Consider the following 72,089-nt stretch of genomic DNA (forward strand, 5'->3'; position numbering starts at 1 on the left):
TTCTCGAGACAAGAGCTCGGACGCTCTTCGTCAAATCACAGTCGGCGATGTGGCGGTGTTGCCCGACGTGCCTTACCAGCTTACTGTTTGATGCATAAGCCCTGGCATCGTTCGCCCTTCTGGCACGTTGTTATTGGACATCCCAGTGCCCTTCCATTACATGGAATCTTTTTTTCTGGTCCGCAGCTCGTGGTCTAGTGGTTAGCATTGCTGCGTCTGGACCACAGGGTTCCGGGTTGCATTCCCGGCCGGGTTGTGGATTTTCTTCTCCCGGGCACTAGGTGTTTGTCTTGCTCTCATCATTTTATCAGTATGCGGGAAAACTCACGAGACTGGACACCGAAAAGATTGACAATTTGTACAGGCGCTGATAACCACGCAGCTAAGCGCCCGTCAGACCAAACATTATGATCATCGTTGTAGTGGCGTGGCAAGACAGCCAAGCCACTCGGAGGTAGCCGAAAGGCACGCGTTAAGCTCACGCAGATTGGCGTGAGGTCTGGAACAAGGTAAAGTAATTATCCTATAAAGAAAAGAACGTAGTTCTTGGAATACTTAACTTTAATCCACAATTGGAGAACATCGCTCTTGATGGTATATGTTTTATAATTTCAATATTAACTGGTAATGGCGCCTTGCTGGGTCGTAGCAAATGACGTAGCTGAAGGCTATGCTGACTATCGTCTCGGCAAATAGCGTAATTGTCAGTGATCCATCTTTGGCAAACTCTGCTGTACAACTGGGGCGAGTGCCAGGACGTCTCTCTAGACCTGCCGTGTGGTGGCGCTCGGTCTGCTATCACTGACAGTGGCGACACGCGGGTCCGACGTATACTAATGGACCGCGGCCGATTTAAAGGCTACCACCTAGCAAGTGTGGTGTCTGGCGGTGACACCACAATCGTCATTATCATTTTTTTCTGGAACAGAGCTACCTTTCTACCTCTTGGCCACCTGTGCGTTTGCTGCCAAGTAAGGCGGTCTAGACTGAGATGCTGCTGGCCAACGATTCCATTGTGACAGAACAGAAATAGCCGCCCTACTGGTGGCGCAATATAGAGCGGGTGGTGAATGCCCCTTTTCTTGACATTGCTGCACACTCCCCGTGGTATATCACTATCGACGGAAAACATTCAAATCGTTCTCGTCTCTACTAAGTTCACCTCGACGACTTCCCACTTTGCATTACGTGCGGGATGCCGTACACAGACGATCATCGTTTAGCTTGTGGCCCAGCAGTCGACACGTGGCGTTTGGTCCAGTGAATTCTGGCTTTCCTCACACGTGCCGTTCCTGACCCAGTAACAAAGCACATGATGTTCGTGGATGACGTGTACTACCAGCAGATGAAGACCCATTCAGTGAATTGGTTCTGCAGGCTTGCCGTTTGACATTTTTTTGCCACCAGCAAAAATAGTATTTTCGAGTTTCGCACTTATACGAACTACATTGCGCCATTGTCCATAGTCCGAAGTACAGGCAACACTTTCCCAACTCCCTTTGGAGTGCTTCCTACGACCCACTGAATGGGTGGAATGTCCTGTTTGGAATTTCCCCTCAACGAGCAGTTGATCTGATGCACTATTTTTGATACTACGTACCCAGCAGTATTCCCCTTTATTTCGAGAAGACGTGCATTGGTTTCTCCACGGCTATGGACAACTTTCATGGACTTTAGTTTACAGATCCGAACAGAAAAAAGCCCTTCGTCTCTGTTACATACACTGGTAACCTCTCCCTCTTTTCCCTTCCTGTTTTCTTAGTTTAGGTAGAATTGCTGAGATAGGTGTAGTTACGAGCCAACTCCTGCAGTGGAGCACATATTTTTAGGATGAAAGTGGCGGTGGCAAATAGACTCTTTTTTGTAGGTTCTTTAGTAATCAGGTAAATCAGAGAGGAACATAAAAAAGTGCTCATAACGTTAACCAACCACATTGCTCATCTGTGTTCAGTTCTTGGTGGTGGCTATTTCCTCATGAAAAAGGAGGGAACTTAGCGTCTTTGAAACAAAAGTGAGCAACAGACCCGGTTTCAAATCCTAAACTTGGAAAAAAGAGTGGTCATCACGTCTGACTACCATTCAGTAGGTCCAGCTTCGATTTCCGGAAACGTCGGAGATTTTCTCCGCTTGGAGACTGGGTATTGTGTTTTCTCCATCGTCATTTCATCATCATCGACAGGCAATTCACCCAGTGTGGCTTGTAATGAAAAGACTTGCATATCGACAGCTGAATTTCCCAGGTGGGGACTCCAAGTCATCAGTACCACATGATCATTTTTTCCATGAACACTAACTTCGATGCCACCATCGTAAATATTTCTTATTAATAATGAGAGCTTAGGTCTTCTTACAAAAACAACTTTTCTTACTGATTTACGTAAGCTGCTTCTAAACTGTCTTCAAATCTAGTGTTTCAAGATTTTATATAATTTTAGGATGGAAAGCGCGCTTAGTACACGAAATGGAGTGTTCTTCGTAATGCCATGTTGTATGATAAAGTATATTATGAGAATTGCCTCTTGGCAGTTTTCCTTTTCACCGCTAGTGATTTCGAACTTGCCTCTGAGTAACAAATTTCAAGTCTGCACATTTTGCAACGCCTAGGACCCTCAAAAATTACTTCAGGTCTTGTACTGTACACACAGGTGTTGCTCCACTTACTACTAGTGTCAAGCGTGGCCATTATGGTCTAGTGGGAAGAGCACTAGACTCCAGTCATGGAGGTTCTGGGTTCTGTTTGGATGGGGGCCAGGGACTATTTCTCATTCTAGTTCCTCCAACATTGTCACGGGTCCATTCAGTCCGCTGTCAAGTAACTTCCAAGAATATTTCCTGGTGTAAAAGCAGGCCGGGCTATTCACCACAGATTTTAGGTTTTCAATTGTTCCCATTTAATTTTCTCTCAGTAGGCTAACACGTAACAATGAAAACCCCATTAAATGCGCCTGTTTTAAAGAGACTTGCGTTGTCTTGGAGAGAGTGGAGGAACTATTCTTCATCTGGCCATACTGATTTAGGTTATGTGTGGGTGCCTTGAATTACTTCAGGCAAGTGCTAGGATAGTTTTTATAATATGGTCACAGCCAGCTACCTGTCCAATTCTTGTTAACCTTTCAATGCTGGCACGGCTTCATATGGTCATCCCACACTTGAAAACCGCTCGTATCATTAGCTTAAAGTTTCATAGTGGTATAAAACTCCTGTTAATTTCGGTTATCGTTGTTACACACTTCCCACAAAGATGCACCAGGGTATCCAGATCCTGCACCAGTCTTAACGTAACAAAAATGAAAGGAGTACAGAGTGCCAGATTTTCTTAATATTATTGTCATTTCATTATTGTTAAATTTTATTTCAATCAGTTTGCCTTCTGTCACTGCATGGTAACAACTCAGTCTGCAGTACGTGTACGTATGAAGAAAACAAATAGGCGAATACAAATATTACTTGAAGAACTTGAAGCAAAGATTTCGGGACACCACTTGCCAGCCCTAATTAACAGAAATCACAACACACCGATTTCCAGTTTCTTATTTTACAATGCATGTAAGGAGTGTAAACTCGACAAAGAGTTTAATACCTCACTAAAATGATATTGCCATGTATAATTTTTACATCATAACATTTTTTAGGCTTTTAAACCTTAGAGTTTTCCACCACCCCATGCCAGTTCTAACGTGTCAGTCCAAAAGGATAAAGTAGACCAGTAAGTATGTTAATGCCGTATATGAATCACGTGTTTTTTGTTGTTCTTAAATTGTAATACCAAGACGTGTCCAATATCCTTGCTAAAGCGATACAAGGAGGAAAAAAAAAAGAACTACTGGTGATATTACCAAAACACAATGGGAGAAGATAGGGTATGGGCAAGAATAATCACGTCAATCCTCGAATACAAATGGCTCTGAACACTATGGGACTTAACTTCTGAGGTCATCAGTCCCCTAGCACTTAGAACGACTTAAACCTAACTAACCTAAGGACATGACACACATCCATGCCCGAGGCAGGATTCCATCCTGCGACCGTAGCGGTCGCGCGGCTCCAGACTGTAGCGCCTAGAACCGCTCGGCCACCCCGGCCGACCCTCGAATACAACTTAATCACAATATCAGACAACCTCTCTTTTTCGAACCCCGTTCTGCAATCGAACGGAGTCTTACAGGGTGACCCGAAGAGCCCTTTGCTGTGCATTCTTGCCACTGAAGAAGTACTCCGAATTGGAGAAAATGAAGAACATGTACATGTATATGCATACGCTGACGACATAGCCGAAGGTTCAACAGATATACAGAAGCTGCAGAGAATCATTGAGAAAACAGACAAATGGTGCAGTAAACACAAACTACACATAAACATAGCAAAGACAGAAATGGTAATTTTCAGAAAAGGAGGCAAAACACCCAAGAATGCGGAAATCAGCATCAGAGGACAAAAAATAAAAATCCCATCAGACTTTAAATACCTAGGAGTGACATTGCAACCAACAGCCAAACGCTTCACAAAACACACAACAGAACGTGCAGCACAAGCAATAATAGCAATACAGGACATCAAAAACATGCGCCTACTCAGTCTAGAAACAGCCATCAAATTATTCAACACAAATTCTTGCCAGTCCTGGCCTATGGGATGGAAGTTATATGGGACCACCTGACAGAAAAAAATCTAGAAATACTAGAAAAGGTAAAGTCGACTTATCTAAAAAGAGCACTAGGTCTCTGAAAAACCACAAGATCTAGACTAGTGTACCTGCTAGCGAGAGACACATTCCTAATTGAAGACATCAGACTTCGATACATGATGCCACACACCAGGGCTTCTAGAAAGCAACTGAAGATCATGGAGAAGAGACGAGAAAAAATATGGCCGGAGCAGTGACGAAACGCTCATGGACAGCACCAAACTTCGGACAGAGACATGTCGTAACTAGGCTTTCTATTCATGGCTTTCATCATCTAATCTGCAAAAACAAAACTTATCACGACCCAACCACAACATGTGTATGTGAACTGTGTAACGAGGCCTGTAACGATATCACATAGAACTGTGCAGTAGAAGAGTGAAATCGATAAATGACTATGCAAAAATGTAAATGTAAAATGTTAAGGAAAGTAACTGTATATGGCTATTTAGCTGCAATTTTATTAAATGAAATACCAATCCACATTCAACGTCTGCTAGCAATTCCATAAACATCATCGAGACGAGTGACTTTGTCGTCATAGAGGAGGTTGTCGACTAGTAACAATGTTGTGGCGGACTTTCGTGAGGAATGAGCAACAGGTTTCGCCAGCAGACAGGCTGTATTGGCAGCTAAAGTGTGTCTCTCCAGCTCTCTCCCTTTAGCACGCTAAGTTCCTCGAGTTGGTGGAATAAGTGCCTGTGCGTCGTCTCTATAACGGCGCGGCACTAGTCCCAGGGGGGCGCTATCAGCCTGCCACCAGCTGTACAAGAGAGCGGCCCCTCCCCTCGCTTCCCGCTACCCCCACGCCACAGCAGCCGTCTCCGCAGGCTTTCAGTCTCTCAGCCGTGGCGGAAGTCCTCGTAGCAGTAATAAGCGTGTCTGGAAATTATGCAGATGCTGACTCGCAGCGCTCACCCCTCTTACACAAATTTCCTCATCACTGCTGGCGAGCCGTGCTTCCACCGCGCCCTTTCCGTTTGCAGCAGTGCGGGCGATGAGCCTGTTGGCGACTCGGGGTTAAAGACCTTACCGAGAGCAGTGCCGGAGAGCCGGATTTTTGAGATAACATTTACACGGCGGTCGCTGCAGTGCTAGAGTGTTGGGGAGCCGTGGCAGGACAGTCCACGCCGCTACCGATGCGATTTCTGGTTTTTCCTCCGCCGCGCTGGCTGAGCCTGAGCCGGCGGTTTGTGGTGCTCGCCGGAGCGGGGTGACATTTGGGGCGGCCGACGCATGGCTGATGCGGCTGGATGGCCGCCGGGGTCACGGCGACGGCCGACTTTCCCAGCGGGTGAGTAAAACCGGAACTGCTGAGGCTGCGCCAGCCTGTAGCTGTGGGCGGTATCTCGCCCGGGCAGCCGACAGCCGACAGCCGCCGCGCCTGTATAAAGTCGTGCCGACGCCTTTACGGCCTGTTGCCGCTTTACAGCGCCGCTGACGTCATCTGCAGGAGGCTGCGCTGCCGCTGGCTGGCGATCCGGCCGCGTCTGCCGGGCGCCGCCGAGCACCACTTGTCGCTGCGCCTACAGGATTACCCCACGCCACCAAGTCTGAGCGTGTAGAACGTCACAGAGTGCGCTTCTGAATTTTGGTACATAGCTACGATGTTGGAACACGCGAGACAATACTGACCCTACGACTTATCTTAGAAAATAGATTAAGGAAACACAAACCTACGTTTCTAGCATTTGTAGACTTAGAGAAAGCTTTTGACAATGTTGACTGGAATACTCTGTTTCAATTTCTGAAGGTGGCAGGGGTAAAATACAGGGACCGAAAGGCTATTTACAATTTATACAGAAACCAGATGGCAGTTGTAAGAGTCGAGGGGAATGAAAGGAAAGCAGTGGTTCAAAAATGGCTCTGAGTACTATGGGACTTAACTTTGTAAGTAGGCTGTTTAGGTTTCTATGTTGGTAACGCCACGTAGCGCTCTGTATGAAAATCACTAGCTGTGCTGCGTGCAGTCTGTGGCTAGTTGGCACTGTTGGAATATTCGTGATTGTAGTGTTGGACGGTTGGATGTGAACAGCGCATAGCGTTGCACACTTGGGAAGTGAGCCGCCAGCAGTGGTGGATGTGAGGAGAGAGATGGCAGAATTTTGAGAGCGGACGTGTGTCCATCAGAAAGAGTAAATTGTAACACCGGATATCATGATCTGATACATAATGACTTTTGAATATTATTAAGGTAAATACTTTGTTTCTTCTCTATCAAATTCTTTCATTTGTTAACTATGCCTATCAGTAGTTAGTGCCTTCAGTAGTTAGAATCTTTTATTTAGCTGGCAGTATTTGCGCTCGGTGTACTGCAGTAGTTTGAGTAACGAAGCTTTTTGTGAGGTAACTGATTCTTGAAAGGTATAGTTTATTGTTAGTCAGGGCCATTCTTTTGTAGGGATTATCGAAAGTCAGATTGCGTTGCGCTAAAAATATTGTGTGTCAGTACAGTGTTGATCAGAATAAATAAAGAGAGAAATGTCTGAGTACGTTCAGTTCTGCTCAGCTGTTTGAAAATCAAATAACGTAAGAGGTTTATCGGCACAGTAATTCACTAATTTTTCTAAGGGCACGTTTCAACTTCTGAGGCCATCAGTCCCCTTGAACTTAGAACTACTTAAACCTAACTAACCTAAGGACATCACACACATCCATCCCCGAGGCAGGATTCGAGCCTGGGAACGTAGCGGTCGCGCGGCTCCAGACTGTAGCGCCTAGAACCGCTCAGCCACACTGGCCGGCCGGAAGTAGTGGTTGGGAAGGGAGTGAGACAGGGTTGTAGTCTATCCCCGATGCTGTTCAATCTATATATGGAACAGGCAGTAAAGGAAACAAAAGAAAAATTCGGAGTAGGAATTAAAATCCATGGAGAAGAAATTAAAACTTTGAGGTTCGCCGATGACATTGTAATTCTGTCAGAGACAGCAAAGGACCTGGAAGAACAGCTGAACGGAATGGACAGTGCCTTGAAATGTGGATATAAGATAAACATCAACAAAAGCAAAACGAGGATAATGGAATGCAGTCGAATTAAATCGGGTGATGCTGAGGGTATTAGATTAGGAAATGAGGCGCTTAAAGTAGCAAAGGAGTTTTGCTATTTGGGGAGCAAAATAACTGATGATGGTCGAAGAAGAGAGGATATAAAATGTAGACTGGCAATGGGAAGGAAAGCGTTTCTGAAGATGAGAAATTTGTTAACATCGAGTATAGATTTAAGTGTCACGAAGTCTTTTCTGAAAGTATTTGTATGGAGTGTAGCCATGTATGGAAGTGAAACGTAGATGATAAATAGTTTAGAGCAAAGGACAATAGAAGCTTTCGAAATGTGGTGCTACAGAAGAATGGTGAAGATTAGATGGGTAGATCAGATAACTAATTAGGAGGTATTGAATAGAATTGGGGAGAAGAGGAGTTTGTGGCACAACTTGACTAGAAGAAGGGATCGGTTGGTAGGACATATTCTGAGGCATCAAGGGATAACCAGTTTAGTATTGGAGGGTAGCGCGGAGGGTAAAGATCGTAGAGGGAAACCAAAAGATGAATACACTAAACAGATTCAGAAGGATGTAGGTTGCAGTAGGTACTGGGAGATGAAGAAGCTTGCACAGGATTGAGTAGCATGGAGAGCTGCATCAAACCAGTCTCAGGACTGAAGACCACAACAACAACAACAAAGCTACGATGGCTGTTCGGAAAATAAGGAACGACCGGTCACTAAATGGAAATCACAGTAAAAATAAAAACTGTTTTATTTACAAGAGTTAGCTACACCTTCCAGCTACTTCTCCACTGTATGCCCATCCTAGTGATTGGTGGGAAACTCGGCCGCTCATTTATGTAAGGAAATGTATCACCTACAGCAGTCCTTATGATGTCATTTACTGTATGCCTACCAGTTTCGGTGCTTTAGTGACCCTTAATAGTTGGTAGTTGGAGAGACAACATCGCTCTTACGGGCAGTCAGCGAAAACCAGTTACAGATGTTCGCCACTGATTTGTCGTGTACACGGACGGTGTTAGCCCCCTCTGCATCAGCTAAGGCCTGAAGATGGCTCACTGAAGCACCGAAACTGGTGGCCATGCAATAAATGACATCATAAAGACGGCTGTAGGTGTTTCATTTCCTTACACTTCTCTACATAGTCGCCACTCTGACTGAGACATCTGTCGTAGAGTTGTACCGATTTTCCAGTAACCTCGGTATAGAAGGCAGCCTCCTGCGCATTCCCACAATTTTCTATGCTCGACTGCAGCTCACTGTCTGTACGGAAATGTTGTCTTCACAGCCAGAGGTTCATCTCGGCAGAGATGACAGTCAGAGGGAACGAAATCCTGGCAATTTGATGGGTGATCAGACACTTCTCATCGAAAACGCTACAGGAGCGTCCTCATTGTCCCTGTGGCTGCGAAGAAGGAACTACATGAAAGTTACGTTATATGAGGTTGCATGATATCAGGAGAAATCACTCGCCAGGCACCCACATGTGACGGAAGACACTATTTTTTTGGCATATTTAAGCGCTCACTGAGAGCTCACAACTTGCAAGAGAGACGTGACTATCTTACGGCCGTGCGAGAGACAGTTCCCAAAGCTTCATTGGACTATCAGTGTGGTTTCCTTTTCACAACTGATCGTTCCTTACTTTCCGCACTTTAATCACTCAATGTAAAATTCTGTTATTTGCGAGGATCTGGGAGTGATCAGATGTCAGGTCCCTGAAAATAATATTTGAACCAGGAAAGACAATTCATTCATAAAAAATACGGGCATGAGACTAGGACTGGAGCTCTGCTGGTTCCGTACAAACACATATATACATATTTAATAATTTCGTATGGCTCAATGAGCTGCTGCAACTCCTTCTCCTCGGCGCGACTTCGGCGATTTGTGTGTACCTATTCAGCTGTAAGGTGTCAGGCAAATCCAACACCTTCCATGAAACCCTGACATGATAAGCAAATCCAGTAATATATCACATAGCTCCGAATAAATCGTGACATTAAATTAACCAAAGTAATACGACTAACGAGTGAGCAAATGGAATACCACAGACTAACACAAGAATGCCTAAATGCATGTCATACCTTCCCACCGTGAGACAGACGCAGTTCCGAGGGGAGAAACGAGAACAGAAGCCGAGAGCAGAACCGTGTTAAGCTAGAAGGCCCTACGATAAGGGACGGACACCCACGTCACCAGCTAACCGACAGGACCACCCCCAAGCCCATGTTAAAAGATAGAGCCCTCCAGAAGAACAGTATGGATCTTACGATAACACTAAAAGGGCCACACCAGCTGCAAGTTTTAGCGTGAGAATTTTTCGCGTCTTTGTTACGTTGCAAGCTTTATAAACATTGCCCCACCACGAAAAGTATAACGTTTCTCATAGGATAGACAGAATTTTTGTGGGCGGAGCTTAAGGTTAACATTGAGAACCTGATTGGTCAGATGAAAACACAGCCAAATAGTTTTTTTTAAACCAACTTCGGTAAAGTGTAGTAAGGAGAAGTTAGGAGAGAGTTGCTTCCGAGACTGCGAGATGTGAGTACTTGCGCCGCCCTGACGCTGCCTAAACGCCGACAAAGTAATGAACGCACGCGATGCCGCATTTTTGAGCGCATAAGGCTTCACTCAGAACTGCAGAAGTCTCATCTGTTATATCCCCGTTTTGCGTAATACTAGTGTCGATCGTCAATTAAAGCTCATGGTATTCACATTTGCTACGTAAGTTAAAGTCTGAAACGCGATGATTTTTCTGTTATATAATTATTGAGAAGCCACATCAGCCACTGTAATTTACGACAAGTTAGATAAGTAATTAAAGATAATTGAGGGTCACTGTAGACCATTTTGATAGTTTTCTCTTTTGTGAAACTTAATTTAAACCTAGATTATAGATGTGATATGGCATAGCTCATCCTTCGGTCCATTGTAGAACTTGGAAACCCATTCAGGGATTATTCGTTCACATTTTTGTTGAACGCAGTTGGTTTTTATCATCCTGTATTAAAACATTTCCTTTTATCAACAGTACAATTTATAAACAATGTTTTGTGAGTAGAATAAAATTTCAAATGGTAAACTTAACTGCTTTTTCGACGTTATTTTACCATCTAACTAAAAATAGGAAACCTCTGAAACCCTTCCACTAAATTTAGTTAGTATCAAGATTCTTTTACGGGGAGAGCAGTGGAGCTGACGCTGAAATCATTAAGTATTTGGTTATATCATCGCTAGTCTCACTGAACTCTTCTGAACTCTACATGCCATGTGTCGTCTGGCGTCTCCTTACCAGCAACAGGTCCCAGGTTCAAAGGTTCAAACTAGTCAATTCCCTAAAAAACACGCTCAGAGCGTCGTTGCGCGAAAGTGGTAGGGAGAGACGACTTAGAACAGACAGACACCACACAGAATGTTAGAAAATTGCGACCCTGCCAGGATGGTAAAAGACCATGATTGAAGGTCGACCACATGCCTAACTAGGTCAGAAAAATATCCTGTTAAAACATTTTCGTAATAAAATTTTTTTTTGAAAGGCATAAATAGTTGAAAACAGTAGATGCATCGATAGATAGTAATAAAGTATTCAATAGATAGCGAGACATTCTAGCAGAGACAATAGCATAATTAAGTTATGAATTTTAATATTGTTAGAATTAAGTTTTCTCCTCAATGCAAGCGCACGGGTGGCGGATACATCGTTGTCAAGTTGGTTCTGTCCCAACAAGTAAGTGAATGGATTGTCAGTCTTGGGTATAATAAGAGTCAAGTCGTGTGAACAAAAAGTTTATGAAACGCGTGGGATCGTATGAGCGCATGTTGACTCGAAGTAGGGGGCGTGAATTGCTTTTAAAACAGAAAATAAGGGATTCGGAAAGATTAGCAATGGCAGATCGAGACCTTGACCGAATTGAGGTAGAGACCCAACATGAAAATGGACAGAAAATAGAGGACAGTACAACAGACGATGCAGTATCGCGAGAAATAGGACATATAACGCACCATAACGAGGATAATGTACGTCAAGGCATAGAAAACGTAAGTCAGCATACGACAGAGAAGCAGGAAAGTAGAGAGACAGTCGATGAGGATTCTAACTTGCGTCTTGAATACGTAGAACCCATAGAACAAGTAATCAGAGCTCCCTCACCACAGAGTACAAGGAATGCGAGCAGGAACGTGTCACTGCACATTTCAATGCAATCGGTTGCGAACCAACACTTGGGCGAAAACACGGAGCGTAGGTCGTCGGAAGAAAACGCAATAGGATCCACCAATCTGGCAGAATTATTACAACAAATTACGGAAACCATGACAAGGCAAAATAAAGACATTGCGAACCAAATTCAAATTCAGAATGCAGAAACCACGAGACAAATACGTGAGATTAAAGAACAAAACAAAACAAAAATCAGTTACACCTAAGTCATATTGAAGTCGAGGCAAAAGAATCTCGAGAAGTGATAGGAAACTTAGTAACAGGTCACAATCAATTGAGAACAGACATTGACAAGGTATAAGTGGACGAACAAACATTGCGTAATGACATTCAGGACGAAATCAAAACATTACGTAACAACACCCAGGGAGAAGTCAAGAAACTAGAGAAACAGATAAACGAAATTACTAGACAAGCAGCAGGTACAGCGCGTGAAATTGTTGAAAACAGTGTGTTACACAAACGTATCACAAAAGCAGCGCTGAAAAGATATGATAACCGCATAGTCAAAATAGAAGCGCAAACGAGGCGACAATTTCAGAAATTGCGAACAGAGTTGTTGCAAACCATTGAAGGGCGTAGTGAACAGGATCGAACAAGCACAGAGTCTGCAACCACATCCGTATCTGTAACAGCACCGGAAAAACAAGCAATTAACGAAGATATTACGCATTTGCGATTCCAATCACAGGCGGAAAGTAACATACGTGAAATCAGACAGCCTGCACAGCAACAAACACTTTTCGAAATTCTTGATGAACAAACGTCATCACAAACACATGCGGAACCACAAGTGTATGTTTCAAGACAGTTTGGATCGTGCAATGAAGCAGCAAGGTTAGCCAGACAAGATACCGAACCAATACCTGACAATGGAAAGCCAGGTCGCGAAGAGTACAGTGCAATGCATTCAGCTACACGTTCATAGCCGATGGAAGAAAATTATTGCGTACCACTCCAACGATACTACGCAAGGGTAGGCGAAAGTTACAGTGGACAATATCCAATGGATCTACCACAACCGGAAAGAACGACGGGAGAAATGATCAGAAACAAAAGTGGTGAAGAATCGCGAATTTCATATGGAACTACACTCCTGGAAATGGAAAAAAGAACACATTGACACCGGTGTGTCAGACCCACCATACTTGCTCCGGACACTGCGAGAGGGCTGTACAAGCAATGATCACACGCACGGCACAGCGGACACACCAGGAACCGCGGTGTTGGCCGTCGAATGGCGCTAGCTGCGCAGCATTTGTGCACCGCCGCCGTCAGTGTCAGCCAGTTTGCCGTGGCATACGGAGCTCCATCGCAGTCTTTAACACTGGTAGCATGCCGCGACAGCGTGGACGTGAACCGTATGTGCAGTTGACGGACTTTGAGCGAGGGCATATAGTGGGCATGCGGGAGGCCGGGTGGACGTACCGCCGAATGCTCAACACGTGGGGCGTGAGGTCTCCACAGTACATCGATGTTGTCGCCAGTGGTCGGCGGAAGGTGCACGTGCCCGTCGACCTGGGACCGGACCGCAGCGACGCACGGATGCACGCCAAGACCGTAGGATCCTACGCAGTGCCGTAGGGGACCGCACCGCCACTTCCCAGCAAATTAGGGACACTGTTGCTCCTGGGGTATCGGCGAGGACCATTCGCAACCGTCTCCATGAAGCTGGGCTACGGTCCCGCACACCGTTAGGCCGTCTTCCGCTCACGCCCCAACATCGTGCAGCCCGCCTCCAGTGGTGTCGCGACAGGCGTGAATGGAGGGACGAGTGGAGACGTGTCGTCTTCAGCGATGAGAGTCGCTTCTGCCTTGGTGCCAATGATGGTCGTATGCGCGTTTGGCGCCGTGCAGGTGTGCGCCACAATCAGGATTGCATACGACCGAGGCACACAGGGCCAACACCCGGCATCATGGTGTGGGGAGCGATCTCCTACACTGGCCGTACACCACTGGTGATCGTCGAGGGGACACTGAATAGTGCACGGTACATCCAAACCGTCATCGAACCCATCGTTCTACCATTCCTAGACCGGCAAGGGAACTTGCTGTTCCAACAGGACAATGCACGTCCGCATGTATCCCGTGCCACCCAACGTGCTCTAGAAGGTGTAAGTCAACTACCCTGGCCAGCAAGATCTCCGGATCTGTCCCCCATTGAGCATGCTTGGGACTGGATGAAGCGTCGTCTCACGCGGTCTGCACGTCCAGCACGAACGCTGGTCCAACTGAGGCGCCAGGTGGAAACGGTATGGCAAGCCGTTCCACAGGACTACATCCAGCATCTCTACGATCGTCTCCATGGGAGAATAGCAGCCTGCATTGCTGCGAAAGGTGGATATACACTGTACTAGTGCCGACATTGTGCGTGCTCTGTTGCCTGTGTCTATGTGCCTGTGGTTCTGTCAGTGTGATCATGTGATGTATCTGACCCCAGGAATGTGTCAATAAAGTTTACCCTTCCTGGGACAATGAATTCACGGTGTTCTTATTTCAATTTCCAGGAGTGTATGACGAAGTACGGCAACGATCATTTCCTCATAGTCAGAAAATTTCAACACTTTCGAGAAGGAAACTCATTACATCCACGAACTTTTGTTGATCAATTCCGAGTAGAATTACCAGAACACTGGACGCTAGCACACAAATTAGACTTTATATGTGCACACATGTCAGGAACAGTCGCAGAAACCATGCAGAATGTTGCAGCGACATGCCGATCGTACGAAGATTTCAGAGAGAAGTTTCTCTCACGATATTGGTCCAGCGAAGCACAGAACAGAGTGAAGTACGAATTATTACAGAACCCATATTTTGAAAATTCAGGAGAGAAGAGTCCCGTGAAATTTTTCGAATTAATGGCAAAGAAAAATCAATGCTTAGATGTACCATACAGTGAGGGAGAGTTGATTAAATTATGCGCGATGAAGTTACCATTGAAATACCAGCAATCACTAGTCGCTCGCGGAGGCAATGACGTCGAAGCATTTAAAGGTATTCTAAGGGAACTAGAGTTCATATTTTCGGAAGATGACGCAAGAAAAAGACGAAACGCACATGAAACCGAAAGCAAAAAGCAGTGGAATCCACAAGACACAGTACGAAAAACAATAATTACGAACCACGTGATAACTTCGCACCAAGAAACGACAATAGATTTCAACAAAGAACAGGTTATGGATTTAGAAGAGAGTATGGCAGTAACTATAATTCACCCAGAAACGGCATCAACTATTACAGAGGGAATAACGACAACCGGAACGGGTACTGGAGAACCAATAGACCGACAAACTATAAACAAAGAAACTATCAACAAGCTGAACAAGAAAAGAGAATAAAGATAGAAGAGGTGGAGGTAAGACCACCAAACCCCGATAAACGCTCGAATTGACAGCTAAGCGCCCATGCCAAAGAGAATGACGCTCCGACCCAGGACAATTGCAGCACCTTGAACAGAGAAGTAAAAATGTTATCACGAGAAGGGAAGAAGGAAGAAACAAATCCGCAGGGAGCAGATGAAAACGAAGACAGGAAAATAACAATATCGTGTTGGGACGAAATTAATTGGGAGAATGCTGACGAGGAAGATGAATTACCAGAGGTATGCACAACGAATGTAGGAGGAAAGGACGAAGCATTGAGTATTGCAGAGCTATTTGAGATGGAAACCAGGGAAAGCGAATTCATTGAGGATAATGCGCAGTTGACAGAAGTTGAAAATGAGTTACTAGTGGTCACACAACCCAATGTTTACAATGCAGGAAGTTATGAAACAATAATTAGAGCATTTAGATGCGATTATGTGGAAGTAGTGACGAAGAAGGAGAAGATAGACGAGGATGAGGAAAAAGTAGAGGATGTTGAAGAAAGCGTAAATGAAGGAAGAAATAGAGAAGAGGAAATAAAAGAGAGAGAAGTAGCAGTCGAAGCTTATCCTACAGAAAGTTCGAATTCACAAGGGAAATTACTGAAAAGACTCATGTATGTTTCAGTGGAGGATTCGTTGATGCAAGAAGAAGAAGAACAGAACCAACCCTTTCAAATTCAACCAATTGTGAAGGCCATGGTAAAGCATATCCCAGTCAATATTGTAATTGATAGCGGAAGTGAACTGACTGCAATCTCAGAAAATTTATTCATGCAGTGTAATGCCAATGAGGAATTGCCAGTTCTGAAAACACGTAAGATTAAAGTAAGAGGTCCCATTAGAAACAATGCTGTGGAAGTTACGAGACAAACAAGGTTAACTCTTTCGTGTCAAGGTCAAAAGATCGAAGCCAACTTCGTGATTATACCTAAACTAACTGTAGATTTGATTATAGGTGCAGATTCTTTAAATGAGGGACGAGCAATAATAGATATGGGGAAAGGTAGCGTAACATTCGGGAATGTCACACTTCTCTTTGAGCAAAAGTTAAAATTAGAAGAAATACCAGTTATAAACAAACAATTAAGAATGATGTGAGATAAAGAGGATGAAGAATTAGAATGGTACGCACAAAAGGGGGATTCACCTCAACTCATGTTAGAAGTCCATAAAGAAACCGATGAAAAATTGCAAGAAGTTCAAGGTATTTCGGAACACAGTAAAAGAGAATTAGAGGCTATTTTACGAGATAAAGCAGAGGTATTTTTACCCAAGACTGGCAGTATTGAACACTTTCAGTACAAGTTTGAAGATTAATTTTATTACTGGTAAATAATCAGCATAATATTTCAAGATTATGTTGCAGATAAGATCGTCAGGAGAAAGAAGAATGAAGAGAGAGGAAGGTGGGAAAAAGAAAGTAGTTTCAATAAAAACATAAAAACAAAAATAACACCAATAGCACCATAGATTAAGGTGAAGGAATAAAACATAGACAGTCTAACAGCATGAAATACTAAAATGCTATACACCACGACAGTACACAAAAAATAAAAAACGAATTTGAGCATTCTTGTAGAAGTTAGGACTCAAAATATCTTAAAATTGTAACATGGAAAGGGTGCCAAAATTTGTAAGGCTTTTTAAAAAGGTGTAAAACAATGTAGGTACTAGACATATGTTAAATGATTATAAGTAAAACTTTTTGTAAGAACCATTGTAAAAACTCCAGCAAAGACAGATGCAATGACCCACAAGTTGCAACGCGAGAAGTATCATGAAAGAAAAGGACGTAATTAGCAAGACATGATTCCTACAAGGCAGAAGCATCGAGAGAAGGGAAAGGACAGCTAGACGAACAGAGGGCTCTTGTATTGGAAGTGGGCAGTAAATAAATCTGCTGCCATGCGGAACCACACAGTGGCAGAACCCTGCTGGGACAGAACACAGAACCACAGAGTGGTGGAACCCTGCTGGGACAGAATGCCCCAACTCAACGGAGCGAGCAAAAAATGGCTCGAAGAGAAGACCGCTTGGGCAAGCCACCACTGCCAAAAAAATATGTCTAAAAGTCACACTACTGCTATTAAACAGCACGCTGATGCACGAAACTGAAGAAAACTTCCACAAAGTAAAACTGACACACCCAAGCAATTTATCAGACTGTTACTAAGAGGAGAACTTCAAAGCGACTAGTTATCAATAAATATTTCCATATCCTGCCCAGAGAAGAACCAAGAAACAAGTAAGAAGCAGAGAAAAAGCAGGGAGAACAGAAGTTGAAAATTCGCAAGATTGAGACCAAGAAAGAAGATGGATAAAGAATAGATGACATACCTTCCCAAATCCCTATCCTATTGTAAACTAGTCATCTGCAAACTATTACAATGAAAAACGACTGCTTTCAGCGACACATAACGATGACTTTCACGCATACAAAGCCAGTAAACCACGAGATTCTGCACTCACAGCCCCATTCCATTATGGGACCTCTACAACAGTAACACACTGTTACAAAGCCAACAAGGAATGACGAACGAAGCTGTACATCAAATACTTGCCCACATCCATCTTGCTCAATTCCATCACCTTCGTGCAAAAACATTCGCCAACCTCATGCTTAAACATTCATAGGATCGTGTGAATGTGTGAAATCAAATCATGTGATGTAGGAATTGTGCAAAAGAATCGTGTGAAAAACAAAATAAGTTAAGTACACCAGACAGTTAATAAACTACAAAATAACAGTCATCGACTATGGACTTAAGTAAAAAATAGACTGTCGATAAAAATAAGTCATTAGTTCTGAAAAGGACAGTATATAAAGAACAAAAGTAAGGCATAATAAACACTAAAACTATATGCTACTTATTTTCTCCTCATAAAAATAAAAGGATAACAATATTTTACTTATTTTCTCCGAATAAAAACAAAGAATAAAAAATTATCTTGTTGGATGTTTTCCCTTTTTTTTAACATTTGTACCATTTGTTAGGATAATATCTCAATACTTGTGTATGTATATGTCTTTTGCAAAACAATTCTTGGAAGTAATGCTTATTTGTTAGTGTAACAATAGTGAAATGAGTGTCTAGAAACAATAACATTTTACTTGTACATGATATTTAGAAAATGTGTTAGGAATAGACTTTACTTAATTACTACATTTATATAAAAAAAAATTTCTAAGAAAATTGATGTGAAAGACTCCTCACTTTCGATAACAAACTTCTTAAAAAAACAAACTTCACACTTAAATAAAGAAAGAAAATGATTAAAAAATAATAATTATAATAGATTAAAAATATTCTTCTCTTGTCAATATAAACATATTTTTGAGAATAATGTGGAAGAATATAAAAATATAAATTAGTAATACAAACTAGCATAGAACCAGAATAACGTGACTGAACAGTAGGCAACAAAATTTAGATAAAGGAATAATTTTTGACTGACTTAGGCAACGATTCAATCATTGCCTAAATTCAGTGCAAAAATTAACTTCGAGGGGTTGTGATGTGTAAGGTGTCAGGTAAATCCAACACCTTCCATGAAAACCCTGACGTGATAAGCAAATCCATTAGTATGTCACAAAGCTCCGAATAAATCGTGACATTATATTAACCAAAGTAAAACGAGTAACGAGTGAGCAAATGGAATACCACAGACTAACACAAGAATGCCTAAATGCATGTCATGCCTTCCCACCATGAGACACACACAGTTCCGATGGGAGAAACGAGAACAGAAGCCGAGAGCAAAACCGTGTTAAGCTAGAAGGCCCTACGATAAGGGACGGACACCCACGTCACCAGCTAACCGACAGGACCACCCCCCAGCCCATGTTAAAAGATAGAGTCCTCTAGAAGAACAGTATAGATCTTACGATAACACTAAAAGGGCCACACCAGCCGTAAGTTTTAGGGTGAGACTTTTTCGCGTCTTTGTTACGTTGGAAACGTTAAAAACATTGCCCCACCACGAAAAGTAACCGACAGGACCACCCTCCAGCCCACGTTAAGAGGTGGAGCCCTCCAGTAGAACAGTATAGATCTTACGATAACACTAAAAGGGCCACACCAGCTGCAAGTTTTTGCGTGAGACTTTTTCGTGTCTTTGTTACGTTGCAAACTTTAAAAACATTGCCCCACCACGAAAAGTATAACGTTTCTCATTGGATGGACAGAATTCTTGTAGGCAGAGCTTAAGGTTAACATTGAGATCCTGATTGGTCAGATGAAAAGACAGCCAGATAGTTTTTTTTAAACAAACTTCGGTAAACTGTAGTAAGGAGAAGTTAGGAGAGAGTTGCTTACGAGACGGCGCGATGTGAGTACTTGCGCCGCCCTGACGCTGCCTAAACACCGACAAGGTAATGAACGCACGCGATGCTGCATTTTTGAGCGCATAAGGCTTCACTCAGAACTGCAGAAGTCCCATCTGTTACGTCCCAGTTTTGCGTAATACTAGTGTCGATCGTCAATTAAAGCTCATGGTATTCACATTTGCTACGTAAGTTAAAGTCTGAAACGCGATGATTTTTCTGTTATATAATTATTGAGAAGCCACATCATCTACTGTAATTTACAACAAGTTAGATAAGTAATTAAAGATAATTGAGGGTCACAGTAGACCATTTTGATAGTTTTCTCTTTTGCGAAACTTAATTTAAACCTAGATTATAGATGTGATGTGGCATAGGTCATCCTTCGATCCATTGTGGAACTTGGTAACCCATTCAGGGAATATTCGTTCACATTTTTGTTGAACATAGTTGGTTTTTATCATCCTGTATTAAAGCATTTCCTTTTATCAATAGTATAATTTATAAACAATGTTTTGTGAGTAGAATAAAATTTCCAATGGTAAACTTAACTGCTTTTTCGACGTTATTTTACGAGCTAACTAAAAATAGGAAACCCTTGAACCCCTTCCACTAAATTTAGTTAGTATTAACATTCTTTTACAGGGAGAGCAGTGGAGCTGACGCTGAAATCATTAAGTATTTGGTTATATCATCGCTAGTCTCACGGAACTCTTCTGATCTCTACATCTCATGTGTCATCTGGCGTCTCCTTACCAGCAACAGGTTCCAGGTTCAAACTAATCAATTCCCTAAAAAACACGCTCAGAGCGTCGTTGCGCGAAAGTGGTAGGGAGAGACGACTTAGAACAGAGAGACACCAAACAGAATGTTAGACAGCTTACAGCTTAATGTGGAATCCGGACCACGTGTTGTTTCTGGATGCTCCTTTTATGGTTGAGAGGTGAAGACTAGGTTAAAACGAAGGCTGAAAGGAGTCTTTTGTCGGACGGAAATTCGTTATCAGAACCTCTCAATTTCCAGGAAGGCAATGAACACTTATTTTTCTATTTCGATCGTTATTATTCTCGGCATTTCGTCTGGGCGGACGTGACGTGTGTTCAAGGTGATGGTTGATTACTTCGCTTACGTTGTGTATTACACAGGGCAACCAGCCCTCTGACCAAATAACTTTGAGCTATCGTCCCGATGTCCGCTTCACTAATAGGCCCAGTCTCTCGTCTTATATGTTTTGGTGAGTGTGTTTGCGAACTTCAAAATATGTGAGACATATATAGACATATCTCCTGATGGCGTTCACTTAAAAACATAATTTCGTATTACACCGCCAGGAAACCACGGACCCCAGTATTTGACATAAGTGTAAACTTCATAACTGTACTCGTTCCTGAGAAGAAGGTCTCCATAACAGACAGACAGATGCACAACGAAGTCATCCTGTAAGGATTACATTTTGCCGATCGAGGTATCGAATCCTGAAAATTGTAAGCCAAATACTAACGTATTTCTTTAGCACATCGTTAATAAGTTTGCGAAACTTTCACAGATGCAAGCAAACGGACAAGTCAAATTTAGAAATACAAACAGAGCTGTATATCTTGGGATAGCCAAATGCTGGGTTTAATCTTTTCAACAGTTCTTTTCCAACACAGATTAAACAGTCACAAGTGAACTAAAATAGACAGAAAACAGTTACATTAGCAAATATTACTGCTACTAAGACTAATGTGAATGGACATCTATTTACCAACTCAGAACAGAAAATGAGTCACTGTTAACGGAGACTATAAAACAAATGGTCAACGATAAGGGATGTTTAAATAAAATTTAAAGAAGGGCACCCAGTTAGCTTCAACGACAAGTAATCCATTTAACGCTGCGTGCTCAATCCAATGTAAATAGTATTCCTAAATTACAAACTGAGCTCACACCCAACATACAAGAATATTTTTAACATGAACAGACAGAGGCTATTAGCAGTGTACATGGCTTTATTTCAAATTTCACCAAAGAGGCATATAACCAGAACGCCGACAAGACTTCAACTAAAGCAAAAAACTGAACTTGCCTTTTATGCTGTGTACACATCAGACAAACATTTCGTAATATTCATACATTTTTAAGAGAGAGAGAGAGAAAAAGCCAACAGACAAAGAAAATCAGAAAGTAATGGCGAGGTTATCAATATAACTACCGCTAGACAACTCATAAAAACTCTGCGATTAACTGAAAAGTAAACAAGGACACTATAAGAACGCCAAATCGCTTGATGTGCAGTCTACACGCCCTTCCGAATGCAATTCTCCTGTAGTAACCACTGGGCCAACACGCTGAAATAAAATATATCGCAAAAAACAGAAATTCTGCTTTCTATAAATTTTCCTCCAGTGGAACGTTTGCCTACTGTTCGGAATATTAATACGTCATAAAGTAAGCATGTTATAAGTCTCAGAAATAGACTATCACAATGTTGTCGAAAAAAATTAGTATGATACAACTACAGCTTTAAGAGATTAGAAAATCATCAATCAGTCGCACTAAATTTTAGCCTGGGAAGAATTTCTTGGCTGCAAGGAATCCTGTTATTGATGAATATATGTGTACATGTGTACAGGTAATCTGCCAGACATGTCAACTGCGCTAATTTGTACTTCTGCACCACCACCTCCTCATGACCTCTGCAACAAAGAAATCAATTTTGCTACAGGAAAACATGTAGATAAAATGACAATGACTCCGTGAGCGTTCTTCGTCACCGTTGCTTGAAACATTGATGATTACAGTGAATCTGTCACTTTCTGGAGAGTGCTTAGTAGAGAACTTACGGAGTGTGAACGACTATTGAAACGAACTTGCATATTCACGGCTGCTTCCTGGCCTCAGTCGCGGTACCATCTGGATCAAATGGTTCAAAAGGGGCCTGAGCACTATAGGATTTAACATCTGAGGGCATCAGTCCCCTAGACTTAGAACTACTTAATCCTAATTAACCTAAGGACATCACACACATCCATGCCCGATGCAGGATTCGAATCTGCGACCGTAGCAGCCGCGCGGTTCCGGACTTAAGCGACTGGAACCGCTCGACCACAGCGGCCGCCATGCCACATGGAATTTCAAACTGTAATGTACCTTTCTAGAAGTTTGAAACATCGCATTCAGTTGCTGGAGGCATCTATACATGTAGGCGTGATTGGCCTATGAATGAGGATTCGTACAGACGGAGAAGGAGCTGAGAAAAGTTACCCACAATGTATCGAGAATAACTTTTGCCAATTTCACATCCCAAACAACATTTTTTTTCTTTCACTTGCTGTAGTATAATACGGCATTCGAACCTCCATCAGGCAAAATTAGTACCTAAGATGAAATGAAAAACGAAAAACAAGTTGAAATCGTTGCACTAGAAAAATGCGATATGCAAAATTGTAATTAATGAAATTTAATACAATTCAGAGAAAAACATCAGTCAGGTACAATTTACGAAAACATAGCATCATAAGTGGGTTCATAGAACATAATAATGTTTTGCACCGAGAAAAGGGATTTAATTTGAACATTTTTTATACGACAAACATCCATTATTTTCTTGTACGCTGCAACGCATGAAATTTCGTACTTTTTACAGCGGCTGTAATCACCAAGACAGTATCTGTTCCTTCGGACAAGCATGCATGTCTGAAGGAAATCGTAATGTAAGATACAAACACCGTATAAATGAGGACATCGTAATAATCCATGATATTAACAATTACATTCAACTTACCTCATACAGGAAAAGCGTCACAACTCAGAATGTAATTGGCCCATGCACATCTGCTAGTAGCAGCGCTGAAGTTACACTTTTCTTGCCGTGTCGAATCATGAAGACTGATACTGCTATACTGAAGTGGAGAAATTGCGAGATGAGATCAGACGCGTTCTCGTGCCGTTGGGGCACTTCGCGCGTATTTTTCAGTAACAAAAACTAAATATTTTCGTCTTTTTATTTGTGTCGCTTCACTTTCCGGGGCTATATATCTGATATCGAGGGTTTTCCATGTTCAAGTGTTTACTCATAACATCGTGACTTTGCAGAATTACAAGGGGAGCAAGCACAGGGAAATGACACATAGCCGTAGTCAGCTGATAGTAAAAAATAAATGGCTATGATTGTAATACAGTCAAGGTGGGAAACAGAATTGCATTCTTCTCTGGCATTGAAATGAGACTTCGAAAATGTGTTCTATGTCATATTGTTTGTGTAGCTTCATCGAATAGTCACGAGATAAAAGTGCCGCAAATCGATGTTTAACCGTCAAGGGAAGAGATTATAATGGATTATACTGTAAATGATGAAAGTATGTGAATGCAGCTTGCCGCTAAATTGGTGTAATGTCTCTCACACATAAACCTGTACAGTAAAGTAAGGGCCTCCTGTTTTATCTTTAGGCTGATCCGTGATAAGACAGGCAAACAGTTATACTAATGGAGGATTCTGCGTATTTTCTCTAATTTCATTCGCTCTCTCTCTCTCTCTCTGTCCTTTATCTATATACAGTTTTAAATATAATATTTCATTACGTGAACTCAGCCCAATAGAATCTCTGGTGGAGCCCTTCGTCTTAATATTCAGCGGCTGGCTTGCTGTAAAAGATCTTTATATCTATTATTATTGTTAAGCGCTGCATTCAGTTGGGAAAATCGATCGTTTGAACAATTCGTTCATTTTACGACAGATTTAGAATTTCAGATGTGTCCGAAGCCTTTTTGGACGATTTTATAAAATCTCGGTGATTGCAGGCTCTCTTCGTCACAACTGAAACTTCCCCACTAATTACAGGGCCAAGACAATCATCAATGATTCAGACAGAGAACTCATTCGTCATTCACTCTAGAATAAAAGGGTCACAAACCTTATTTCTGAGGAAAATTGTATATTCAATCCATCTCCATTACATGTTCCGTTTTCTGTTGATTCCAAGTCTTACTTAATTTGCGTTTACAGTTTTTCTCTCTCTTCAAATAACCCGCTAGTGGCACAAATGTTAATAGCTCGCTTTAGCGAGAAGAAGAGCAAATATGTCTCTTTTAGCAACCCGACAATCTTCCAACAGATACTTCCGAAGCTGTCCTAGTTATCCGTCCCTAACAACCATGGAGAATACATATATGTATCTCTGTTCTTCCAAAGAATAAACGTACTAGAAAAATACCTTGGCGTCGACGAGCTGTCGGCGCATATATTACTAGAAAATCCGATCAGATACTTTCCAAAAGTGAATAAATGTGGATGATTTGATTGATAATTATTAATTATTGCGTGGTAGAGGCTAATTTTCCGTGGGGAGATTACAAGATCTCACAAAAGTCTGTCATATTGGACTAAAAGTTAGCAACAACGTAACTGAGGTACAGATTGTACGTTTATTATTACCCCGTCAGTCAAGAAAGTTTCGAAACTGGATTAAAAACAAACATACAAAAATTAAGAAGGCGGTTTTAATGCTCTAGGTGTTCTACACAGTCTCTCTCTCCCCTCCCCCCTCCCCCCCCCCCCCCCCCACACACACACATGTAGACAAGATGACAATGAGTCGGTAAATATTCGTCACCGTTGCCTGTGACAATGTCGACTGCAGTGAATCTTTTCGGAGAATGCATACCAGAGAACTTACGGAGTGTGAACGACTACTGAAAAGAACTCTTGAGTGTAATGTAGAGATCGCTCATACAACACTGTGGAACTGTCAGAAAAGTCCTTCTTTAAGACTTTGTTCACCACACGCGCTACATCGGCTTGAATGTCGGGTATGTCGGCAAAGCGTTGATCCTTCCTGTGAATTTCTGCAATTTATCGTTATGTAGTAGGTTCGTTTTGATGTCTCTTCACCCACGAAGATTTTTTCCAGAAAAGAAGTGTCTGCGTTACGCATTTCAATCAACTTGTGGCAGATGTCTATACGCTGTTGTTTTCGTGCGGGAGTGAAGATGTACGGAACAAACTTTGCACAAGCTTTTCTCTTCTTCAAAACATTCGGAGGGGGAATAAAGAACAGCTGATTTGGAGATGTTGCTCCATTGCGATCTGTGACGCAAAAACGTTGACACACTACAACCACAAGCACAGTAATGAACACTCCTTGCTCACAACTGACTGTTGTTTGCAGTTGTTTGCTCAAGCTGTCGCCGTACGTACTGCGTTTACGTCGCTTTTACGCCAGAAATAAAATCACTCTTTGAAGCTTGATTGACAGTGTATGACTGCCATGTCACGCGGTCGACATATTGGCCTTGAACATTAATACATACTGCAAAGTGATTACTGAGGGACAGTAATAGACGTTGAATTTCACGTTGCTGCTCTTACCGAATCACAGGCACAAGTTACAAGCAATTTCATGTTTTCATGCCTTGGTAAAAAGTCCAGACGACCACCCTACGTTCTGCTACTAAGGCCTGTATTACCTGTGTGAAGTGGATGGGACATCCGTTACGTTGATACAACGTCACTGCCGGCTCCTGTAAGTTTTCTGCCAACAACTAAGCAGCAGATTTCTTAGTCGCTGCATATACTTGCGTCTGTTCAAGGTTCCATCAAGAAACTCGGGACCTATGATTTAATTCTTGAAAAGCCCACACCATACGTCGACAAACCGAGAAAGTTGTTTATCCACTCCTCTCAGACAGCGTCGATTTTCAACTGACTGGGTGTGCATAAACAAATTCTGCGCATACAAACGCCACATCATCTAGTAGATATCGTAGACACCATTTGGAGAGATGCAACAGATTTCGAAAGCAACTACCATAAACTGATGATGAGGAGTATACATGTAGATAAGTGGTTTCCAAATACATGGGGTAACTGCGCCCTGAGGGGTAAAATATAATTTTCTGGGGCATAAAAACAAAGTGCTCAATTGTGTTCCGGTCACGAAGCTAAACTCTTTTTAAAATATGATTACTATTTTCACTGCTTCGTAAGACTGTAATACTGATTACATAAGATACTAATAACTACAGGATTATTACAAATGATTGAAGCGATTTCACAGCTCTACAATAACTTTATTATTTGAGGTATTTTCACAATGCTTTGCACAGACATACAAAAACTCAAGACGTTTTTTTAGGCATTCACAAATGTTCGATATGTGCCCCTTTAGTGATTCGGCAGACATCAAGCCGATAATCAAGTTCCTCTCACACTCGGCGCAGCATGTCCCCATCAATGAGTTGGAAAGCATAGTTGATGCGAGCTCGCAGTTCTGGCACGTTTCTTGGTAGAGGAGGTTTAAACACTGAATCTTTCACATAACCCCACAGAAATAAAATGCATGGGGTTAAGTCGGGAGAGCGTGGAGGCCATGACATGAATTGCTGATCATGATCTCCACCACGATCGATCCATCGGTTTTCCAATCTCCTGTTTAAGAAATGCCGAACATCATGATGGAAGTGCGGTGGAGCACCATCCTGTTGAAAGATGAAGTCGGCGCTGTCGGTCTCCAGTTGTGGCATGAGCCAATTTTCCAACATGTCCAGATACACGTGTCCTGTAACGTTTTTTTCGCAGAAGAAAAAGGGGCCGTAAACTTTAAACCGTGAGATTGCACAAAACACGTTACCTTTTGGTGAATTGCGAATTTGCTGCAGGAATGCGTGAGGATTCTCTACCGCCCAGATTCGCACATTGTATCTGTTCACTTCACCATTAAGAAAAAATGTTGCTTCATCACTGAAAACAAGTTTTGCACTGAACGCATCCTCTTCCATGAGCTGTTGCAACCGCACTGAAAATTCAAAGCGTTTGACTTTGTCATCGGGTGTCAGGGCTTGTAGCAATAGTAAACGGTAAGGCTTCTGCTTTAGCCTTTTCCGTAAGATTTTCCAAACCGTCGGCTGTGGTACGTTTAGCTCTCTGCTTGCTTTATTCGTCGACTTCCGCGGCCTACGCGTGAAACTTGCCCGTACGCGTTCAACCGTTTCTTCGCTCACTGCAGGCCGACCCGTTGATTTCCCCTTACAGAGGCATCCAGAAGCTTTAAACTGCGCATATCATCGCCGAATGGAGTTAGCAGTTGGTGGATCTTTGTTGAACTTCGTCCTGGAGTGTCGTTGCACTGTTATGACTGACTGATGTGAGTGCATTTCAAGCACGACATACGCTTTTCGCCTCCTGTCGCCATTTTGTCTCACTGCGCTCTCGAGCGCTCTGGCGGCAGAAACCTGAAGTGCGGCTTCAGCCGAGCAAACCTTTATGCGTTTTTATACGTATCTGTAGTGTGTCGTGACCATATGTCAATGAATGGAGCTACAGTGAATTTATGAAATCGCTTCAATCATTTGTAATAGCCCTGTACATTTTTTCCAGTTACTAGCATTAACGCATTATACAGTGTTGTCAGGATCACAGGTTCTGAAACGAATGTGTGAAAATATTTTTCACATAGTCCACTCACTATATACTTACTTTGTACCTTGCAACATGAATTTATGACACATCACATATGCATAAATATCACACGAAAATGCCTTCTTCTAGTTGTAGTAAGTTCCTGCATAATGCCAGATATTGTTTCTATATTCACTTCCCAACAGTAAACAGTAACAAGATAATGGCTGTAACATGATATAGGGCCTACGTTGTATTACTATTATTATTATTGTTATTAGTGTCAGTGGTTAGACACAAAGTACTGGGCGCCCGAACTCATACAATTCATGCCGGATGCGGGTTCAGTAGTAAGCTGCTAGCATCAAGTGATTCACGAACAGAAGGCCTAAATATACTTCACAGAATTTAATTTGCTTAATTTTACATGGGGGTGCACGGTTTGGAAGCAGTATACGTTGCATTAGGAAGAGTAATGGTGAAGAAGAAACATGAAGCATGTTTTGTAAATACGTCTGCCCTCACGGTGGATAGTAAGTTTTCTTTTTATCCTTTTTTTTTAGTCGTAGAGTTCTAGTTGTTAGGAAAAGGCAATGCCAATTGTCTCATTGACTTATTAGCTCATGATCTAACAAAACAACTACAGAAACTAAAAACCATTTATCTTTCTTCATTGTTCAAAAACAGTTCATTTTCATTCCAAAATGTAGTTAGGTGTTAGTATTCATTGTGGTGGGGGAAGGGGGAGAGGTCATACCAGTTAATATCAGACAGGACTCAGGGGTAATGGTCTCAGAAGGTTTGAGAACTACTAATGGGGACGAAAATTTGGCGCTGAAAACTGATGTATACCATTCAAACTTAGTTTTAAGCTGGATGTGTATCGCGGTATTGAAGAAAAGAAATACATACGTATGTAGTTCTCTCACGTTACGTCTACAAAGACGATGGATCTATATACATGTCCAATGCATTACTCAGAAAATGGTACCGGTTCACAAAGAAATGCCTTCATAAGTCTGCTGAGTTCAGCCTTTATCGACATTTCAGTACCTATGGTAACCGTGAAGTTGATAGGAGTTCCAGATAAGTCAGGAGTACTGTTCGCAGAATTAGACACCCACCTGACAGCTTGCTAATTAACTTTGAGGGCGTGCTGCGCCACTGTAGCTGACTGTAACCGATGCTCATCTGTCTCATCAGCCGCACGTTCCACTCAGCTGTGTCGGTCAGTCTCAGTGATGTCAGCTGTCTGCCCATAGCACAAATTCACCACTGTACCAAACAGACCAGAAAAGGTGTCCCAGAAAAAGTTTCATAATTGACAGCATTTTACAGAAACATTTATTTTCATCACTGAATCACTCACCTATGCCTTCTAGGACATTGGCAGCTAACTGAACTAAAACGCTATCGTACATTTCAACAAAAATATTAGAAAGAACAAAAGCCAGCTAAAAACAAGTAATGGAGATAGTGGTTACGTTTTTCCAAGAGACACATACTACGTGCTCGTAGTACCATGCGTGCTGTTTCGTCAGAGATGAGAGAGTAATGAATATTGGGTACTTTCATTACTACAAAGATTTCAGTTTACGTTCCCCCGGGTCATCGTCGTCTTCTTAGACAAAGAAATTACTCATCCGCCGTTTTTGTCAAAGTGTATATCCGCCGTTGCCTTGGCTGTCCTGTCCTATCTTTTCGTTTGTAGTTAATAATTTCCTTTGACAGTATTTAGTTTCTCATTACATTCACATGTTGTATCCACCGGTTTCTGCATTCAGTTAATTTCGTGGCATTTTATTGCTATAGTTAAAATTCCTCATTGTCAACTGTGTACATTCAACTACTTATGGAAGTTTTCGCTTGTACAGCTCTTCACTCTCATACACATCTCAAGTTTGGTGCTTGTATTTTCCAATCTTAATTATTTTTGCTTATACAGCTATCCCACTCATAGAGTGGTAATGGTATCGCTTAAGTTTTAAAAATTCGATTTTTTTATCATTTCGGGTGTTGCTAAGGGCTCTGTTTATTTTCCATAAAATTATTTGAAATTTATACACCTTTTCATCTGTATAATTATTGCAGTTATAAACCGCGTCGCGCAACAGATGTTTCAGATTTTAACCCGTTCAATTATTTTGTTATTAATTACTGTTTTCGACTATACGGATTTTTATTATGAGAGGCCAAATGGTTCGTCCTAAGCAATCAGATTTTAAGATTATACTGTGATCACATTTGGATTAGTCGATGTACTGATAGCTGGAGCTCATTGTCACTTTCCTATGCTCATACTTTATCATCTGAAAAAAAAAGTGAACCTATATGCACGTATTTATCTAACCGAATGCCTAAATCATTCACGGATTTCCAGTTTTTACCGATACTGTCTATATAAAGTCGCCTTCACCTTTATACTAAATGAATTAGCCCGTAATAGTGCGAGTTAGTGAGTAATATTTGAGCCAATGTAAGAAACAGGATACGTTGCTATTTTTTGGATTAAATTAAAAAATAATAGATATGGATTGCACTTTTTTCACTGGCACAATATGTTATCCTTAGCACTGTTAGTATTAAAAGAGAAGACGAATATATAGCAACAGAACCAATACATATTCCAGCAGATCACTCAAAAAGGGTATTCGCAGGATCCCTTGGCAGCTAAAAGAGCAGGGGAGCAGGAGACCGAAGTGGACAGAATGCAGGAAGTTTGCTCAAAGCCACAAAATAAAAGATTTCTGCGCTAAGAAGAAACAGAAGACCCATGAAAAAAGTCAGAACGTGATCCCAAGTAGTCCAATACGAAAAGAGGAAGAAGAATTATTTACTGTATATAATTCACAAATCATTAGTTGTCTCAAATAATATAAACTCATATGTCATTAGTTTCGTGCTACGGGATTTTCTAGAAATTTTCTTTCGTGGTCGACACCTTTTAATCATCCTTTATAACGGATCGCTATTCGGATACTGCAGTTAGGCTAGAGGGTACAAGAACTGTACATTATTCACCCGCATCTATTAAACGTAATTGAGTGCAGGAATATTATTGCTATCGTCTTCGTCGTTAAAAATACGGTTTCCTAAATATGAGGGACAATGCTAATTCCGTGACAAACAGATTAGTAGTATTGCTATGGACAACCTACTATGTATATACTTTTCCTTCTTCTCCCAGCCCAAGTTCTGACTTTTACGTATTCAGAGCCATAGGGTCAAGAAAAGGTGTACACCTTCTCGGAGGAACTGTAAAATAATTGTTGTAGCTCTTTCGATGTAATTCCATAAAGTTTCGCAATGAGGAGTTTCTACAATCTTGTTAGAGGGTGGATTTCAAATGTTATTAATAAATACAGTAATGCAGCGTTGCGCAAATTCGGCGTTTAACGAACAGTAATAAAATCTATGCTTTATCTATACCGGCTGTTTACATAAACTAATTCTTCGTCGCTTCGTTTTCCTTCTACTAAATTTGTGTAACCTGACTTTATACTCCTTCAGTTATCTTGATTATTCTAATTTTTAAATTTTACCAAAGTGCAGTAACCATATTTGTAACATGGCTATCACTTACAACATTGGATGTACCAATGTCCAACCAGAAACTGCTGCTTGAATGCCGACCCTATAATACGATACATCTTATTTGTGGTCCACTGTTAAGACATTAGTGTGATGAAACAGTTTCATCACGGTTTGTTTTCTCTGATAGGAACCCTGTAACTTTATCTTTGTCATATATTGGGATTAGCATTGAATTATATTCAGTTTGTACAGACGTTACATTTTATTTCCTTTATACAAATGTAGAGACAGTCGCATACGGCCAAAACTGATAGCTGTCACAAGAAAACTTAATAAAGTGCAGTGCTAGCGACACTCCCATGCACTACATCAAAATAAGAAACAATGCTTCTGGCGTCACAGCTGAGAAGAAAAAGGGTCAACATATGATATTGATGAAAAAAGAAGTTGAAAAATCCTAAATAATGAACTCACACAGTTCCAATGAAAACTGTGTTTCATTTAGCGTCGTTAAATTAGACTTCAAGTACAATGACGACTACGCTATGATTATAAAGGAGCGGATGTTAAAACAAATTATGGAAAGTAATTATTAAAAACTGAGATATGAAATGGAAGCACAATTGCGTGTGTGTAATTTTTACAGCACGTTACAAAACATACAAGAAGAGTGTAAATTCTAAAGTAAGGACTGCACTGTAAGACACACTCTTTCTATGACGGAATTGTGAAAGAAACTTAAAATTTGGCTAGTGCAGCAGATATCGTAACTTCCTTTTGCTTGTGTCTTTTTCCAGCAATGACGCAGGGTCGGCATGTTTAAATGGATTTGGCAAGGTTAATTGAAGGGGTGGCCGGATGCCCTTCCTGCCACCACCCCGTATTCCCCGAGATGGAATTAGTGTACCCCTACTGTCTGATTCTAGTGTAATCAATGGAATAGTGAGAATGTGTTCAGATGTCTGCGGGCCGTGTAACAGAGGCGGGACGTGGGGACCAGCCCGGTATTCACCTAGTGGGATGTGGAAAACTGCCTGAAAACCACATCCAGGCTGGCCGCCCCACCGGCCTCCGTCGTTAAGCCGCCGGGCGGATTCGATCCGGGGCCAGCGCGCCTACCCGAGTCCAAGAAGCAGCGCATTAGCGCTCTCGGCTAACCTGGCGGGTCCAGCAGATATCTTAACCTAGTTGCGAAAAAGTAAATATTCTAGTTATCGCAAGAAGTGTGCTGTCACTTGCGAACGGCAATAAAATCGGTGAAAGTAAAATGAAAATAAGGCTCTTGAAACGCTAAAATACAAATTTGGTGATCAGAGTGCCCTAGTCCTAAATTATGATGTAAGAATTGCTGCAACGACTGTGGACGAGGACTATAATTTTGAAAACAAAGTATTTTTCATAAAGACTCATCAGCGAAATTAATAAAGGTAAAAGAAATATTTTTAGTTCCATAACATGTTTACTAACGTGAGTAGAGGAACATAAATACTCAGTAACGAAGCAACATTTAAACCCCTGAGACGCCTCTTCGTATGCACTGATGGTTAGAGATGCGTTTATTAGAAGCTGTTCCAAAGTAAATGCACAGCAGTAAACACGTACAGGAAGCTACGCAGCTGCCGCTCCACTGCAGGAACAGAAGAGCCCGTCGGCGTAACAGACCCGCATGGAGGTCATGTCTCGGTGACAGAAAGCGGGACTGTTCGCCCACGCGTGTCCTTTCATCCCTTAACAGTGTTACCTTGCGCAAAGAATAGCGTAAAATTGCACGAAAATTAGGTTATTGGCTTAGCGCATTATCGCTAACTAAATTAGCCTCACTTTCACGGACGACACAGCTGACGTAAATACTTGCCGCCGCCAATAGCTGTGTGTGAACCAGTGAGTATCAAAGGGTGTCTGGTTAAGAGTTACCAGCGAGTTTCACACTGCCGCTTCAGAGAGACACGGGGATCCAGTGACAGATGAGCTCGAATTATGCTGGAAAATTTATCGTAGGCTCTTAGTACGAATTATCGTAATGTTGCGATGTACGATAGTTCACAAGTCGTGTTAGAATATAAGTTGTTAAATGGGGCTGCAAAGACACTATTGCAGAGTGGTATATTTGGTAGTTACAATATTTAGATGGATAGCGAAGCAAATTACACAACAGTGGAATTCTCAAAAAATAAATAAATAAATAAATCAGTTTGAAGTTTAAAATGTAATTGTACTATCTGCATCTATATTTTCTTGCCAGGTGATTATTCAGAATTTCTTTAAAGTCAGTACCGCCATTAGACTGCTTTTTATTTGTTTATATGCAGTGTTACATTTACACGATCATGATTTCGGCTTTAAAGTGCCATTATCAAGTGTTTTAATGTTATACAGTGCCTGAGATGGCATGTGAAAAAATTATTATTCAGAATGTTTTGTTACATGTTTCACTTTTTCCTGGAATAATGTGAGTTTTACTGAAAAGTAAGAAAGGTTACCCCTATTCCGGTTTGGTAATTATGGTTAGCATTTTTTATTAGGAGTTATGATAAACTGGCAACGGTTTTGACACAGTGATAACATCGGTTCCCGTTAAATCACCGAAGTTAAGAGCTGTCGGGCATGGCTAGTACTTGGATGGGTCACTGTCCAGGTCTGCCGAGCGTTGTTGGCAAGCGGGGTGCACTCAGCCCTTGTGAGGCCAGTCGAGGAACTACTTGGTTGAGAAGTAGCGACTGTGGTCACTAAAACTGACAACGGGCGGGAGAGCGGTGAGCTCACCACATGCTCCTCCATATCCGCATCCAGTGAGGCGTATCGACTCAGGGTGACACAGCGGTCGTTCCGTGTTGTTTGGCCTTCCGAGGCCTTTTCGGATGGAGTTTTATAATAAGCTACTTACAACAAATTTTTATGAGAGAACATATGTGTTAAGCAGCGTTAGCTCTTTAACCAGGTACCATATCTCAATTCATTCTCCTAGCTTCACAAACACCAATCGGCTTTTGGTGTCGTCAAGTAGCCTTTTCCAAAGCGTTCTGTTCAAATGGCTCTGAGCACTAAGGGACTTAACATCTGTGGTCATCAGTCCCCTAGAACTTAGAACTACTTAAACTTATCTAACCTAAGGACATCACACACATCCATGCACGAGGCAGGATTCGAAAGCGTTCTGTCCTCAGTCTTCTTACCTTGTTCTGAGTATCAGCAGATGCCAACAACATGCTGAATGGACTGCTCAGGAATGGCATCACGTTTTCTTCATCGATGAGTGTCGCATATACCTTCAACCAAACAATCGTCGGAGTCGTGTTTGAGGCAACCCAACCTTAGACACACTGTCCAGCGAGTGCAGCAAGGTGGAAGTTCCTTGCTGTTTTGGGGAGGCATTATGTGGGGCCGACGTACACCGCTGGTGGTAATGGAAGGCGCCGTAACGGCTGTACGATACGTGATTGCCATCCTCTGACCGATAGTGCATTCATATCGGCAGCATATTGGCGAGGCATTCGTCTTCATGGACTGCAATGCGCGCCTCCATCGTGCACATCTTGTGAATGACTCCCTTCAGGATAACGACATCGCTCGACTAGAGTGGCCAGCATGTTCTCCAGACATGAACCCTATCGAACACCCCTGGTATAGATTGAAAAGAGCTGTTTATGGGCGACGTGACCCACCAACCTCTCTGAGGGATCTACGTCGAATCGCCGTTGAGGCGTGGGACAATCTGGAACAACAGTGCCTTGATGAACTTGTGGATGGTATGCCACGACGAATACAGGCATGCATCAATGCAAGAGGACGTCCTACTGGGTATTAGAGGTACTGGTGTGACAGCAGTCTGGACCAACACCTCTGAAGGTCTCGCTGTATGGTGGTACAACATGCAATAAAAAGGGGGGAAATTTTCTGTACAAGATCCGGAACTCTCGGAACTGAGGTGATGCAAAACTTTATTTGATGTGTGTACTATGATCTAGACTTTCCATTCATCTGGCGTACTTTCTTTGTTCCAATTGGTGGGCACGAGTTTGTAGATCTGTTTCGCCTCCGCAACTCATCCCTTTTTAAGTAGTTGAACTAATATTCCAGCTCTCCCTGGATCTTGACGCTTTTTATTATATTGATTGCTTCGACTGTGTCTTCTATTCTCGGCGCTGCAGCTAGGGGATCTACTTTCTCCTTTTTATGTTGTTCTTCCGTTTCTGTAGCTATATCTCCACATTTAAAAGCTCATCAATATATTTCCTCCAAATTTTCATTCCTTTTCTCCTTTCCAGAACTACTGTGCCACTTTTATCTTCATTTCCGTACATCTGTGGTGTGTATCCTTTTCTGAAGAACCTAACTGACCAGCAAAAATCTCTAATATTGCCTGTAGCTTTGTCCTATTGTGCTTATTCAGTGAGACGCTCCAAATGTTTTCCGTTATTTTTTTTGAGAAGAATTTTAGTTTTCGTATTAGCATTTTCATTTATGTCTTTGCTTTCGTTCAGATCTTCCTATAGGTGATTCTCCTTAGCCATTCTTCTTTCTTGTGCTTTTTTCTCACTTTTCTCTGAGATCCATGGATTTTTCTTTCTTTTTTTCTTTTCTCTCGCGCTTTTACTGCTTCTTCCACATTTGTTTTTTTTTATCAGTTCGCACTGGCCTTCAGAGTTGACATTGTCTTCAAGTGTTAGAAACTCAACACTGTTTTGGAGCTTTATAACAAGTTGTCGTCCCTACCATTATCTTTCAATTTATCTACATCAATATTCCGTTCGTTCATGCTCATTCGTCTCCTTGGCTTTTCTATACCCTTACAGTGTTGTACCTCTGTCGTGACTAGAGTAGTCTGTGCCTGCCTCGCCTACTCTTACGGTTTTCACATTCATCACTCTGTCTCTATGCCATCTGTCAACTGGACATTGACTATTTAGTTTTTTGTTCTATCAGCTGACGATGCACAAGTTACCTTCTGACTGTCCCTCGGAGGCAAGTACGTGCTTTTAATCCTGCTGCAGTTGCACTTCAATACCGTTACTTTCAGCACGTAAGCTTTCTATCCACGCTGTTCTCTTCCCAGTGGACTCCCTTCCGACTTCAGCAATGGCAATTCTATCAAAGAGCTTCATATCAAATCGTGGTATGTTACTAATTACTACTTTAAGTATTTCGTAGAAAATGACTTTCTTTTCATCCACCGAGCGAGGTGGCGCAGTGGTAGCACACTGGACTCGCATTCGGGAGGACGACGGTTCAATCCCGCGTCCGGCTATCCTGATTTAGGTTTTCCGTGATTTCCCTTAATCGCTCCAGGCAAATGCTGCAATGGTTCCTTTGAAAGGGCACGGCCGACTTCCTTCCCCATCCTTCCCTAATCCGATGAGACCGATGACCTCGCTGTTTGGTCTCTTCCTCCAAACAACCCAACCCCAACCCCACTTTTCATCCTCTGTTACCTCAGTTGGTCATATACTGTAACTGTTGTTTTCACTGAGGAGCCAGAACATTATGACCACCTGCTTAGTATCTTGTTTGTTCGTCTTTGGTACGAAATACGTAACTAATTCTGCATACCAGAAATCCAACTGTTTGGTGGTATGTTTATGGAAGTATGTGGCATTAGATGACTAAGCACAGGTCACGTAATTCGTGTAAATAACGGGCCACTGATTTGCGTACGCGGTGATGGCGCCCGATAGCGACCCAGATGGGTTACATAGGATTTACATCAGGCGAATTTGGTTCCCGAGACATCAACGTGGGTTCGCTATAATGCTCCTCAAATCGCTGTAGGACTTTTCTCGCTCCTATACACAGACAGTTATATTGGTGAAAGATAACATTGCCATTGGAAAGGACATCGAGCAGCTGGTTCGCAGCTGTCAGCGTGTCTTTGATTACTACCATAGGTCCCATCCAATCGCAGGGGAATGTCTCTCAAAGCATATTACTGCTCCCGTCAGACTGCGTTCGTGACGCGGTGCACATTCCGAGCCGCCATTCACCTCGATGATGGAGTTTGTGGAGACCAGCAGCGACCTAGTTTAGCAAACATGTTGTTCACCCAAAAAGCCGACACGTTTCCATTGAGAGGGACAGTAGTAGCTTAAATTCAAAATAATAATATTGGCGGCAATGAGAGTTTCATTAATAAACCCTGGAAAAGATGCCCCATGGTACACAAAACAGGTCAGAAAACCGTGGCAGAAGCAAGGAGGAACGCATGCCAGATTTAAAAGAAGCCAAAATCTCCAACGTATGCGATATTTTACAGAGGACTGAAATTTATCGCGCACTTCAATGGAAGACGCTTTTAATAGTTTCCACAACTAATCTCTGTCTGTAAATACGGCAGAAACTCCTAGGAGATTCTGTTCGCGTGTAAAATACACCAGCGGCAAGCCACAGTTAACAACTTCACTGCCCAGCGGCACCGTTAATGTTACCGATGACAGAGCCACTAAAGCGAAATTACTAAACACGGTTTTCAGAAATTTCCTAATCAAAGAAGATGTAGTAAATATTCCAGAAATCTAACTAAGAATAACTGCCAACGAGAGTTACTTAGAAATAGATACTCTCTGTATATCAAGGCAGCTTAACTCACTTCCCAGGCATGACTTCGGTCTAGAATGTACATCAGTTACGATCCTTTCAGGGTTTTCTAATGTAATAGCTCCGTATTCAGCAGTGATATACAGCCGTTCGCTTGGCGAAAGATCATGATTTAAAGACCGGAAAGTTGTACAAGTCACACTAGTACATAAGAAAGAAAATAGAAGTTACCCGCTGAACTATAGACCCATGTCAAAGGCATTAATTTGCTTTATGTTTTTGGAACATTGTGAATTACCTCGAAGGTTGGTTGGTTGATTTGTGGGAGGGGACCAAACTGCGAGGTCATCGGTCCCGTCTGATTAGGGAAAGAAGTCGGCCATGCCCTGTCAAAAGGAACAATCCTGGCATTCGCCTGAAGCGATTTATGGAAATCACAGAAAATTCAAATCAGGATGGCCGCATGCGGGGTTGAACAGTCGTCCTTCCGAATGCAAGTCCAGTATGTTAACCACTGAGCCACCTCGCTCAGTTTACCTCGAGGGGAAACTCTCTATTGACACACAGTTAATATGGATTCAAAATATCTCTTTCTTGCGAAACATAACTGGCTATTTATTCAAAAAAAGTAATGAGTGCTATAGACAGGAGATCTCAGATTGATTCCGAATTTCTAGCTTAGCAAAAGGGTTTTGACACCGTTCCTCACAAGCATTTCAGTGGAGAATCGTTTCTGTTGTGTGACTGGTTTCGTGATTTACTGACAGAAAGGTCGCAGTTTGTACTAATAATCGGCTTGTCATCGAATAAAACAGAAGTGATATCTGGTGTTCCATATGGAAGCCTTATAGCCATATGCTGTTCCTAATTGATGCAATCGATTTAGGAGACAATGTGAGCAGCCGTAATAGATTGTTTGCAAATGATACTGTCGTTACCATGTAGTAAAGTTATTAGAAGGTCAGAACGAATCGGAAAATGGATTAGACTCAATACCTGTATTGTGCGAAAACTGGCAATTGGCTCTCAACAATATAAAGCGTTTGGTTCTCAGCATGAGCACTAAGAAGAATCTGTTAAATATGCGTTTCATGATAAATTGCGTATACTTAAAGATTGTCGATTCAAGTAAATACCTACGGATTACAATTACGAACAACTTAACAATGGAACCACCACGTGCACAGGGTGCTCAGAAACTGTCTGAAAAGCTTTAAAAGTTTTGCAGGGTAGGTTGTGCTGATGAATAATTCTTAAGAAAAAAATCTGCATGTTACTCCATTTCCGATTTATTTAGCACTGAATTTAGTCAATCAAGTCATTCCACGCTCAAATTCAAGCTCTTACTGGCGCTTAAATGTGATAATGTACAGACATCTATGGTTCTATGAGTTAGTACCTGTTCAAATTCTCATTACCACTTAAAATGTGCCTTCTTATGGAGTGAAAAAAATTTATCGGGGTGAGCAAATGCTACGTTTGTTCAGTTTGTGGAAACCAAAAGAAGATTACTTTTGGCAACACTGTCTCCAACAGGCTGCTTGAATTTGCGCGCGCAACGAGCAGATTGGCTAACTTCAATGCTAAATAATTCGGAATGGTGCAACGTATCAAATTTTTTCTCAGCCATTCCATCACAGCACGACCTTCCCTGCAACATCCTTACAAGCTTTTTCTGAACAGACTGTGTAACGTTGTGGAGAACACTTAGAGGGTGCTACAGATCTGCTAGAGAGAGTGTTTGCACCACATTTGTCCATCTTCTTCTGGAGTACCGCACAGGACTGGTGGAGGACGTCGAAATCGAAAATGTTCTCAGAAGGACATTTGGTTTTGTTTTATTGGGAAACAGGGGATAGAGTGTCATGGATGTATTATGCGGGTTGAGGTGGCAATCATTAAAACCAATGCGATTTTCGTTGGGGGGAGATCTTTCCACGAAGTTTTAACTAACAACTTGCATCTCTGGATACGAAAATACTTTGTCGCCTTCTTTCTACTTCGGGAAAAATTACCATCGTAATAAAATAAGGGCCGGCCGCGGTGGTCTCGCGGTTCTAGGCGCGCAGTCCGGAAACGCACGACTGCTACGGTCGCAGGTTCGAATCCTGCCTCGGGCATGATGTGTGTGATGTCCTTAGGTTAGTTAGGTTTAACTAGTTCTAAGTCCTAGGGGACTGATGACCTAAGATGTTGAGTCCCATAGAGCCCAGAGCCATTTGAACCATTTTTGAATAAAATAAGGAAAATCGGAACTCGCAAGAAATGACTGAAATGTAGGTTTTTACCACTTGCTGCTCGGAAGTGGAACGACCAAGAAATAGTCTGAAAGTGGTTTTTCAACTCTCTGCCAAACGCTTAAGAGTGAATTGTATAGTAGTCATGCAGATGTAGGTGTAGATGAATCTGAACCAAAACCAGTGATGATATTTATAACTATTGTCTGCTTGGGAAGTACGTACATTAAAACAAAAAATGCAACAGTAATCTGAGTTTTTCAAGGAAATTGAACATTAGCCAAGTACTTTTCAGAGTCACTTGGCATGGGTGGAATATTCATTGTACATTAATTTTTCCGTGAGGCCCCAAGGAGCAGTTGGATGTGACGCTGCATAAGTTATAAATGATATTTGAGCTTGGAATAATCGGTTCTGATGAGAAATCTGTACTTTTCTCTCGTTATACCATCTGACAGCATTTTCCAGGTTTCTTCGACGTAAGTTGTCCGATCATCCCTGTTAAACTTTTTTATAAGATTTACCTTTCGACATCGACCCCAGCAGCATATTTGTAAACTTGTTCGATCTCTTTCGTATGCCCTCGTGGCAAGCACTCCAAACAATCGGATCTATTCTCTAGAAATGGTCGCCGTGGCTTCTTCTATGTGATCTGCTTTGTAGATGCACTGCACTTCTCCACAGTCCTGCCCAGAAATTTAAGTGTTCCATTCATCTTCCTACTACTGATTTCACATGGTTGGCCATCTCATATATCTTCTTACTGTTATGCCTAAAAAAGAAAAAAAATTAAATGATTGTGTGGCACTGATGACCTGGACACTTCATCTGCGGGAAGTTCGGCAACCGAGATGCAAGTCTTACTTCAGGTGACCCCACATTGGGCGAGCTGCGTGTCAGTAATGAGAACAACACAACACACAGTCCACAAGCGGATAAAATCTGCAGCCCAACCGGAAATCGAAGCTGGGCCCTCTGCATGGTAGTAAACACGTTACCACTCAACTAAGAAGGCAGTAACTAATATCCGTAAATTCTTATACAATGTGACATCCTCTACATTTTTACCACTAGTCGTCTACTCATTTACTGTAGGTAGAAAATGGTTCAAATGGCTCTAAGCACTATGGGACTTAACTTATGAGGTCATCAGTCCCCGAGATTTAGATCTAGTTAAACCTGTCCAACCCAAGGACATCACACACATCCATGCCCGAGGCAGGATTCGAACCCGCGACCGTAGCAGCAGCGCGGTTACGGACTAAAGCGCCTAGAATCACTCCGCCACAGGGGCCTGCACTGTAGGTAGTTTTTCTTTCAGAGAACGATGTAATTGGTTATACCAAGAGGAAATTTTGTCACGAGTTTCTGTTGTTTCTTGTGATAGTCCCACCACGATATTTTGCTACAGACAATGGTATCTGCGGCAAAGAATCTGACAGCGCTGCTGAACCTACAAGGGGACATCAAGAAGTAAGTTACACATTATTAGGGTGGGCCAAGTAACTTTTATTGAATGCTGCACTGCACTTCAAATTTAGACACATAGCACTATTTGTCAACATAGACACTAAGTCTCTGTAGATGGCAGTTGAAGCAACCAAACAATCGTTCAATTGCTCTACGATATACATTCGTTCCTTGGTCACAGAGCCGTTCAAGAGCTGCTGTGTAGACATCCTCATCGTCGCAAATCAGTTCCTTCACTGCCTGTGTGGTATCGAAGTTGTCTCTGTCGACCGCTTCCGGCGTGTCGCGCACCGCTCACATCTCCTCAGAAGAAACATTGAAACCAGGCGCTGTGAGCCGCTGAACGAGATAGCCCGCCAAACGTTACTCGGTGACGCTACACACGCCACCAGAAGATGCCGAATTCGCATCACCTCACTGCCTGCAATTCTAATTGGATCGCAGTCAGTGCTCTGCCTCAGGTTATTCTCAGATTACAGAGAGGTCGAGTGGAGGCGCCACTCTGTGAAGTCAGGACAGTTGTTGGGAGCCTGTGAAGCATCTTCGACGCTAGTAAAACATTGTTAGAGTTCAATCATTTATTCAAAATGTTTATAAGTCGAGTTCTTCTGCACCAGCCTCAACTGTTGCTCATTCAGTTGCGTATAAGATTGAACCTGATGTCTGTATTGTCACCTCAGCAGTTTCAAACTCAGGAGAAGATATTAGCGACCATGGCGCTGCAGTGGGTTGCCGATGAGTGGGGGTGGTCAATGCCCAGCACAAGGAGATCGCATGGTAGTTGGGGTGTCCTTGGTGCCACTTGGATTCTACAATGACCCTTGAAAACCTATCCATAACGTACCTGTCTCAGTAGTCATGTGATCAATTGATCTCCTCCCTACAGCGTGGAAGGTTCAACACCCGGAGGTGCTGGATATGGAACAGGAGCATGGATACGTTGCCCGCGTAGGTATGCAGGCTGTCGCTTTCGGTGGATCGTCATCAGGTGTCGGCTGTGGTGTGGTCTTCTGCTTGAAGGCGCGTCGAATTTGGCGGTCCCTGTAGCCGTTCTTCTGGAACACATCCTTGAGGTGGTCTAGTTCCGGTTTTAAGCTTTCTTCGTCGGAGATCGCACCAGCTCTGTGAACCAATGTATTTAGTACTCCTTCCCTTTGTGACGGGTGATGACAGCTGGAGGCGTGAAGGTACAGATCCGTGTGGGTTGTCTTCCGGTAGACGCTGTGTCCCAGTGGTCCATCCGGCTGCACGAGAACCTTATTAACAAGGACAACGGATTTCAACTCAGCCAAGCGTGGAATCCAGCAATAAAAGTTCTGCAGGAGCAGCGGAAACGGGGCACCACACCTAGGCGGCATGAGTACCGACGCCCATCAGTCATCTCGTCAGCGCAAGCTACCCCCACCACCACGGCCTGCACATCCCTCGGTCCATACGTGGAGTCAGTGGAGGGGAGAGGCGACAGGTGTATATACCACACCACCCGCCGACCTAAGACGTCAGTCAACAGGATGATGATGGCACGTTACGCCGTCGAAAATTCGTTCTACAACGACCAGTCAACCCGGTTGCATGCCCGAGAGACCTTCAAGCACGTAAAATTCCGTTCTTGCACTATGTAATAGGAGTCAGCCGAGACACAGAGCCCTCATCACGTCTTTCACGCTACGCCAAGAATCGACGGAAAGCAACTGTTTGTCTCCCGTTACAAACAAACTGATTCTTATAGCGAATTTTTACGTGCCCATTGAAAAGCGCAGCCCAAAATTACTGTAGTTCGATATCTGTATTAACAGAGACAGAACAAATACGAAGAACAACGAGTTCTCCAATACCGACAGTACTGGACTGGCCCGCGCTGTCTGTTACGGCGAAGCGTGCAGCGCTACTGACAAGGGAACCTCCCCATCGCACCCCCCTCAGATTTCATTGTAAGGTGGCACAGTGGATAGGCCTTGAAAAACTGAACACAGATCAATCGAGAAAACAGGAAGAAGTTGTGTGGAACTATGGAAAAAATAAGCAAAGTATACAAACTGAGTAGTCCATGCGCAAGATAGGCAACATCTAGGATAATGTGAGCCCAGGAGCGCCATGGTCACGTGGTTAGCGTGAGCAGCTATAGAACGAGAGGTCTTTGGTTCAAGTGTTACCTCGAGTGAAAAATTTACCTTCTTTATTTTCGCAAAGTTATGATCTGTCCGTTCGTTCATTGACGTCTCTGTCCACTGTAATACGTTTAGTGTCTGTGTTTTGCGACCGCACCGCAAAACCGTGCGAGCTATATTTGCTCGATTCATATTGCCCACGGAATACATCTCACTTATTTACTGCACTCTCGTCCAAAGTAGTGAACAGTCAACTGCCAGCCAGGCAGCCTCGTTAGCACGAACACTCTCTCTTCCGTGCGCTGTAGTCGACTGACGTCATGTGTTTCGATGTTTGTTTAGGTGTAGCGTCCCCATACTACGGCGCAGTTACATCGCATCGGACGGACGGACGGACAGATAATAATTGTCTGAAAATAAAGATTTAAACTTTTTACTCGAGGGAAGACTTTGACCAAATACCTCTCGTTCCGTAGCTGTTCACGCTAACCACGGGACCACGGGTCTCCTGAGCTCACATTGTCCTTGATGTTGCATATCTTGCGCATGCACTACTCAGTTTGTACATTTTGCTTATTTTTTTCATAGTTCCACACAACTTCTTCCTGTTTTCTCGATTGATCTGTGTTCAGTTTTTCAAGGCCTATCCACTGTGCCGCCTTATAATGAAACCTGAGGGGGGTGCGATGGGGAGGTACCCTTGTGAGTCGCTGCTGGATCGCTGTTTATTGTTCCTGTTGTACTGTCCCTGTCAAAAGATGTTGATAAAACAAATATCGGACAAGACTAAGTTCAGAGCGGTCGTCCGAATGGACACATCAAATTTCAATTTGTTTGTAATGGGAAATAAACCGACGGTTCCAGAATGAAATTTTAACTCTGCAGCGGAGTGCGTGCTGATATAATACTTCCTGGCAGATTAAGACTGTGTGCCGCATCGAGACGCGAACTCGGGAGGAGGTAGCAGACGAAGTGCTGACGGAAGTGAAGCTGTGAGGACAGGTCGTGAGTCGTGCTTCGATAGTTCGGTCAGCGGAACACTTGCCAGAGAAAGCCAAACATCCGGATTTCGAGTCTCGATCCGGCACACAGCTTTAATCTGCCAGGAAATTTCATATCAGAGCACACTCTGCTACAGAGTGACAATTTCATTCTGGAAACCTCCTCCAGGCTGTTTCTAAGCCATGTCTGCACAATATCCTTTCTTCCATGAGTGCTAGTTCTGCAAGTTTCCCAGGAGAAGTTTTGCGACGTTTCGAAGGGAGGAGATCACCTACTCGGTGAAATAATGCTGTGAGGGCGGATGACGGGTCGCGCTTGGGTAGCTCAGTTGGTAGAGCACCTACACGTGTAAGCCAAAGTTCCCGAGTTCGAATCTCATACGGTTTTAATCTGCAAGCAAGTTTCAAACCTACAACGGGCGTCTCATGACAGACTTGACGAGTCGTAATAGTTTGGGCGAAATCCAGCTGCACACTGCAAAAACGAAACTGCAAGTATCTGCCGAAATACGAAAGAAAATGATACTGATGGCTCTCAGGAGAGATACCCAGTGTAAGGAAAGATTATGCAGCGGATATGTCATTCAGAAAGTCTCATGCGTATGTTTTTTTCTTTGCGAGAAGATCGTGTCATGCGTCGTACTATATAGGAAGCATAAACGTCTACCAGTACATGTGAGAAGTCGACAATTGCAGGATAGCTACCCATCGAGACTGCGGTACGTCATCACGTGATACTGCTGATAACAATAATCGGAATCCAATTACTGTCATGCGATTATGGAAGCGCTTGGCACAGGAAATCATATGCAAATCCAAGCTTTCTCTCAGAGTCCCCGAATGAGAGGACAGGAATATTATTCGGTCACGCCATGTACCTAGACTCAGGGAAAAGGCTTGTTTACAGTGAGACAAGTATCCACGCGGGCAGTGCGACGACCTCTGGAGCATGACTGACAGTTTCCATGGTGACCACTGTTGTGGCTCCACTTGAGGTGCGCCTCATGGTGCGCCCAATGACAACGTTGGACGCTGGGGTGACACCACGTCGTGTTTTCAAACGAGATGTGGTGCTGCGCACAACATTACGATGGAGGAAGCAATATTTGGAGCCACCGAGGAGAACGAATTTCCCAGAATTAATTCTTCATCGTCGTGCGGGCCCAGCACGAGGTACTATGATGATACAGAATGCCATTTTCTATACTTGATGATCTCCTTAGAAATCCCTGTTGTGTTTGTAACTTATAGTTTATGTATGTGTGGTTGGATAATATTGTCTCTGCAGTGGAATTCTCACACCTTCAAATTATTAAGCGACTCTGCCATTGACAACATATACCTAGGGATTTCCTTAACGCGAAGTATCATGTTGTGGTTTTACTTCACTTCAGTTTAGCCCATCAAAACAATCATTGCAGTTAGGATGCTACTAGAATGAATCACAACTTGGATAAAGTAAACCACTTATTCTCAGAAAGAAAGTGTTAATATGAATTATACGATGTCGAATTGTACAATAAATGTAATTTCGAGGTTGGCGAAACATATGTTTGACTTTCTTTGGACTACGTCATCCATTATTGGATGGACACAAAGTTAGCTAATCCTGAGTAGCAGCGAGAAACAGAAGACCTACGTCATGACTGGCACTTTCCGAAAAAACTGATTGTACAAGCAAATGGAAAATAATACGTTTACTGTTAGTGTTTCGCTATCCACCGAACAGGAGCGAGCATATCACCTACTGAAGTATGTACAGCAGTTGTACAGCCCCAGTTATCTGCTCGTTGGGGCATTGGCAAAACTGGAAATTTGTGGTAAGGTCTTATGGGACCAAACTACTGGCGTCATCAGGTCCTAATATTACGCACTACTTAATGTAACTTAAACTAACTTACGCTATGGAAATGAAATGGAAATGAGCGTTTGGCGTCATTGGCCGGGAGGCCCCTCGCGGGGCAGGTCCGGCCGCCATATCGCAGGTCTTATTACATTCGGCGCCACATTGGGCGACCTGCACGCCGGATGGGGATGAAATGATGATGAACACAACACAACACCCAGTCCCTGAGCGGAGAAAATCTCCGACCCAGCCGGGAATCGAACCCGGGCCCAGAGGACGGCAATCCGTCACGCTGACCACTCAGCTACTGGGGCGGACAACTTACGCTAAGGACAACACACAGCCATGCCAGATGGAGGACTCGAACCTCCGACAGGGAAAGCCGCGCGGACATGGAGCCCTAGTGAGCCCTTGACTCCGCCGCTGGGCGTTGGCTGCTGTGCAGATGGTGTACGTGGGATACCTGCAATTCTCTGCCTAACCAGTGGACGCAACATGCCGTCTGCAAACTCCTATGGTTGAAATTACCTCAATACAAGATAGAACACAAGTAAAGATTTCCGTTTACTCACTAGCCAGAACAGAAATTCTACTCAAGTATTCTTCTATAAAACAGCTCTTCGATATATCTCAGACTCCTCGCGGAGGTAATGAATCATCACTCGAGTACAGAGAACAGAAATTACCTTCACATAGAAACAACCCCACGTGTTCCTTGTGTCGAAAGAAATACTTCTCCAAATCTAACCACCAGATTCTCCACTGTGGCACTCGTCAGTGAAGCCTCTATGTTGATCCCGTGAGGGCAGTGTCTTCAACCAATCTCCACACGGACGTGATTCGGTCAGTCCTCGCAGAGAAGTGCCTCACCACCCCATATGGCTGCTCCCTTCTGGACACAGAGCTTCTACATTTGTGTGCCGTTACAAAAATATTGCCTCCTGCTACATGGGCCAAGTATCTGTCAGCCAAACCACCTAAAGCCTCATAATCTTTTCACGAAATGTTCTGGAATTTTCCATTTCCCTCCTACATCCCCATCACTTCGCCAATGACATATCTGCTTTCAGTGGTGTGCAAACCCTGGCGCTCGCCTTGACAAATTCCCTTGGCGATACGCTTACGACCACCATTTGTGACTCTACGCATTCCTTCACACTTTTCACCCTTTGTTGCCCCAGCTGCTCTCTGACCAGGTATAGTGCTCTGAAACTCTGTTTTCTGCCCACCGGAGTGCAACCTTCGCACAGTCTGCACTACAGCCATTCCGTGGCCTCCAGAGTAATAAATTGTCGCCTCCTTCCCCTGCTCTCTCTCAGGGCAGTAAATGTCCACCACTGCAGAACACGACAACTCTCTCCCCAGCCCCACTTTAGACGACGGTGGCTTCCGAAGAACACATGGCCCAGACCCACGTTGCCCTTTCTGTCAGCACTCAGCTCTAATTAACTCACAGACATACAGTACTAAAGAAATTATTGGTATGTAGTGCCAGTCAGTATCAGCCAACGAAATGATTAATAATCTGATTGTGCATTGTGAACAGTGATTTATGAGGGGCGTTCAAAAAGAAACGAGCCCGAGTCATAATTACAGAAACCGGTACCTGTATGTTAGAAGTATTGATCCTGGCTGCTGAGACACTTGTCCCACTGCGACACAAGGCGGTGAATGATTGTCTCATAAAATTCCCGGGGCTGCGATGTTAACCAGTTCCGCACGTACAGCTGGACTTCGTCATCCGAGGTGAATCGTTTGCCCCTCAGAGCATTTTTAAGGGGACCAAAAATGGGGTAATCTACAGAAAGAGAGGTCCGGACTGTATGGAGGGTGGCCGAGGACCTCCCATTTGAATTTCCGCAGCAGTTCCCCAACTGTGTTCGCCGTATGAGACTTCGCATTGTCGTGGAGCAGAATGACCCCATGGGTGAGACTGTCTGGTTGTTTTGATTTGATGGCTTGGCGAAGGGTGGTCAAGGTTTGCGAGTAACGCTAGGCGTTCACGGTTGTCCCATGCTGCAGGAAGTGAATCCCAAGGGGGTCCTTTAAAAACCGCGGACAACGACGTCCAGCTGTACGTGCGGAACTGGTTAACATCGCAACCCCAGGAATTTTATGAAACAGCCATTCATCGCCTTGTGTCACAGTGGGACAAGTGTCTCAACAGCCAGGGTCAATCTTCTAACATACAGGTACTGGTTTCTGTAATTACGGCTCCGGCTCGTTTCTTTTTGAACGCCCCTTATAAATATAAACCGCAAAAATTTTACAGAATATTAAATACATGGCAGAAAAATCTTTCCACCGTACTTGTGCTGGTTGGCATATCCGGTTAATCTGGACATCAGCCATTACATTTACAACTTGTTATAGTCGAGGTGTCAAGTCACGTAGCTTTTCAGCAATACAAAGCGTGAGGTCATAGTGAACATGGTGTTCCGACCTATCTTCATACAGGAAGTATACACTGTTGCTCTGATAAGATCTCTAAGCCACTGAAAACATCTGGTCATGGGTTGCCGGGAGACTGGTAACACCATTACTGGCCAATAACTGCGATTAACGAATTCAGGTCCAGAGATGAAGCATCATGTAGAGACAGACCCACCTGTATCCTTCATCAGAGCTCAGTTAGTCTCGATGGCTAGCTGGATTAGAGCAGCCGTTGGTGCCAGAGGTGGCAGCTCGTCGCACTAAATTTTGCATGGTGCATATCCCCAAATACCTACAAACTTTACCATTTATTCCTCACACTATACTGCATTGTCACAATAAGTAAAATTTAGTTACTTGCTATACTTCCACGTGGGGCCATTTTCATGGCCAGCAGTACATTTGTTAATAATCTACCTTTCTTCCAGTAGGTCTTCATCAGAGTAGTCTCTGTCTTGCAATCTAGCAAAGAATTAACTGGGCTCATCTTCCTTCCAATAGCCCTACACACCTCCATTTCATGCTCGTAATTACATCAGTTTGCTCCCCAACCAACTTTTTTGTTTTTCTGTCTCTCCCAGTAATTTCCAACAAGCACCTTCCCACTGATTACTGAACACACGTTAGATTTCGAAAAATATCCATTACAGTCCACGTCTCATTGTATTAAGTAAAATGGTTAATACATACGAACTGTAAATCAATGCTAGTTATATTGGAAACTTCGTTTTGAAGACAGTCATACAATGTAAGCTTTCACGGCTGGTGCTAACATCAGTTTAAACTTCCGCGCTAAAAGGCCGTGGTCTATGTACAATAATTCCTCCTAACGTTTCTTCTCCTACTGCGGGAGATATCGTCAGAGGTAAAGCGGCGAACACGATGGAGCGCCGAATATATGGGCACTTCAATTTGCTAAAAGCACTCCATGACAGTTTTAGAGTTATTTTTACTTCTTTTCCTGTAAATCTAGTAGTAGTTATCATCACTTGACACTAGTATAATTATATTAGCAACTATTTCCTAATTTTTATAAATCTACAGCTAAATTTTCAGGGTCCAAGACCATTTTGAATGGAGGAAGCAGTTTTCTCAGACAGCGAAATTCGGACCAAACTGCAATGTCTTGGACTCCATGAAGACAACACACTAAAAAAGCTTTTGAAAAAAAATCTTTTGGCGAGTCACCTATGGATGGTATCTTTTGCTATCGGAATATGTCTGAGGTATGAAAGTAGACAGTCGGCTATAGCAGCAATGAATCTAATGCAATCTCACCACGGTCTAACAAGTGAGTTATTGAACGCAAAACCCAAAGTAAAAAATATTTAGAAACAAGCAGTACGGACTTCCTCATTATTTCGTTATTTATTGCTTTAATACTCATCACAGAAATACATGGACTTTTTTTGTTTGGATGTTAACTATTAGGTATAAATTGTCACTACAAAAGTAGCGGTGTTAATTTTTTTTCAATTTGTACTTCAGTCAGGTGTCCATCTTTGTTTGGTGTATTAGATGGTATCCGTTCCCGTCCAGAGGTAACGGCCGGGCGGTGTGGCCGAGCGGTTCTAGGCGCTTCAGTCTGGAACCGCAGTTTCGAATCCTATCTCGGGCATCGATGTGTGTGATGTCCTTAGGCTAGTTAGGTTTAAGTAGTTTTAAGTTCTAGGGGGCTGATGATCTCAGATGTTAAGTCCCATAGTGCTCTGAGCCATTTAAGCCAGAAGTAACGATCTCAGAAACTTCATACAGTGTAGTATTTCACGGGCTGTACTGACTTCACCTGAAACTTCCGGGCTGATAGATCGTGGTCGATATAGAAAACTTTCTCCTAACGTTTTATCTCCGAGTGCTGGATTCATCATCAGGGGCAAAGCGGCGAAATGTAAGCACAACTTGAGGGAGCGCCGAGTATTTAGGCGGTGTAGAGGTCACCACAGTCCATCACATGACGACAGCTATCTCTGGTAATGCTAACATTATAGACTGGAAGTAATCGATCGTATTCTTACGGTGCAAAGTTGACAGCCAAAATTTGTCTAATTTTACACCCTCCACTTTTCTGTTAAAATTATTACGGTGTTCATAAGTGTCAATTGCCTCCATATATGCGCGCATGATAATGCGATGTTTTTGATATGAAGCAACTCTCACTGACTTTTATTTCATGACCAATCCCTTGGCAAACATGTTTCGCTGCGGCCGATTTATCCGCATGTCCCAGGCAGCAATTCCTCTTATGTTCAACAAGACAGGTGTTAACACTTCTTTTTATGGTACCAATATAAACGAGTTCACAACTACAAAGTATTTCCTATACACTCGGTGTAGTCAAGTGATGTCGTATATCTCTTGCCGATTTTAAAACATTCTTTTACCTTTTTTTTTCGGTCTGAAGATGGTTTCCACTTATACCTGCTCAACACTTTCCCAATGCGGTCTGTTATCTTACCGATTTTAAAACATTCTTTTACCTTTTTTTTCGGTCTGAAGATGGTTTCCACTTATACCTGCTCAACACTTTCCCAATGCGGTCTGTTATCTTACTAATGAACGTAAGGAAAATTTTCCTCTTGGGTGTCAGTTGTTCTTCGTTGATCCTGATTCTTTCGCTATGGCGAAGTGTTCGATCTATCTCCTTGTTAGTATAGAATAAACGTTGATCTTGAATGTCGACCGTAGATGTTGAGCCTCATCGTTTATGTAAGTCGGGTCACAAATTTTGTATCCCCTGTCTACCAAGGTTTCGACCCCACCTCTTTTTTGTCTGAGTTGGTCGTTGGTATCTTCACGAAGGTGACGATTAGTTTTCGTGACTTTTCTACATAACCTATGGTCCAACGTCGTGTCCACTCGCTTAATAAGAGACACACCGCCAAAAAAAAAATTGTTGGCCATTATTTTCCCTCTCCATAGTAAACAGGACTTTCGGACTGAGACAGTTGAGAAGTATCGGGAAGGCATGGAACTCCTCTGCACTGTGTGACCATACTACTAAAGGATCATCGACATAGCGGTACTATCTGGCTAGTCTTTTTCTGGTAATCTGCAATGCTCGTTGTTCAAAGGTTTTCATAAACGGTTTGGCCACAGCCAGGCTAAGAGGGCTACCATAGCCACCCCCGTCGATGTGTTCATAAAAGTCATTATTATACTGAAAACAGATTGCCCCTCACCACAATCTACAGCGTTTCCTGAATCTGTAATGAGCCTTTGTGTGAATCTCCTTTTCTTCGTGAAACATCTTAGAATATGGCAGAGAACCTATGTTCTGGAGGGATTTAAGCGTTCCAACACAGATCAGGGAATCTCTCAAAGTGTCGATCGCTAAACTTAATTTCCGTTTCTTTTGCCACGATAGCCATGCGGTCGGGTATCAGGTGGGCTGTAAGAAGCTGCCAGGGTCCACTGCCTGCCGCACGATACGCTACGCTGCCCAGTAACCAACCGGAAGCCGCCGCCTCTGCCACACTGCCGGCTAGTTACCGCCATATTGTCCGGCGCCTCCTTCTTCCGCAGACCTGCAAACAAAGGGCAGTGGCGGCAGTGCGGAGCCGCTAGTTAATTCAGCATTGTGCTGCTGCGGCCGCTGCCGCTGCTCGCACCGGACTCCAGGCAGTGTTTCGCTCCGGGCTCATTTAACGGCCGTGCTTGCGGCTGCCGAGCCCTCATCGAGATCCACGCGGCTGCGGGCAGCTCAGCGGCTTGTGTCGACCCCCACCAGTCGACGTATGCAGAAGCTGCTTGTCACAAGTTCTGACGACGTGCATCTACAGACAAACTTCAGCACCATCACAGTCATTTAAAAGTTCATGTTTTCCTGAGGGTCGTACTACCAAGACAACTCTATCTGTTGTTTATGACATTGTCGTCTCGCTGCAAAGTCAATTTCTATTATACCCATCCAGCATCATCTTGGTATTCGTCCATTCGCAGACCGCCACAATCTCTCTCCCGATTTATTGTGTGGTGTCAATTTATTCATACAGAAACGAGCCAAAGCATTATGACCAGTTGTTTATGTGCGTGTTGGTCGATGTTCGGAACACAGTACAACAGCAATAATGCATTTCTTAGGTTGGCCAAATCCTTAGTGATATGTTTCCGGAGGTATATACACTACTGGCCATTAAAAGTGCTACACCAAGCAGAAATGCAGATGATACTCATTGGAAAAATATATTACACTATAACTGACTTTGATAACGCTTTCACGCAATTTGGGTGCATAGATCCTGAGAAATCAGTACCCAGAACAGCCACCTCTGACCGTAGTAACGGCCTTGATACGCCTGGGCATTGAGTCAAACAGAGCTTGGATGGCGTGTACAGGTGCAGCTGCCCATGCAGCTTCAACACGCTACCACAGTACATCAAGAGTAGTGACTGGCGTATTGTGACGAGCCAGTTGCTCGGCCACCATTGACCAGACGTTTTCAATTAGTGAATGATCTGGAGAATGTGCTGTCCAGGGCAGCAGTCGAACATTTTCTGTATCCAGAAAGGCCCGTACAGGACCTGCAACACGAGGTCGTGCATTATCCTGCTGAAATCTAGGGTTTCACAGGGATCGAATGAAGGGTAGAGCCACGGGTTGTAACACATCTGAAATGTAACGTCCACTGTTCAAAGTGCCTACAATGCAAACAGGAGGTGACCGAGACGTGTAAGCAATGGCACCCCACACCATCACGCCGGGTGATACGCCAGTATGGCGACGACGAATACACGCTTCCAATGTGCGTTCACTGCGATGTCGCCAAACAGGGATGCGACCATCATGATGCTGTAAACAGAAACTTGATTCATCCGAAAAAATGACGTTTTGCCATTCGTGCACCCAGGTTCGTCGTTGAGTACACCATCGCAGGCGCTCCTGTCTGTGATGCAGCGTCAAGGGTAACCGCAGCCGTGGTCTCCGAGCTGATAGTCCATGCTGCTGAAAACGTCGTCGAACTGTTCGTGCAGATCGCTGTTGTCTTGCAAACGTCCCCATCTGTTGACTCAGGGATCGAGACGTGGCTGCACGATCCGTTACAGCCATGCGGATAAGATGCCTGTCATCTCGACTGCTAGTGATACGAGGCCGTTGGGATGCAGCACGGTGTTCCGTATTACCCTCCTGAAACCACAGATTCTATATTCTGCTAACAGACATTGGATGTCGACCAACGCGAGCAGCAATGTCGCGATACGATAAACCGCAATCGCGATAGGCTACAATCCCACCTTTATCAAAGTTGGAAACGTGATGGTACGCATTTCTCCTCCTTATACGAGGCATCGCAACAACGTTTCAACAGGCAACGACGTTCAACTGCTGTTTGTGTATCAGAAATCGGTTGGAAACTTTCCTCATGTCAGCACGTTGCAGGTGTCGCCACCGGCGCCAACCTTGTGTGAATGCTCTGAAAAACTAATCATTTGCATATCACAGCATCTTCTTCCTGTCGGTTAAATTTCGCGTCTGTAGCTCGTCATCTTCGTGGTGTAGCAATTTTAATGGCCAGCAGTGTTGCATCAGATGTCTCCGCACAGGTCACGGAATTTCTTTAAATTACGGGCCACTGTTTTATAGGGCAGAAACTGGCGTCCGATAACGTTCCACATATGATTTATCGGGCTCAGTTCAGACCAATTCAGCGGCCAAAAAATCAACATGAAATCACTATCATTCTCCAAAACCCACTGATGGACAATTATGGCTTGGTGACTCGCATAGTAATGCTACTGGAAGATAGCATCACTATCGGGGGAAGATATCAAACATGAAGGGATGCAGGAGGTCCGCAATAACGTTTACGTAATCCAAAGCTGTCACTGTACCTTCAATTACTACCGCATGTCCGATGGAAGCCACCGTATGAATATTTTCCCCCTTCTCCCGCAGCTTAAAACTGCGCCCACCGGCCTGTGTCCTAGGCGCGCTGCACCCGTTCTCCTAGATCACAGCGTATCCAGACGTGACCATCGATCTGATGAAACAAGCAGCGTGGTACATCCAATCGGCGACACGTTTTCTTCGATCTAGGAGCAATGATCATGTGCATACTGAAATTTTAATTAACATTCTCGATGGGTCAACGTGGGATCACATGTTCAACAATATGTGCTTAACGGTGTGTTCCAAAACGCTTGTGCTCGCACCAAAGTTGTACGCTGTCGTCATATCTTCCACCGATCGCCGCCTATCCTGCTTTAGAGAGCGGGCAAGCCTCAAACCTCCACGTTCTCTGATGAGGTGCGGACCTCCAACACCTTGCTGGTTTCTCGTAGTTTCACCATCGTCCCAGCACTTTCTGCAGATGCTCACGAGGGTAGCACGCTAACAGCCGACCGTCTTCGCTGTTTCCGAGATGCACGTTTACACGTGCCAGGCAATAACAGTCCACCTCTTGTCAAAGTCTCTTACGCCACTGGATTGTCCCATTTCCGAACCGTATCCTCGCTAGAATGATAATGTGCTTTTCTGACATGTTGAGCTCTGAAGTTACTGTAAGTACGTTAATTTAACCGCTGAAATCGCTATGAAGATAGTTTGGTGGCGAAAATGATACCTCCTGATTGACTGATTGATACCACCTTCGAAGGGTAGGAACGACCATTTGGCTAAGTAATATGGATGGAAAGCGTAAGCTTCAGATTCCTGAAGGGAGCATAAAGGATACACACTTGCTGTCATGTTCGGCAATCAATTCAGTTGGACATATGAAAATTAAAAATTGAATGATTACTTTTAAGACCATGTTCTGCTCCACACCTAACGATTCAATACATTTTGGATCATATTTTAGGTATTTCATGAGTGATTAATAAATGTAACTTTGTTTGAATGTTTCCAGCACCGTTCCCACATCATAGCCTCACAATACACCTGTGAACGTTGTACATAACTTACGGAAATACAGTTGTGTAACGCCCTCGACAGCCACAGATATTTCGGAAAGTGACACCCCATCAATTTGAAGGCACAAATGAGGCCGGATGATAGCTTTACATGGAAACTTAAACCTTCTGCTGCTCCGAGTTCTGTGGCTGCAGGTTGACTCCAACAGTGGCAGAGGAATCGGCTGTTCGTAAGTCAGGAGGCACCGCATCCGTCGCCCGGGTGTGGATTGTGAGTGGTGGTGGTGACGGAGAACCTACAATGGGCCGCTAGGAACAGATACATGATTGTAACAGTCTATTCATGCTAGGCATAGAGGTCGAGGCATGACGTTAAACGGCGATCGTACACCGAGTGACCACTAGTACAAGTGGTCCCTCCCCACCAAGCCCCAACGGCCTCTTTGGAGAGTGGACGTGCGGGTGGAAGTCCAGGCACCTTCTTGTCCCCGAAATGAGAAATCGCTTCTAATGACAGAAGAACCTGTTGGACGTCAACGGCATAGGATGAGAAGAGCGATGGGAAAGAGGAGAGGTGGTTTCTGGAGAGTATAAGAAGATTTACAGGACAGGAGATCGCAAATAAGAAGTAGAGTTATTGTACAAGATGAATCTAGATAAGAACTAATCAGGATAGTGCCTGTCAGTGATAGTGTAATAGCAATGGAGATACTGAGTAGCCCTTTAGATACCTTAGTTACTCAAGTGTAAATGTCTACATCGTAAGCACATAGAAGAAGTGTGTGAAGAAAATGGAAAATATCAAATAAAAACAGTGATAATGGGAGACTGGAACAGCGTGGTGGGGAGGTATAAGCACGGAAATGTTGTTGCAGAGGATGGATTAAGGCAACGGAATGAAAAACAAGATAAACTGATAGGGTTTTGGACTGCCAACGCCACAAATGAAGACTGCGCGCATGGAAAAGCATTGGTAATAAAACCAGGCACCAGGTAGATTACATTTTAACAATAAAAGGTTTATAAAGAGAATCAGGTTGCCTAAACTTGCCATTCAGCAGATGCCAATACAGACCACAACGTGTTTGTAGTAGACATAAGAAGTACGGTGAAACATATTAAAAAAGAACAACTTGTATATAAGTGGAATATTGCAAAACTGAGAAATGGATATGCCGAGAGATTTAAAAGAATTGTGGAAGAAAACTTGGGAAGAGTGCTACTGAATTTGGACTGATCAAACGAATGGATTACCATAAGAGATACAATGCTGGAACTTTCAGAGAAAGAAATTGGGAAGTTGAAAAAAGGAGGAATAAAAAGGAATAGATCACACAGAATGTAATAGATGAAATGTGTGAGCGGAGAAAATTGAATAATGTCTCTTCATAAAAAAGAAAACGACGATATAGAAAACTCAACAACAAACTGAGGAGGACTGCTGATAAAGCAAGAAAAGACTGGATGTAAGAGTAATGTGAGGAAATAAAACCATTAGTAAGGCAAGTAAACACAGATGGAATTCCAAAGCTGCAAAGTGTGTAACAATGAATAAAACACGAAAAAGGGGATGCTAAACAAGCAAGGAAATGTTATCATGAATACTGAAAAAATGAAAGATGTATGGAAGGGACACAAAGAAGAGCTATATGGTTCTACGGCTGATTATGATGGATTAGTCTTAGAGAATGAACAAGAATGTGTCAAAAATCACTTTGTATCAATAACAGAAAAATAGGAGGTGGAGAAGAGGACCCAGGATCTTGAGAAAAAGAAAAGCCTTAGTGAATGCTGCTACAATTAAAATTGCAAATCTGATCAGTAGAGGGCTCTGGTTGAGGCAGCTGAGACTGTGTGCGGAAGAACTAGCACAAAGAGGAGAAGTAGGGAAACCCCATGGTGGAACAACATATGTAAAGAGGCAGTACTTCGAAAGAACAAAGCCTTCAGAGAATGGTTCCAGACCCGAACAGAGGAAGCTAGGGTAAAATATAAGGAAAGCAAGAAAACGGCACAGACCATAGTAAGGGCGGAGAAGAAGAAGTGGATGGAAAAATGGACAAGAATGTTAGAAGAGGACAGTGAAGGGAACAAAAAAGTACTTTACACCATGGTAAGAAATAAGAGGAACGACAGAAGCGAGTTCCTGAGGATCATGGATAATAATGGAAGAGTTGTGGAGGAAATGCATGAGCTCAAAAAGATTTGGAAGGAGTACTTTGAAGATCTGTTGAATGCCGCCAAGCGGGTAACTAACAGCGATGGAGAGCCTAAGGCAGCAGACGATTATAATAGTGGGGAAATTGATGATCTAACTTGGAATGAAGTGGAAGAAGCCATAAAGAGGATGAAAGGGGGCAAGGCACCAGGTTGGGACGAAGTAACAGTGGATATGATACGAGCAGCAGGAGAAGTAGGAACCCAGTGGCTATAGAGAGTGCTGAGGGTGGTGTGGAAGGAGAACAGAATTCCTGAGGATTGGAAGAAAGGAATTATAGTCCCGATCTTCATGAAAGGGGATAAAAGGAGATGTGAGAACTACAGAGGAATCACCCTGCTACGCCACTGTGGAAAAATCTATGAAAAGATCCTGGAGAAGAGAATAAGAAGCAGTATTGAAAGTAGACTGCAAGAGGAGCAGTACGGTTTCAGACCGGGAAGATCCACAACGGACCTCATATTTGCGGTAAGGCAACTGCAGGAAAGGCACTATGAGTACGGGAAGGACTTAATCATGGCCTTTTTAGATATTGAGAAGGCGTATGACAGCATCTGTAGGGACAAGCTCTGGAATGTGCTGAACGCAAAAGGGATAGATGAAGAGATAACACGAAAAGTCAGAAAAATGTATGAGGGAAGTGAGAGTTGTGTGAAAGTGGGGAGGGAACGTACTGCATGGTTCAAGGTGGAAAATGGGCTGCGACAGGGAAGTGCACTTTCGCCTTTATTGTTTATTATTGTTATGGATGAAATCCTACAGCAAGTTATCAGATGCAATTGGAGATCATAAAATGAAAGCAGTGCTTTTTGCCGATGACCTGATGTTATGGGGAAATTGCGAGAAGGAGGTGCAAGAGCAGTTAGATGCATGGGAGGCAACGGCAGCACAATATGGAATGCATTTCTCTGCAAAGAAAAGTGAAATAATTGTCACAACAAGGAAGAAGAATAGGCCAAATGTGGATATAACTTGTGGAGGGGAAAAACTACAAGTGGTAGAGAACTTCAAGTACCTGGGAAGCGTGATTGAAAGTAAGGGGGGAAACGCAATGGAAATAAATGAAAGGTGCAGAAAAGCAGGGCAGTTCTACAGATGCATTAGGGAGCTTGTTTGGAGCAAGGAGGTGCCACAGAAATCCAAGGGAATTATATACCGAACCTACTTTGTCCCCATATTGGCATACGGAAGTGAGACATGGGTAATGCACAAAAGCGACAAAAGTAGAATACAGGCTAGTGAAATGAAGTTCCAGAGGAGCAGGTTGGGTGTAACAAGACGAGACAGATTGCGAAATGTGTATGTGAGGGAAAGACTAAAGGAGGAACCAGTACAGGACAGGATAGAAAAATCAAGACTGCAGTGGTATGGACACATGAAGAGAATGGATGAGGGAAGAATGCCAAAGAGGATGTTTGATCTGCAACTGGAGGGGAAGAGGCCCAGAGGAAGACCAAGAGATAGATGGGTGAAGGGAGTGAAGGAATGTGTGATGAGAAGAGGAGAGAACTGGACGAAGGTGAAAGAGGGGGAATGGTGGAAAGACAGAACGCGATGGAGAGGCTTGTGTTCCCGACAGACCCAGCCAGTTGCTGGAAACTGTCCAAGATGATGATGATGATGATGATGATGATGATCAGTAGAATGCATGACATAGTTATCTGGGCTGAAGATCTTGTAATGACCGTAGCGGTTCCCTTACCAAACAAGTGCAATGCCAGTAAATATAAAGACTGCAGGACAATTAGTTTCGTACGCCATATTACCAAGGCTGTGACCAGACTAGTGCTGAGAAGAATAGCAAGGAAAATAGAGGAGAATATAAGAGAATGTCAGTTCGGATTTAGGTAAGTAAGAGGGATCAGAGATACAGTTCGTTCTCTGAAGAAATGGCAGGAAGGCTTCTGCAAGTTGATAAAGAAATGTGCTTTAGTTTTTTTGACTAGGAAAAAGCATCTGGTACAATCGTTTGGTGTATGCTACCGAAGATTCTGAAAGGTGTTGGTATAAATGGGAAGGACAGAAGGTTGATAAAGCAAATCTATTATGGGCATAAAGAGGTAGTTAGAGAAGAAGAAGATGAAACTGAAGAAGTGGGTATTGGAAGAGGTGTGTGACGTTGTTGACGTGTATCACCAGCACTTTTTAATATATATGCTGGATAGCTAATAAGCAAAGCCTCGGAAAAATTAAAAGGACTTGTAGTGGGAGGAAAAAGAATAAAAACCGTAAAGTACACCGATGATATGACTATGCTAGGAGGGACAGAAGAAGCTCCAGGTAATGATGGAGAATATTTGAAGGGTGCGTAAGGAGTTTTAAACGAAACTGAATATTGGCAAGACCAAAATGATGAGAAGCATAAAAGAAGATGACTCGGTTAATAGGAGTATATTACTAGATGGAACCGTATTAGAGCAGATTCAGTCATTCCATCACGTGGGAGACTTGATAACTTCCAGCGAAGCTGTACAGAGACGTAGAATCTCCGTGGGAAAGGGAGCTTTCGGGAGAAAGAAAGGTTTGCTGAGAGCGGGAATATCCCCATTAGACTTACGAAGAGGTTCGCCAGATGTTTTGTGGGGAGTGTGATGCCTCATGGATCTGAAACGTAGTCAGTCAGACAGAAAGAACGAAAATATTGAGAAAATTTGTAAATGTTGTTGCTGAGAAGAATTGCGGAAGTGAAATGGTTCAACTGAACGAGAAATGAGGTGATGAGCAGGGTAGCAGAGGAAACCTCATGAGGACGACACAGAAGAGAAAAACATCTTGGATGGGACACACAACACTTAGGAACTGTGTACTACTGAGAATCGTGAAGGTAAATGTAGAAGGAAGAAGTTTCAAGCAAGTGGAGGAGGATGCTCAGAACAGGGAGATGTGTTGGAGGTCCAGCAGATACCTGTCTGAGGACAGATTGACTGAAAGAAGAAGAAGAGAGAGATAAGATAACCACTGTAGTGGGGGTTGTTGACCCCCGCCCCTCTCCCCTCTTCTGCGAAGTAGGCGACTTGAGTGCGGCGTGCAGATGAGACCGACTGCCTGGCAGGGAGGCAGTGAGTACACCCAGCGACGGCCGGCGATGTCAGCGAGACTGCAGAAAGCGGACCATGACCGCACGCTGCCACCGCTGTGTAACACACACCGTCCCAAAAAGCTTTGCCGCCTCGTGGCCGTAGAGCACAACACCGGTATGTCTGCAGTGGGCGGTGATCAGCGGATCGGCGTACATCTGCAGCGTAGCTGGGCGGCTATCAGCCCAGACTTGAACAGTCGACGCACCTGGGGCAGGTGGTCGCCTACAGGAAAGAAGTCACCCAGCAGATGACCCAGATGTGTGAATTCGACAAGTGGTCTGTGTGCAAGATTTCATTTAAGCAGACGCCTACAGCTTCTGGAGTCAAAGAGCGGAGTAAGTGGCTGAGTGTGTCATCTTGTACTGCAAGCGGCCTCCCTCTCGACGTTAGTGGCTGGTGTAGGCTTCGTCGTTCGGCATTACACATGCACCTGGATACCGAAAACAGCTGAGCACAACTGAGAAAGAGGGCGTGATTCGAGTCGTATTGATGTCTGCCAGACCGATGGAGGTTTCCTTTTTGCAGCCCTTTATCCCGGAAACCGTAACAAGTTGGTGTGCTCGACCACCATCATTAGGCAACGATGACTTCATACGACCTGGTGTTCTCGTCCGAAAAGCTCTCCTGGACATCCTGCCTCTGCTACAAGATATCCCAAATTCGGTTTTCAGATGCGGTGGCGGATATATTCCGTGACGTCAGCCTGCTGGACGAAAGCTTTTACACTCCGAATGTGCCTTTTTACACCATACTGACCTATCATCAGTATGACGGCACTTTTCTCCCTATGACTTCGTTTTGCTGCATCGATATTATACAGGTCATTATTCTAGACTATGTCATAAAGCAACAAATAGGTGAGCGGGCCTAGATCGACAAGGAAACAAAAGACAATGTGTATATCGATAGAAAACAAACCATAAACAACTAGCGTCACCTTACAACAATGATAACTGAAGTCTGAAGCTGTGGACAGCGAAATATGAATTCACAATATGACACTACACTTAATGGCGGGATACTGCAGATCGTTTAAGACTTTTGGAAGCTCGGTTCGAAAACGAGTGAGTAGTTACTGCTAACTCTGACACGTTGTTGTTTGTCCATGGTGAGAACAGGATTTCAGACAGAATTAAAGTAAGAACGTACGCCTCCATTTATAAGGTCGTTTGCTAAATTAATATCAGTAGTTTCCTAAATAACACTATCCCATTGGGTGAAAATGCAGTGAACTGTAATGTTGTATTCCACTGGATGAGCGATACCAATGAAATGTCTTGCAATCTCAGGTTCGCTCGGCTGTTGTAAGGGTTGTAAGTAGGCTGTGTAGGTTTTTTTATTGGTAACGCCACGTAGCGCTCTGAATGAAAATCACTGGCTGTGCTGTGTGCAGTCTGTGGCTGGTTTGCATTGTTGTTGGCCATTGTAGTGTTGGGCAGTTGGCTGTTAACTGCGCGTAGGGTTGTGCAGTTGGAGGTGAGCCGCCAGCAGTGGCGGATGTGGGGAGAGAAATGGTGGAGTTTTGAAATTTGTAAGACTGGATGTTATGAACTGCTATATATATTATGACTTTTGAACACTATTAAGGTAAATACATTGTTTGTTCTCTATCAAAATTTTTCATTTGCTAACTATGCCTATCAGTAGTTAGTGCCTTCAGTAGTTTGAATCTTTTATTTAGCTGGCAGTAGTGGCGCTCGCTGTATTGCAGTAGTTCGAGTAACGAAGAGTTTTGATGAGGTAAGTGATGTGTGAAAGGTATAGGTTAATGTTAGTCAGGGCCATTCTTTTGTAGGGGTTTTTGAAAGTCAGACTGCGTTGCGCTAAAAAAATATTGTGTATCAGTTTAAGCACAGTCATGTATAATTGTTCTATGGGGACGTTTTGATATGTCGACCCTTACCCGAGGATACCTCACTGGAATCTTCTGATTTTTTCTTGTAGTTTGTGTAATTAGTGCAGCCATTGTTTATTGCTAGCGCGTAATTGTAGAGAGAATTTCCTTTGTAGTTGTAATTTTTCATTCTTGTACAGTAAAATAGTTGTGGCATGCATGTAGATTTGCACCAAGTATTTCGCAGCTGCGCTTGCAATTAACGAGATATTATTTTCAATGTTATGTTAATGTGTTTTCTTGTTTTGCTCTTCAAATTGTGTTTTTCTGTGTTGTCGTGTGAAATATTGTGACAATAATGGCGTGTGAAAAACGTAATACTAGGCTCCAAAGTAAACTGAGAAATGACAGTGAAGACGAAAGCAGTTTGTTAGCGCCGTCGAGTGATGAATTAACTAATGTTCAAAGTAGCAATTTGGTAATTGTGCGTGGGGAAATGGAGCGGGCTGCAAATAATGGTGTAGGCAGTGGAACAATTAGTGAACAGGGAAGCATTATCAATCGATCGGTCGGCAACAGCTTGCCTCAGGAGTCCAAAATGACAGGACACAATCTTGCAAATACTGTAGATTCAGGTTTTGCGTCCTCGCCGTTTTCTCAAATAAGTCAAGACACATTTTCTGCTTTTCAAAATGTGAATGTTGCCGGTGCAAATGCAACAAATGAAACAAAATCAGAGACAAACACAGCAACAGTTAGACACAGTGGAGCAAAATCTCAAAAAGTTAGACACCACGCTTGAACAAACACGTGAAGATTTAACTACTGAGTTACATAACATCGAATCAAAATGTCAAAAAGTCTGTAATGACGTAAAGACACAAATTTGTGAGCATTTCCAACCTATTTTTTCGCGGCATGAAAATGCATTACAGAATCACGAAGCAGCCATAAAAGAACTGCAAACCATTGTTCATGAAAATCATGAGACCTTGTGTACTAAAATTGACTCAGTTGCATCTACCGATTCGGTTACGCTACTTGCAAAAACTCAGGAAAACTTCAAGGACACAGTAGATTCAATTTCAACACAAATGGACACTGAAACTTGGTTCAGAAAAACACACTGAGGAAATGTGTTCACTATCAGAGAAAGTAGCAGAACTTTCGGATCAGTTCACTAACTTATCTACAAAGGTAGATGATGATCTGAATGACACAAGACCCGTAGCCTTCACTGACATGGAAGAGTATGAACAAACTAGAAAATTCAAACAAAATCAAAATCAAATCAATACACAGCACAAAAGAGGAATCCGGGAAGTACAAGATCAGTTGACGCAGGTAATACAAGTATTTCATATTCCAGAGGACACTCGCGCTCCAATACGTGAAGAGGGACATAGAAAAACGGAACAGCCACAAAATAATAACACGAGGCACTTCAGAAATTATGAAAGAAATTGGCAAGGTACACCGAATTTTGAGATGGAACCGCCGAAACGAAGTAACAATGACCGATTTGTGACTTGCCGACATGATTATTTTGACTATAAGCTGTTCATTACTACACGTAAATTCAAAACATTTAAGAATTCCGGCGACGACATTCATCCACAAGCGTGGCTTCATCAATTCTCTCATTGTTTTCCTCCCAACTGGTCATTAGAGCACAGATTAGAATTTATGTGTGGCTATTTAGAGAATGAACCAGCTGTAAGAATGCGATCGGTCATTCACGATTGTCACAGTGAAGGAGAATTTTATCATGTCTTCCTCTCAGCATATTGGTCTCAAGCTACACAAGACCGAGTAAAACATAGCATCATAATGATGAAACATTTCGAACAATCTGAATTTTCCAGTCTTGTGAAATATTTTGAAGACATGTTGCACAAACCCATACAGCCCCTCAGAACTCATCCGCATTTGCTTAATCAAATTACCTGAACATTTACGTCATATTATTTTGGCAGGAATTTGCAAAGACGACATTGAAGCTTTCCAGGGACTCTTACAAGAATTAGAAATTGACACAGACTGTCGCGGACAATCGTTACAGGTCACATCCGTCACAAATCCGTGACGACAGAAACAATAACTTTACACGACAAGGCTATTCTTACAACGTAAATCGTGACCAAAACAGACACCACCCTTATGACAACCGTTGGCAGAATAATAGTTACAGAGATAGATCGCATTTCCGTAGTAATGAATATGACAGAGATAACCATAGAAACAGACAATATCGGAACCAAAACAATTATTATCAAGGGAGACGGAATGACTTCAGACGCAACAGTTCAGTGCGCAGTTACGATTCCAAGAGAAATTCTCCACCACATGACCGACAAAAAAGAAACTATGGAAACTATCGATTTGACGACAGACGATATAATCGTAACGACAGACCTGAATTTCATCAGAACTGGCGGGATTCAAACAGGACAGGGCCCTCTCGACAAGGTGAATTTGTAGAAGTTAGGTCTCCTAATCCTAATAACGATTCGCGACAACAAAGACACAATAGGCTATGACCCATACCGCTGGCAGCCACAAAACTTACTTATGAAACTGACGATGCAGCTGCCGTAGCTAGTAATTACGTAAAAATGGAAGACATTATGTACATCTTACTCCAGGAACACGACGTAAAACATAACAACATTGCATATCCTGTGATTCACATTACAGTAAATGACGTAAAATATACGGCAGTACTTGACTCTGGCAGTCCCATTTCAGTAATTGCCCCACACTTCCGTTACGTAAGATTAAATTACAATGTGCAATCGTTGGAAAAAGTGTAGATGTACGCCAACAAACCAACTCAGAATTCTTTTGTCAAAGCCACAGCTTCTCTATGAACTTTCTTATTGTTCCATTATTGTCGACGGAAATTATGTTGGGAGTAGACTTTTTGAATGAATACAAAGCAATCTTAAACTTTCACGATGCTGAAATAAGTTTAGAGAAAGAAGGTAATTCAATAGCTTTGAAATTTGAAGATTGGCTCTTAAACCATGATGAGGAAATTAATCAGCTTTACCTTCTGTTAGACAACAGTTCGGAATTTTCTACAGAACTAAACACTAACAATCACTCTGCAAGTACTGACAGGGATGATATCGACGGCATATTTAATACTAATGAGTTAATTCAGAATAAAATTCAAACAATTGAGAATTGTAAGGACACTGAAAGGCAAGACCTTTTTGAGATTTTAGAAGCACATTCCACGGTTTTTACTCACAAAACAGGAACAATCAAGGGATTTCAATACCAATTTCGTGCTCGTGAGCATACTAAATTTTGTGTTAGACCATACGTAATTCCAGCACATTATAGGGACCGTGTTAGAACAGAAATACAATCTATGCTTGACGAGGGCATTATTGAGCCTGCAGTAAGCTCATACAACAATCCATTACATGTTTTTGAGAAGAAAAATGGATCGATCAGGCTTGTCTTAGATTCGAGACAAATGAATACTATCATCATTCCTGAAACAGACAGGCCGCAAACGATGGAAGAACTTCTTCAAAATTTTAATGGTGTAAAAGTGTTGCCTTCTATTGATCTCAGATCCAGCTTTTATCAGATCGAACTTCATCCAGAATGTAGAAAATACACAGCTTTCCTTTGCTTCGGCGTTTGTTATCAATTTCGGAAACTTCCTTTTGGTTTGAACATTTATTCGGCAGCGTTCATTCGTGGGCTAAATTCCATATTACATGATTTCTTAAAACATCACATCACCTTATATTTGGATGATATTCTAATAGCAGAAGCTTCATGGGAACAACATAATCGCATCCTCAACAGTTTGTTACGTATTTTTGCAGAATCTGGAATTACAGTTAACTTGGAAAAGTCTGAATTCGGTAGGTCAAAGGTGAGGTTTTTGGGACCTATTATTTCTTCTGAAGGCATTCAGCCGTATCCTGAAAAGCTAGAAGCAATCAGAGCCATTCCAGTTCCATCTACAAAAAGACAAGTCCGCAGTTTTCTAGGTCTCGTAAATTTTTACCGTCGTTTTCTGAATATGCAAATTCTAGTTGCACCAAAACTTTGTTCTCTCACTGGAAAAAATACTATTTGGAACTGGGACGGACAAGCACAGTTGGAATTCAATTCTTTGAAAGAATCGCTACTTAACTCGCCAATACTAGCTCATCCAAATCTATCACAAGATTTCTGCCTTGGCACGGATTCTTCTAAAGTCGGTCTTGGTGCCCTTTTATTTCAAGAAGCCACAGAAAATTACACTACTGTTCAGAAAACCATTGCTTTTGCTAGCCGAGTGCTAACAAAATCTGAAAAAAATTATTCCGTTACTGAATTAGAAGCTTTAGCTACCGTTTGGGCATTTAACAAATTCCGTTTCTTTCTTTCTGGTAAGCACGTAAAAGTATACAGTGATCATCGTGCATTACAATTTCTTATGTCTTCAAAATTAAATCATGACAGGTTAAAACGTTGGGCATTGTTTCTGCAAGAATTCCACTTCACAATAGTCTACATTCCCGGCAAGGAGAACATTGTTGTGGATGCACTGTCATGTGCACCGGCTGGGCTTGAGAAAAATAACACAGAAGGGAACCTCGAAAAAAATTTCAGTATTCTTTACATTCAGAAAGTCGCCTTTGAAAACTTCATCTCCACATCTTTAAAAGACATTGCTCATGAACAAGATCCGATTTGGAAAGACATCAAAAGCAAATGGCATGAAAAGACACACACACAGATTCGGCATTATTATCTGGTTAGAAACAACATACTGTTCAAACGCTGCACTGTTGATGACAAGCTATGGGTACTTTTCATTCCTGACGATTTTGTTAATAAGCTCATTTGGTACATTCATTTCAGCTATGCACATTTTGGCCCACGAAAATGTTATCATATTCTTCGGACGACTTGTTATTTTAACAATATGGAAAAGAGAATTCGAAGAGTCTTGTCTATTTGTAAACTTTGTCAAAAGGCGAAACCATCTACTATCTCACATCGTGCTCTGTTGTTTCCTATCATTCCTTCTAAATTAAAAGAATTTGCTGCTGTTGATCTCTTGGGACCCCTTGTCAGAACATCGAATGGATTTTCGTACGTTCTAGTCGCTGTTGAACTTACTTCAAAATTTGTTTCTTTTGCTCAGTTACGTAAAGCCACTGGACGGTCTGTATCCAACGCCTTTGTTAAAAATTTCTTACGTGAAGTTGGCCACGTTGCTAAAGTCATTTCAGATAACGGACCGCAATTCAGATCTGCTGTTCGGTCACGCATGCTTCGGAATCATAAAATCAAACCTGTTTTTATTTCATTGTACTCACCACATTGTAACCCCTCCGAACGGATTATGAAAGAAATCAATAAGCTTTGCAGACTTTATTGTCACAGAAAGCATCAGCATTGGGACATATATTTACACTTATTTCAAAATGTGCTGAATGAAATGCCTCATGACTCCACTGCTTTACCACCTACTCTTGTACTGAAGAATGAAGAACCACCGAACAGAATCAGAGATCTTGTACCTTTCCCGAATACACGTAAACTTCGACACAAAGGCATAATTGATTTGGCTATTAAAAATATAAAATCTGCAGCAGACAAAAGGAGAAAACTACACGGTAAAGCAAATGCAAAGAAATTATATGTTGGTCAGAAAGTTCTCATTAAAGCTCATTCATTGTCACATAAGAAGAAACACTTGAGTGACAAATTCTTTCTAGTTTACAATGGACCTTACAGAATCCGACGTATACCACATGATAATTGCGTTGAAGTTGAAACTCTGCATACTAGGAAGAGTAAAGGATTGTACCACATTTCACATGTAAAAACGTTTATTGAAATATAATCTGCTTTATAACTTAGTCTTTGCCATAAAGTTTCTCACTTCACGTTACTAGTATGCTTTGTCAGACTTAGAAACTGTTAACATGCAACAATGTTTTTAAGTTCACTATCCAATCTAGAACCTAGGGAACATAATTAGACAGTATTTACGAGTGCATTGTTATAGTGAACAGACGACACAGTGTTATTGTGTGTGTACATTCTCGCTTGTTAGTTGCACGATTACGTAACGACTATAAGGCTGACATACTTAGAACATGTATCGGTAATGCTAATGAGATTTTAATGCAACAGTTTGGTTTACTTGAAAATACATTCTGGATTAAAAGTACTTTCTGAGAGGTACCAGATGACACAGTGGTTAGTTTATGTGACAGCTACACGATTATATCACGACGCTACTAATATGTGACACAATTTACATTGTTGCTTTTGCGGTGTATCTGTTTTATATCCGCACAGTTTTTCTGTATTATTCTGGAAAGTGAAACATGTTTTAGTAGTAACTTTTGTGGTATAGCTACAAAGAGATAGCCTTTTCCGTATCACAACAATACGTTACATTATAGTACTTTCTTGATCGCGGTGAGGTACGTAATAACTAAGATATCTATTCGCAAAGCATTTCACTTTCGTTTATGATGAGGTAAGTACATTGACTTCAGCAGAACTTTGCCTACAGAGGACGATAACTATGACACTTCCACAGAATTATCCTACAGCACGACGCACATTTAGCGCTACAGAACACGCATTTGAGTGATTAATTATGTACTTAAACCATTTATTTTTCAAGATTTTTGAATTACAAAGAAAGTTTTCCGTGATACATTTCATTCCATTGCTGTAATCTGTAGCAACTGAGGGTATAATTACACGATCCTCAGGGGGTACACGCCTACTTTGTGTACCATGTGTTTGGCAAGCACAAGGAGCCCTAGCTAATATGGTATTTGCTTATATAACTTTACACACCGGTACCATATTCCTGTAACACACAAATTACACAGCTATCTGATTATTTAACTGAGAGACAAACTTTTTTTTACTACATCAGTGACACATGTTTACACAATTACACAGACTAAGTTCAGAGCGGTCGTCCGAATGGACACATAAAATTTCAATTTGTTTGTAATGGGAAATAAACCGACGGTTCCAGAATGAAATTTTAACTCTGCAGCGGAGTGCGTGCTGATATAATACTTCCTGGCAGATTAAGACTGTGTGCCGCATCGAGACTCGAACTCGGGAGGAGGTAGCAGACGAAGTGCTGACGGAAGTGAAGCTGTGAGGACAGGTCGTGAGTCGTGCTTCGATAGTTCGGTCAGTGGAACACTTGCCAGAGAAAGCCAAACATCCGGATTTCGAGTCTCGGTCGGGCACACAGTTTTAATCTGCCAGGAAGTTTCATATCAGCGCACACTCCGCTGCAGAGTGAAAATCTCATTCTGGAAACATCCCCCAGGCTGTGGCTAAGCCATGTCTCCGCAATATCCTTTCTTTCAGGAGTGCTAGTTCTGCAAGGTTCGCAGGAGAGCTTCTGTAAAGTTTGGAAGGTAGGAGACGAGGTACTGCCAGAAGTAAAGCTGTGAGTACCTGGCGTGAGTCGTGCTTCGGTAGCTCAGTTGATAGAGCACTTGCCCGCGAAAGGCAAAGGTCCCGAGTTCGAGTCTCGGTCGGGCACACAGTTTTAATCTGCCAGGAAGTTTCATATCAGCGCACACTCCGCTGCAGAGTGAAAATCTCATTCTGGATACTTCATGATTGATAAACATAGTCAAATATTTTATTAATGCAACTGAAAACGAAGACTCAGTTTTGTATCTAATACAAAGGAGAAATATTTTAGCAAGAAAACCATTCATAATACCTACAGTTGTTCAGTAATTGATCTGATAGTTTTCAACTGGAGAGAAACATTATGCATCAGTTTTGTTTGTCTTTAACTTAGCAGCCGGCCAGTGTGGCCGAGCGGTTCTAGGCGCTTCAGTCGGGAACCGAGCGATCGCTACGGTCGCAGGTTCGAATCCTGCATCGGGCATGGATGTGTGTTATGTCCTTAGGTTAGTTACGTTTAAGTAGTTCTAAGTTCTAGGGTACTGATGACCATAGATGTTAAGTCCCATAGTGCTCAGAGCCATTTGAACCATTTACGTCTAGCTCTGTACGCTAAGCAAAACTTGTTTCATTCTTGTTGGCAGCAGGGCTTTTGGAGAAACAGTTGCCACGTCGTGTGTCTACGTAGGTCATCCACTGTCTCTATTTTCCTTAAAGTTACGTGTTCCACCGCCTTCGCTGTAGGGACTGTGTCTTCTCTTCTTCTGAGCAGCTGTTACGTTGATAATGTTAACAAGACGTCCTAGGTGTTAGCGAAGATTGTTTGTCCTTTTGTACAAAGTAGCTGCTCGCAGCAATCCCGGTGAAAAACCCGGCTTCCGGCCATGTGGAAGCTGCGCAGATGGAGTTCCGTCACTCACCACCTACATCGCGACAGGATTTCAAATAAAACTTAAAACCGCAGCTACATTCGTTATGTTGTCAACGACCTACGATACAGTGTTCAGAGAAGGCATGATATACAACCTTACTCACGTAATTCCTTGCAAAGGAACTGCACTTCTGAAATTAAAATTTTTGAAACTATTTATCCTGTTTCTATCGGAAAGTCAGCGGATATGTTAATTTTTTTATATAATAAAACATTCACAAATGCATAAAGATGTTCATTTATTTACTGATGACCGGTTTAATTCACTGGTCTAGTCATCATCAGACCGCTTACTCTATGAGGACGGGAACATGAAAGTAGTTAAATGAATGAAAACTACAAGTACAAATATAAACATAGCACATACACAAATACGTAAAAGGAAGGCGGATGTACCCATGGGAGTCTGCTGATGCCGACTAGGTGCAGGCGTCACTCTAGGAGGCGTATAACTACTGCTACCTGACATGCGATTTATATCGCTGAAATAGTTGGAGCTCCCTCCACCATCTCAAGCATTACATCATTGTCAGCCGATGATGTGAAACACGTTGAATAAAATCTAAATACAAGTACTTGTGTACAATATTTACATCCAGACCATAGGTGTATCG

Source organism: Schistocerca americana, chromosome 6, assembly GCF_021461395.2.
Source record: "Schistocerca americana isolate TAMUIC-IGC-003095 chromosome 6, iqSchAmer2.1, whole genome shotgun sequence".
In the NCBI taxonomy this organism is placed as follows: Eukaryota; Metazoa; Arthropoda; class Insecta; order Orthoptera; family Acrididae; genus Schistocerca; species Schistocerca americana.